Genomic DNA, 72,089 nt, shown 5'->3' with positions numbered 1-72,089 from the left:
TACCTCCTTCCAGGTCTAGTAAGGTGAGCATCCAAACTGCCTAGGCTCCCACAAAGCCAGTACGTGCAGTAGGATCAAAACCCAATGCCATTGTTCTTGACTTCTCAGCAGTCCTCATTGTCCGCTATGTTCAGCGAGTCCGGTTTTATTCCATGCTTATTCAGACCCAGTCCTTCTGGCTTTGGTGAGTTCCCGATAGATCATCCCCATTGTCTCAGTATGTGGGTGTACCTCTCGCGGTCCTGAGTTCCTTGCTTGTGCTCTCTCTCTTTCTGCTCCTGAAAATCAAACAATTTTGACACAAATGACCAAACCTGTTCAAAAACTGTGCCGAGATTGTGGTCCCTCTTCTGAGAGGCATCTTAAATATTTAATATTCATTAAAACACCTAATGAATTGTGCTGTGGGTCTAAACATACATCTTAAACCCTTGTGACCTTTGATTTATTCTCATCAACACTCCTGCCTCACTTGTAAACCTGAACCCTCACTTTATCGCCCACCTTCAGTTCTGCTTACAGAAGGAAATTTTTTAATGTGAAAGAAATAAGTAGCTCATCTTTGCTTCATTTTAAAACTTCACTTACTTTAAGGCAGTTTTCAGTTTTACCCTTTCAACAGTGTGAGTGCAAAACCCACAGCTCACACTTACGCTGTTGTTAAATCATCACCGCCTTAACATGAATTGTTATGTTGTGTGTGCTTTCATTTTCTTTAAGCATTAACCTTGCTCCATATTTTGTCCTCCTTTCTGGGGACTGAGTGGAGATCTGGGCTGCAGAGCTGACAGTGTTGAGGGGCAGCTCCTACCAACACTGGCATTATGGTGGATTCTTCTCAAGTGTTCCTCTGACTTTTAAAAATGGTTTATTTTGTATGATGTGTGAGTGTCTGCCTGTCTGTATGTGTACCAGGTGCATGCCGTACCTGCGGAGGCCAGAAGAGGGTGCTGGATTCTCCCTGGAACTGGAATTACAGGCAATTGTAAACTATTTTATGTGGGAGCTGGGAATCAAACCTGGGTCCTCTGCAAGAGCAGCAAGTGATTGTAACTGCTGAACCATCTCTCCAGCACTCTTGTGCTTATTTTCTCTCTTCACTCATCTTTGGTGAAGTGTCTGTTCAGTTTTCTCATCGTTGCATTTTGAAAAGTCCCGATAGTTTGGTTAATAGTCCTTCATCAGGTACTTAGATATACAAATATTTTCTCTGAGTTGTGTCGTCTTCTCTCTTGACAGTCCCTTTCATAGAATGAAAGTTTCTAGCGCTACTGAAACCCAGTTTGTTGACTATGTCTTTCAGGGAACTTGCCTTTAGGGCTGTGCCTCGCCAGCCGTCACCAAGCCCACAGTTCCTAGATCTTTTCCTTGTGGGATCTCCTGTGAGTTTTATAGTTTTGTATATGACATTTATGCCTGTGATCTGTTTCTGACTAACTACTGAAAGGGCATATGAAGTCCCAGCAGTTCTAGTGGTGACAGGCTGGCCTCTCCACAATCTCCACTTCTTTCTCTCTTTCCCTCCAGCACACAGATTTCCCCAGTTCATCAAGATGATTGTATCAGAACACTTGGATGTCATTTCTCTGATATAATACACTTTGGATGATATTGGCTTTTCAGTGTTAAGCATTGCATTTTTAGAATTTGGGGTTGGAGAGATGGCACAGGGGTTAGGAGCACCTCCTGTTCTTCTAAAGGATCCAGGCTCAGTTCCCAGCACCCATGTTAGGCGACTCACAGCCTCCTATAACTTCTGCTCCAGGGGGATTTGAAGTGTTCTTCTGGCCTCTGTGGTCACCACACATACACGCACACACACACATACATGCACACACACACATACATGTATACACACACATACATGCACACACACACAAGCACACACACACATACACACACATATACGCACACACACATACACACACATGCACACACACAATTAAAAATAAAATAAATTCTTTAAAAAATTTAAATATGAGGTGCTTATGTTATACACTCATATATGACTGACATTTTGAAACATGGATGATCTAAGCTTTACTATATGAGCCACGTAGATGCAGGACACTGCGCTGTGATTGGGAGTACAGACTTTCCCTCTCCTACACACAGCTTGTCCCTGTCCTTTCCCCTGTTTCATCAGGTGGTGAGGTTCGAACTCCGTCTAACCTACCTTCCTCTCCTGTGAGTCTCTGCGTCTGAGCGTTCCTCAGCCTGGATGGCACGTTGGTATCACATCCCTTCCCCCAAAGCTCAGCGGTCCTTGTGGAAGAGGTGCTGGAAACATCCTAAGAGTCGTCTACCACTTGTGGACAATGTCTTCCAGACACAGCAGGACTGATACACATACGAACTCACAGAGATTGTGAGGGCAACCACAAGACCTGCACGAGTGCAAGCCAGACAAAATAGGCCACCAAGTCCCACTCCTAACCCAGGAACTACTTGCAGATGATAGCTTCTGGGAGATAGGAAATCAGTTTTCTCCAATGGAGTGACACTGGGTATCTCAACCACACTCTAAGGCAAGCCCTGTGCCCAGGAGTATTTGGCTAACACAAGTCAGACTTTGATGTGGGATTCTCCTCTGTAAGCTGTGAATATCATTGGTTAATAAAGAAACTGGCTTGGCCTGATAAGGTAGAGTAGAGCTAGGCAGGGAAAACTAAACCAAATGCTGGGAGAAAGAAGGAGAAGTCAAGGAGAAGCCATGTAGCCCCGTTGGAGACAGATGCCAGAACTTTACCCAGTAAGCCACAGACTCATGGCGATACACAGATTAATGGAGATGGGCTAATTTAAGATATGAGCTAGCCAGAAATATGCTTAAGCTATTGGCCAAACAGTATTGCAAATAATATGGTTTCTGTGTAATTATTTCGGGGCTGAGATGCTGGGAACAAACAAGTGGCTTCCTACTACAAGACTTCATGGTGTGTGTATGTGTGTGTGTATGTGTGTGTTTTGGTTTTATTTTGGCTTTGGATTTGCTGGTTTTTTTTTTTTTTTTTTAAGAGAGAGAAAGAACTTGAAGTTTGTGGGTAGGGATGTGGGGAGGATCTGAGAGAGTTTGCAAAGAGGAAAGAATATACTCAAAATATATGAAATTCTCAAAATATCATATAAAATATTGAATTCTACATAAGCATCTGTGGAGAAGACATAGTAGGTCAAATAATTACAACTTTTTTCTAGATGAAAATTATAGTCCCTACCCCCCCCCATAAGTTCTGTTTCAAAGGAAAGCAATGAATTGTGACTCTCTGGGACAATGAAAACCACACAAGGCAGAGAGTTGTGTTCTGGGTCCTGTTGAGATAAATAATTCCACCAGTGTTGTTAGCCAAATGAGACCAAGTCATGTGGGAAAGGCTCTAGGAAAGACAGCCTATTCCTACCTACAGCCTTTTAACATTTAACTCTTTGAAAGAAAAATTCTCATCACCCACCAATCTCTATCCAAACTCCAAAGGGTCATACCCACCACTCCCTACACACACCCCAAAGGGTCATTCCCACCAATCCCTACCCCCCAAGAGGGTCATCCCCATCACTCCCTGCCCCCAAAAGGTCATTCTCACTAATCCCTACACCCCAAAAGGTCATTCCCACCAGTCACTATCCCCCACCTAACAGGGTCTTCTCCACCAATCCTTATCCACACCCAAGGTCATCTCCACCAATCCCTACCTCTCGAAGTAGTCCATCCCCACCAATGTCCCCTCCCCAAGAGGGTCATCATGTAGTTTCCCACAGGAGCAGATACTTTCTTTTTATTCTTTGTAAATGACACTTTTATGCCTATGATACCAGAGAAAATTTAATTCAGAAGATGAAAAACGTGTTCTTGGCCATTGTAATTATAAGATCAAAGCCACTGGGCCTCATTTCAACAAGGCACTTCAAGAATTAAATACATTTGTCCCGATGCTTAGTGAGTTTTGGAGTGTGTGTCAAGCGCCCAGATCACACAGATGAAACCTGCCACGTGCTCAATGTCGCTCACTGTACACAGCACATAACAGTTTGGGCCCTGTGGAAGCCCAGTGGCACTTACCTTTAGAGCCAGGGACCGGTGAGTACCAAGAGACACCCAGCCTAAGCTATTGAAGTGGTGCAAATATAAAACATTCAGTGTGGGGGGTTTGTTTTTCATGCTTGATTGTATTTGTGCTTCATTTTAGACAAAATCAGAAACTTCTTTGGATGTCTGAGTACATAAATTGATCAAGAGATGGATGTATCCTGTATGTGTTCAAAAACAGAGAAAAATGCTAACTAAATTGAGAAGGTTGCCTAGAGTGGTAACAGTAAAAATAACTAATTTTGTCACATTTATTTATTTTATGTGTACAAGTATTTTACCTGCGTGTGTGTGTGTTGTGTGTGTGTGTGTGTGTGTGCACCATGTACATGCCTGGTGCCCCTGGAGACCATAAATAAAGGGGATGGGTTCCTTGGAAATGGAGTGACAGGGGGTTGTGACCAACACATGTGTGCTGGATATTAAATCTGGGTCCTCTGTGAGAGCAGCAAGTACTCTTAACTGCTGAGTCATTGCTTCAGCCCTGATCATTGATAATTAGTTCAATTGCCTTTGATCAGTGGGGCTTCCCACCTAGTTTATAAAGTATCCAGATCCCTGGGATGGTTAAATTTATGTGTCAGCTTTGAAGGTTCATCTTCTTTTGTTTTTTGATTTTTGAAAATTAACATTTTAATCAATGACCTTCACCCATAATGTGTCATGAGCCCCATCCCATCGTTTGTCATAGACCTCACAAACAAAAGGGCATTCTTTGGCAGACTAGATATATGTACATATATAATACACATGTGAGTATGTTTTATGTGTTCTCCATCATTGCTGCTTCTCTGGAGACCCCTGGTTGAGGTTTTTCTTTCCCTCAACTTATATTTATTTTCTCTCTCTGAGTTCCTACCTTCATTGGGTGAATGTATGCTATTCTTTTTTAATTTAGTGGAAAACAAGATTGACAATTTATTCTCTGTAACTATAGAGACAGCTTTCATCCGTCCTATTAGGCCAATCAATCAGGCCTCTAGCAAAAACAGAGAATTCCACTCAGCAGAGCTTAAAGCTAACTGATGAAGGGGTTATTCTTAGACATGTAGGCAGAACCGAGGGGACTGATCAGGCAGAGCCAATTCCTCAAAGAAACATCTCTGGGAGGATGTGGTGGCATGGATGAGAATGTCCCCCATAATTTCGTGTTTGAATACTTGGTCCCCAGTAGGTGGTGCTGTTTGGGTAGGCTCAGGAGGTGTGGGCTTGTGGAGGAAGTATGTCATGGGGGTGGGAGGGAAGGGTGGGTTTTGAGGCTTCAAAGTCACATATCACTCACAGTTCACCCACTCTGGTTCCTGCTTGGAGTTCGAGATGAGTAAAAGCTTCTGCTGCAGTCACCATGTCTGCTGCTTGCTGCCTTGCTACCCTCTGGAACCATCAACCCTATAAACCATCTTTCTATACGTGGCTTCGGTCACAGTGTTTTAATGCAGCAACAGAGAAGTAATTGACACAGACGACGATGTTAAGCCTGAAGAGAAAAGAAGAACTTTCCTTACTAGATCAGTGAGAACGGGAATCCTAGAGGGACCACCTGACGGGAGGTGTGTTTGAAGGAAGAGGTAGCCATGGCCAGACAGTGCCTGACCAGGGAGCAATGGAAGAAACTGAGTCCATCTTCTTGACACACCCTCCTATCTGCCGGTGCTTCCATTGCACAAATCCAACCATAGCTAGAAGGTGTGGTCTCCTAGGTACACAGCCACTCGGATGGAATGGACCTGAGGAAGCAAACGAAATAGCACACATAGGAGAAAAGTGCAGCTGTCTCGCCAAACTTGAGAGGACACTCCCCTTTCATGGGCCACAGACCGTGCAGGCTTAACGACTATTTGGACACACATTCTACTGCTCACATGAGTGCACCCAACCCCCGCCCTTTCCACCTTTACCCCAAAAGCCCATTAGTCTGGCTCAGGTGCTGTATTTCTTTCCTTGTTATTGTAACAAAAATACTCGATAGAGGTATCTTAGAGTAGAAAAGGTTAGCGCTGGTTCATAAGTTGAGGACACAGTCCAGCCTGGTGGGTAAGGCCTTCAGGCAGGAACGTGAGACAGGTCACATTGCCTCCATGGTCAGGAAGAAAAGAGATGAAGGTTAGTGCCAAGCTCACTTTGTCCTTTTTATTCAGCCCAGAACCCTAGCCCACGGGATGATGCTGACCACACCCACGGTGGATTGCACCTCTTTAGTCAGATATCCCTGGAAACACCTTCTCAGACACACCAAGAGGTTTGTTTCCTGGGAGATTCTGAATCTAGGCAAGTTGACAAAGAAGATTCATCATCGTTGGTAGTGTTCCTCTGCTTCCCGGCCTTGTAGCAGCGATAGCATCTTGGACATTGGTTGCAAGTTTTCTTACAAGAGCCGGACCTGGCTTAGCTCCCAGCTGGCTGAAAGCAGCCATTACAAGCCCAGGCATATGAACTTGTGAAATCTTCTGTTATTTTGTTCTAAGATTGTGTGCAGGCTGTTTGTCATAGCCAGAGTTACTGGAAAGGGGAGAGCTTCAACTGAGAAAATACCTCCAGAAGATCAGGTGGTAGGCAAGCCCGTAGGACCTTTTCTTAATTAGTGATTGATGTAGGAGGACCCAGCCCATTGTGGGTGGCGCCGCCCCTGGATTGGCGGCTCTTGGTTCTATAAGAAAGCAGGCTGAGCAAGGCATGAGAAGAAAGCAGCACCCCTCCATGGTCTCTATATCAGCTCCTGCCTCCAGGTTCCTGCCCTGTGTGAGTTCCTGTCTTAACTTCCTTCAGTGATGGACAAATATGGAAGCATAAGTCAAAGAACGCCTTTCCTCTCCAGGCTGCTTTGGTCATGTCTCAACACAGCAATTTTAACCCTAACTGAGGCCTATGGTGACGTGTGCATTTATGTTTGGAAAGAGAAACCTTTTTGCTATGATTGATTTTGAAGGGTAGAAAACCTAATTTAAAAATCCATCTGAAGTGGTGGGAGGTTGGCGTTGGGGTGAAGAGACGCATCATTTACATGTATGCAATTGTCAAATAGTAAAATGAAGAGACAAACAAATCCCACAAGCCAAGAGAAAATAACCTTGCATCATCCAGCCACACTCTGAGCATTTTATCCTGGTTGCTCTGAAAAGATACTGATGACCCTAGGGAAACTCACTGGATCATGTCATTAAAGAGGCTAGAAATGCTTCATATTCTTCATGACATTATTATTATTAATTATTACCATTATTATTTTAAGTAAAGGAAGCATTGTGATTCCAGTGGCTCCAGTTCTCTGTTTGTGAACCCAGGGTGAGAATCTTTTAGCCTAGCTCACTTTTCAGTGTGTGATTCCACGCGTAGAATACCAGCCCAAAAGCCAGTAAGACAGTTTACATTAAACACACACAGAATGCATCTGTTTAATCTCAATTGTCCCCTGAGTCACACAGTGCAAAACTGCCCTAAGGTGTTTGCAAGACATCTCTAGGAGAATGGCTAAAGTGTTGGCTTTGGGACTTCAGTTTCATTTTAATTTCTTTTAGATGCTTTAGATGATTAGTTATAATATGATAACTAAATTTAAATTGTGTGTGTGTGTATGTGTAATAGCAGTCGGCAATAAATAGCTGAAGTTTATGAAACCACTAAGAAAACAGCCCCTCCGTGACAGGGTTTCTCTGTGTAACAGTCCTTGACTGCTCTGGAACTACTCTGTAGACCAGACTGGCTCCGAACTCACAGAGATCTGCCTGCCTCTGCCTCCCGAGTGCTGGGATTAAAGGTGTGCGCCACCTCCGGGTTTAAGAAACTTCTTAAGGTAGTGAAGCAGAGAGCACAGATAACTCTGAACTTTTTCTTTTTACAGATTTCGAATCTTAACAGTTTTCTATTATGAAAAACAAAAACACTGAAAATAGTTTCAGAAGCAGCTATAGGACCTGGGAGGGACGGTTTGTGGTTAAGAGTATTTATTGCCCTGGCAGAGGACCTGGGTTCAGTTTCCAGCACCCACATGGTAGCTTACAATTACCTGTAACCCCAGTTCCAGAGGGATCTGATGCCCTCTTCTGGCCTCCATGGGTACTGCACATACATGGTACACATACATGCATGCAGGCAAAACACTCATACACATAAAATAAATCTTAAAAAATAAATTTAAAGTGTGTATATATATGTATATATATATGCTTTAAACTGTGCAGTATAGTTTCTTTGTGTTTGAGGGTGGAAGTGGGGGGAATAGACTGAATATAATTAGTCAAAAAAAATTCTATGATCTGAAGTGTTTTGAGTGGCAAGAGGACGTCATGAATGGGGAAGTCCACTCTAGGAATCTTTCTTGAATTAGTCAGAATTGATCCACTAGAGTCTAACTCAGTCTCCCACACTGTTGTAAATTGATCTTCACATTATATCTGTCTTGTAGATCTCTGAATAATTTTTGTATTTAGTCTTAGGTACCAACTCCAATTGTCTTATTATGTATATGCAAATAATTCTAAATCCTATGATACCCAAAATCTGAAACATTAGTGAAAATATTCCAAAATCAGAGAAATAAGAAATCTAGGTAGAAAAGAGTTTCTTGGGATCACAAACAATGTTTCGGATATATTTAGTTGGCCAAAGTAACTTTTTATGGAATGTATTAGAAAGGAGAAATTCTGTGGTGTGCTTAAACTGTTCTGAGTAGCTGCTGTGGGACAATGGCTTGGTATTGTTTTAATAAAATGCTGACTGGTCAGTAGGCAGGCAGGACATATAGGCAGGGAAACCCAGGCAGGAAGTAGAGGCAGAGCGATGAGAACAGGTGAATTCTGGGAAGAAGAAAGGCTGAGTCTGCAGTTGTCACAGAGGAAGCCAGACACAGAGGAAGCAAGATGAGAATGCCTCACTGATAAAAGGTACCAAGCCATATGGCTAACACAGACAAGAATTATTGGCTAATTTAAGATGTAAGAATTAATTAATAAGAAGGCTGAGCTAATGACCAACCAGTTTATGATTAATGTAGACTTCTGTTTCTTTGGGATGGAATGGCTGCAGGACTGTGCAGGGCAGAAACCTCTGTCAGCAAGTAGCTATATCACAGCAGAAAGCATGGGTGGACTGTTGCTGCCATGGTCCACAGGAGCACAGGCATAGGTGTCGCCCTCTGCAGGCCATGTCCCCTATCTTATAACGATTGTAGGCATTGTACATTGATTCAGAGGGAAACCCTGGCTGCAGAGAGCTTGTCTGTCTTTCATGAGGAGCACAAAGAACTTCTTCTGTGGGGAAGACAGACAACTTCTCATGAGCACCTCTCTCCTTGGTGACGGGTTATTTCCAAAGACAGAATTATCACCTATACTCATAAATTTAACTCTTTCCTATGAAATGACTCAAAGTGGGGGAAACAGCGTCAGCATAAAGTGACAGGCAGTGAGAGAGTTGGGAGACCTCACTCCTAGGAGGTTAGAAGCATACTTCAGGACAGGCTTGCTGAAAGTTAGCTCCAATTCCTGCAGCGTATACAGCCCTCAGGCCCCTTGAGACTGTAAATGAGTCAACAGAGTGACCGTGTCCTTGCGTTGCTTGTTTTGTGGCTGTTTTTTTTTTCCTTCTAATAATCTAATGATGTCATTAAATGCCTCTGGATTATCTTGCTGATAAGGAAGGCACAGTGACCCCAGCTTTCAGCTATTTAGATGTATCTTAAGGCAATTATGTTACTTAGATAATATAAGCAATTTCATGAGAAAATGGTTACGGTAAATACGATAATCGCAAATGGAAGCAGTGGATGCTTAATATATGCCAGGCCACTCTAAAGAAATCTCATTAGCTAATTTAATTAAAGAGAGGAAACAAACAGAACAAAAATATACCTTTTATTCCTGGCAAAGTTAATCAAAATTTTTTAAATCTGGAATTAATAAATAAATTAGTAGAATGCATTTAGGGTCTAATAGATTGTGGTGAGGCGAAGGGGTGAAATATTTGCAATGCCTATCTGGAAAGAGGTTAACTTGTGAAACATAAAAGGAATTTCTGGTATCAGCAGCAAAATGTCTAAAGGAAAAATGAGCAACAGAGAGGCTGTCACAGAAAAGAGCAGCCGGGGGCTGACCAGTGTGTGGAAGATGTGCAAGCTTATTGTGAAGAAATGGAAATTAACACTGAAATGCTACTTGGGTTAGTTTGACAGTTATCAGAGGTCTGGAGGAAGTCTCCTGCTGGTGAGGGTGGGGATGGGGTAAGTTCCCTGTACTGGAATTGCCATCTATTTAGCTAGTGACTTTTGGGGTAGCAAATCAGGGGGTGTGGTCTTGTCTGCTCATGCAGGCTTAAGAGCTGAGGGTGTGGAGTCCCATTTTCTCCCCTCCCCCTCTCTGTGTTGGTCAGATCCAGAAGCTGTTGGTCCCCAGCTCCCTTGGGCAGAATGGCAGGACACAGCAGCTGGATCACGGTGGCATCTAATCTGTTCTGTATCAGTGAGTGTTTATCCCCATTTTATACCTAAATAAATTTTTGTGACCCTTTAACAGACTCTCATAGGTTACCTCTTGTTTGTAAGGGTGGGAGTGGGGTAGGTGCCCTCCTGTGGGGGAAGGTGGGAGTGGGGTAGGTGCCCTCCTGTTGGTGAGAGTGGGGGGAGGTACATGCTGGTAACTGGAGGTTTCTCATCCCACCTGGTCCCACAGCTGCTTTTAAAATAACCATTCTGAGGCTTAAAATTAATTACAAACTGTTTGACCTGTTAGCTCAGGCTTATTATTAACTCTTACAACTTAACCCATTTTTAGTATTCTGTCTTTTACCACAAGGCTTGTGACTTGTTACTGCTCATCTTGCTTCTCATCTATTGTCTCTCTGACTCCGCTTTCTTCCTCTACCTCCCATGCTTGTATTTTCCACCTAGCTATATTCTGCCTGGCTGTTGGCCAAATCAGCTTCTTTATTAACCATTGTAATAAGGCAGATTCACAGCATACAGAAGGTCATCTCACATCATGTGTTCTCCTGTTGGTGTGGAAGGGGTGGGGTAGGTACCCTCTTGTTGGTGAGGGTCGGGGAGGGGTAGGTGCCCTCCTATTGGTAAGTGTGGGAGTGGGGTTAGGTACCCTCCCACCCTATTGATAGGAGAGAAGCCTGGGACAGTTCTCTTTTGGTCTCTGTGCTGAAATGCTGACCAAAACCAACTTGAGGATGGGGGAGTCTAATTTTGTAGTGTTAGGAGCGGCGGGCTACGTTCCTGGCACCAGGCTGCCCGCATGGCTAGCTTTATACCCGAAATAATTACACGGAAACTGTATTCTTTTGAACACTGCCTGGCCCATTAGTTCCAGCCTCTTATTGGCTAGCTCTTACATATTGATCTAACCCATTTCTAATATTCTGTGTAGCACCACGAGCTGGCTTACCAGGAAAGATCTTAACCTGCGTCTGTCTGGAGTGGGAGAATCATGGCGACTCACTGACTCGGCTTCTTTCTCCCAGCATTCTGTTCTGTTTACTCCACCCACCTAAGGGTTGGCCTATCAAATGGGCCAAGGCAGTTTCTTTATTAATTAACCAATGAAAGCAACAGATTAGAAAGAAATCACTCCCACATCGTGATTTGGCTTCTGTTTCCCCAAGACAACCCTTCTTTGAGGTAAATCATGGTGGGAACTCAAGATAGGAGCCTGAAGGCAGAGGCCCTGGAGGAGCACTGTTTACTGGCTTGCTCCTCATGCCTTGCCCAGCCTGCTTTCTTACAAACTCCAGGACCTCTTGTCCAGGGTGGTACCACCCACAGTGGCCTGGGCCTGCCCATGCCAACCATTAATCAAGAAGATGCCCGTACAGATTTCCCTACAGGTCAGTCTAATGGAAGCAATTCCCTAATTGGTGTTCTTTTCTCTCAGACAAGTCCAGTTTGCATCAAGTTGGCAACAAACCAGCGAGCACAGAAGTAATGATGGTTCTCAGCCCAGCTATGTGGACACCAACTCTACGACCTTCTTGGCTGTCCTCCTGTGGCGTGTTCCTGGGGATGTTCTCATTGCTAGGCCGTGAGGGGATTGTACACTAGTATGGATTGCAGGGTGTGTGTAGTCGCAAGCTGGCACGCTGACATTCATCACTGGGGGTGGTAGACAGGCGAGGGGATGGACAACCAGTGAGGATTAAGTCACTGTCAAATGAACAGGCTCAGTTTTCATATGGAGGCTCTGACGTGCCTCAAGATACTGCTAAGTAAGAGAGTGAGAGACAGGAGGATTGCTGTGAGTGAACACATCTCCTTTAATTCAGGGGCTGGCATCTTAATCCCAATACAGCCAAGCTGGGAGGTGGAGCCCAATGGGCAATGAGAGTTGATCCCTCCTCCTTCCCTCATGGGATGATATAACAAAAGGGTCCTTACTAACTGCGTGCCCCTTAGCTTGGAGTTTCCAACTTCAAAACCCCTAATAACTGTAAATCACTTAGGTTTAGCTTCTCTACAGCAGTAAAAAAAAAATCAGCAGGGTATACACTCTGTCTCCATATATATCATTTAAGAATATAGCCACCCCCTAAGAAACATTGTAAGAGACAGAATACCAGAAAGTCTGCTCGTTTTCTCTCTCTCTCTCTCTCTCTCTCTCTCTCTCTCTCTCTCTCTCTCTCTCTCTCTCCCCCCCCTCCCTCCCTCTCTCCCTCCCCCCTCCCTCCCCCCCTCCCTCCCTCCCTCCCTCCTACCCTCCCTTTCTCTCTCTCTCTCTCTCTCTCTCTCTCTCTCTCTCTCTCTCTCTCTCTCTGTGTGTGTGTGTGTAACCATAAGAATCCAAGAAAAAGAGGTTATCAACTTGGGGGGCATTAGAAGGAAGATAGCTAGGAAGGGCTGGAGGGGGGGAGAAGAGGAGATAATGTGATGTAATTCTATTGCAATTTAAAACATTTTAAAAATTATGTCTGAATTAGACAAATAGATGTACTTCAAAAGAACTCACGCTAAGAAATGTCTAAAAACATACTGGAGTGTATGCTGAGAGGAGAAGCGGTTTTCTACAGAGATGAAAAGGAATAAAAAGTGAATTGAGAGCCAGGCATGGCGGTGCACACTTCCCTGGAGAGCCAGGCATGGTGGCACACACCTCCATGGAGAGCCAGGCATGGCGGTGCACACCTCCATGGAGAGCCAGGCATGGCGGCACATGCCTCCAGTCTCTACACTAGAGAGGCAGAGGCAGGTAGATTTCTGTGTTTGAAGCCAAGCTGATCTACATAGTGAATTTTTGGTCAACCAGGGCTACCGAGTGAGACCCTCAAGAAATGAAGCCAAAAGACAGCAAAGCATCAAAAACCCAACAACAACAATGACAACCACAAAACAACAAAAAACCACCAAAGTAAATGGAACCCATGCCCGTGATTCCTCAGTCTAATTACATTTGCTAAGCATTTGCTAAGGGGTCCATGTCTGGCTCCAGACCGTCTGTGTAAATCTGTGCTTTCTGATCCTATATGAGCCTAACTGTGATTTATGAACACATGAAAAGGAGACTTTATAATCTGAGGCAGAAAAGTACATGTGTCCAAAGAACAGAGAAAAACAAGACAAAATTTAATTTCTGGAGAAAAGTTTGTTTTGGATGTATAAATGGCAGAGTAAAATGGTATAAGATAAATGAGATTTTATCTTTGGCATAATTTTCACCTCGGATGACTCTAGAAACTGTGAAAAGCCAAGAAATATAATTAAGATAAACTATAACATAAAACAACATGGCAGTTCTGAAGACAATTAAACGCTACTTGATAATTTGCATAGTTGATTTCCTATGGAAATTAACCTTTTAGAGATGTACTAAGATGTATCTATTTATTAGTTTCTAGTTACCACAAAGTTACAAGAACTAATAAGTTGCCTCCTGTTCATTAGTTCAAATATTTAGAAAGCACCTAGCATATGCCAGCTACTGGGTTCATTTAAAATGCACACGGGGAGGTCCAACTTTCTCTCTCTCTGTTGGGTTTCTATTGCGTTCCAAACCCATCCTGCAGCTCTCTTCCCATTGACCATCTCAAGGGTCCCTCAAATCCAGTGCGGTCCTAATCAGTTCTGGTTCATCAAGGCAAACTGTGTAGCCTGGGTTTTCCCTGAGAACTGCCCCAGCGTCCATTTAATTGACAGAAAGTGGATGCCGGGTGGTCTCCCTCAACACCTCTGACTCAGCCATTTTACCAACTCCTTGCACACATGGTCATCTTGTAAATTCCTCTCAGCCTGGCACTTTCCTGCTTCAGGTATCAGCCTAGGAAAGCTGATGCCAGCTGACCCCAGGCCCCAGATCTGCCCAGCCCTCCGCCTCACTCCTATACTGAAACCAAATATGGTTATGCCAGCTCCCACCCGTCCTCCACCCAGTTCCCACCCGTCCTCCACCCAGTTCTCACCCGTCTCTCCCCTCCCGTCCCCCCCAACTCTAAGGGACGTCTCAGAAGTTGAAGAGAAAAATCACAGAGATGACCAGAGGTACACTTGTGGCTTGTTCTTGTCAGTTGCTCTGTCCATGTCCTTCCCTTTCTCTCCCTCTGCACAAAGTGCCCTTAGTCTCCCTCTTCTCTTTTTAACCTAGTTCTGCCCTTCGCTCACTAATTCTTAGTCTAACACTGTTTTGGGTGATGAATATTCATTTAGCGATTAAATAAGTCCCATGCCTGATTGGAGGTTTCATTTTGATTGATAGCTGAACTTGACTCTGTTGGAATGATTGATTTAGCTCAACATGCCTTCTTCAGGACAGTCAGATCCCAGAAACTAGACTGAGTCTCCTCGTTACAGGGTCTCAAAACCTCATGCTCACCTTCCTGACACCACGGCTACTGTGTATTCATTTCTTTGAGGCTGTGTTTGAATAACTTCTGACTCACCCACAAGTCTCAAGGTTTTTCAGAACAGGGACGTGTCTACTTTTACCCTTCAAGATGCCATGAATATTCTCAATATAGCAAGTCTTTATTGACCAAATAAAATGTGAACAGAAAGTGGCCAGTGCCCCAACTGAAGCAGAAGAAGGCAAAACCACTACATCAGCGGGAGAGACAATGCTAGCCTGGAATGCCAGCCAGCAGAGGAGCTGGAGGAACACACGCGATTCCTTATTCTTAGCTTTTTCTTTCTTTCTTTTTTTTAATTCATTGGTGTTTTGCCTGCATGTATGTCTATGTGACAGCATCAGAAGCCCTGAACTGGAGATACAAACAGGTGTGAGCTGCCATGTAAATGCTGGGAATTGAACATGGGTCCTCTGGAAGAGTGGTGAGTGCTCTTAATCGCTGAGCCACCTCTCCAGCCTCTATTCTGAGCTTTTTAACGGTAAAACAAGCACCAGTATATAATTAACAACCAATGGGGAGAGGAGCTGGTCTTAGAAAAAAGATAGCAATGCCACGTGGGCAGGGAATGGGCTAGAGCTTGTGGAGGACAGCAGAGTGGGTGGCCCAGGCTACATCTATAGTGCTCAGCACAGTGGTCACTCAACAGGTGTCTACTGAACGCATTTAAGGTAGCCAAACAGGCTGCCCTTGAGGCCCAAAATACACACCATGGTTTGAAGGCTTACTACACAAATTATTTGCTATTAATTGCTCATAGAAGGCAAGATGCACCCAGGTGTCATTCCCCAAGGAAGTTTTGTTCAGTAAAGGCACCGAAAACATCAAACAGCAAGCACCACCAATCTTGGAGGCAATCCAGGACTGGGTTCCCATGAGGCCTCTAGACACAGTATTGATCAATCAATATACAACCCTGGTTTTTGTGTATTTCTCTTAAGATAAACCGTATTTACTCTGCATTATTGATTATTAACACTGAACTCACTTTAACAAACAGCACTTTAATTCATGCTTGAATGAATGTGCATGTGTGCATTTTCTCCAGAAGCACATTACAGCCTTCCTGGGGTAGGGATATTAAATGGTAACATTTAAAAGCAGGCCCCGGCGGTACCTCCTGCAATCCTAGCACTTGGGAGGTGGAGGAGGAGGATTATGTGTTTAAAACCATACTGGGATATATAGTGAGTTTGGAACAGCCCTGGCTACATAAGATCTTGTCCCAACAACAAATCAAAAATCAAACAGCAACAAATGGATAACATCTAAACCCTGTATTTTATGTTTGAACAAAAGGCAATAAATAAATAAATAAATAAACAAACAAATATCTGGAAATCAGTACAAAATAAGCTGCAAAATGAACTGTTGTGTTTAGTATGTCTGCCGAGACAGGAGGGCAGAGTGGCCATGCTGATCTCTTTGCAGGACTGGGCAGTGAATGTGAAGCACTGTCAGCAAGTGTTCTACCACTGAGCTGGGGCCCAGCAAAGTACTTCATTCAGTTTCAGTTGGGCCTGTGTGACTAAGGCAAAAATCGTCAGCATAGACTGGAGAGATGGCTCAGCGGCTAAGAGCACTTGTGGCTCTTGCAGAAGACCTGGGTTTGGGTCTCAGAACCACGTGTTAGCTCACAACCATCCGTAACTCCAGTTCCTTGTCAGCATTGCTGGAGGCCTAGTCTATAGACACAAAAATTACTGCTAGGCGGTGGTGGTGCACACCTTTAATCCTAGCACTCGGGAGGCAGAGGCAAGTGAATCCCTGTGAGTTCGAGGCCAGCCTGGTCTACAAGAGCTAGTTTCAAGACAGCTAGGACTGTTCCACAGGGAAACCCTGTCTCGGAAAACAAAAACAAAACAAAACAAAAAAAATGACACATAGCAGAAATCGTTTGTATCAAGGGTTTGATGAGTAGCAAATAAAATTAAAACCTGGGGTGATGTTTGCTCTTTATGTGGCTACTTTAAAACCAAGTCAGTATGTAGAGTCTACTCCCCAGGCTATCACTTCCTCTCCTCCGGCCCTTTTAGTCCATTATTTCTTGGTTTACAATAGTCCCTTAGAGTGTTGCGAGTTCAGCTCCAGAAGCCCACAATAAAGTCCAAGCAGAATAAGGCAGTACATGGGGTTTTTAGGTTTGCTAGTGTGCCTTTTTAAAAAGCTGCATTTGTGTTACACTATGGTCTGTTAGTGAAAAAGCTTCGTATCAATATGGACAATGTGCATACCCCAACTAAAAAGCTCTGTTGCTAAAAAATACTAGCAGCCATCTTCACTGATGGGAAAGGTGCCAATGGATTTTTAAAATCTTTTATTTTATGTGTAGGGGTGTTTGCCTCTATGTATCTATGTGTACTATATGTGTGCAGTGCCCTCAGAGGTCAGAAGAGGGCATCAGATCCCCTACAACTGGGGTTGTGGGTGGTTGTGAGCTGCCCTGTGGGTGCTGGGAACTGAATCCTGGGTCCTCCCAAAGCAGTAATTGCTCTTACCCTGCTGAGCCATTGCCATTCCAGCCTCTCTTCTCCCTGTGTTTTGTAATGCAGGCTGCTTCAAACCTTCAGTCTTGTGCATGCGTGTGTGTGTGTGTGTGTGTGTGTGTGTGTGTGTTAAGCAACACATGCAAAGCATGAAAAGGGGGAGTGCAGTAAAATGAGGCTTGCCTCTCTCAGTAACAAGTTAAGAAAATGCACCTGGGATAGGAGCTCCTGAAATTCTGTGCACAGAGTAGCCGTCATCACCGTTCTATTTGTGTGTCTGAAGAAAACGACTTTTCGCAAAGCGAGTTTACATTTCTTTGTATTTTTATTTCAGCAAGTGGCTTTCCATACAGTAGCTTTGATGGTGATTTGAACAGATTATAAAGACCAATTACTTTCTTACCATATCTGAAAAATATCTATCTCTATGGTTGCCTTAGATTCTTCTGGGTCTTTTCCCATCCCGTTCTGTCGTGCACAGCTCAATGTCCATACATCTGTGCAAACTGTGCCTCTAGACCTTGAGACGCAGACTCACGTGTTGCCGATGTGTTGTTACTGTTTCTTGCGTTTATTTCCTGGGGAAGGCATAAAGCAAATGTATTTGGACCTAATTTGAATCGATGATATGGACGGCTTCTAATTTCAAAGGAACTTCAGAGTTAGTGTTGCCGCATATCCATGGACTCTATTGTCACTCTAAGTGTGAACCGGCTTCTCTTTTGCTTTTTATGCTCCAGGAGGCTCCTGTTGATGCAGAATGCAGCGAGGATAAACTGCTCGTTAACGCGCACACACTATTAATCTTTCCGCAGAGGGGCTCTCTGTTCTCTCTGTGATGCAGTCTGGTGTCTTTTCCCCTCTGGCTGACTTTCTCGCTAGGCAGATGTCTTCATTCGCTGCGATGACTCCTTAGGCTCTCGCCACATGGGTTCAGTTCTTTCCGAAACCTTTGGTACACAAGCACAGCTTAAACTTTTCCCCTCTAAAATGAACTTTGTGACCCTTGAATGTCATCAGGTAGCATGCCAACCAGGAGTCAGTGTTGCTCTGTGAACTGGAATAATGGTAGAACCCCAGCGGCTCCTGGCGTCGTCTATGAAGCCGTCCTTTAGGGCTAGCTCTGTAATGCTAAGACACCATTTTGGCCCTGTGGTCCTGATTCTGCTCTCTGGCTCCTGCTGGGAATGCACAGAAGTAGCTGCCAGCCTCGCTTGCAAACATGATGCAGATGGTTTTCATTACCTTCTTACATGCCTTCATTATAAAACTAATAATCCAGAACCCTTGAAAACTACAAAAAAGAACAAGGAGAAGGATGGAATGGCTTGTAATCACACATGGAGGGGTGCTATTAGTGTTTATGTTTCCTTTCAGCCTTAAAACAGTTGTACTTCCTCCAACAAAGCTGCACTGTCCCAAACTGTATCACCAACCAGGAACTAAGTATCCAAGTCCTGAGTCTGTGTGGGACATTCTCAGTCAGTTCATCATAGTGAGCCCCAGAACTAAGTGGGACTCAACCATCTACGCACCAACATTTCTGTGACTGGAGCAGACGTTGATTTTTCTCAGGTTGGTTGGTTATAGTAACAGAAAGCTAAGTAACGAAGGGCAGGGGCGGGCTTTGCAAGGACAATTAGAAGCTCAGCTTCAGACATGTTCAAATGCGGGTGAGCGAGGACCATCTAGCAATCTGGATTTCCAAAGCTTCAGAGATGACCTGGGGGGGAGGGGTTATTCCTGAGGGAGGAGATGGGTCAGCAAGCTGTTCTTGGGAGATTAGTGTGTGGTTTGAGAAGAAACAGTCAGCGACTGCAGTTGTCAGACACACAGCAGAGCAGGTTTCTGTAAACACTTACCATCTGGATGAATGTGTGTATAAGTGATAGGCTTTGCAAAAAGAGAACGACTTGCCAGCACTTAGAACTGTCTGTAATATTGTGTTCATGTGGGGTACAACGACTTATATTGAACTTAGTTCATCTGGAAAATATTTATAAAGACCAATTAGTGACTTTTCCCCTATGTATTCTGTATCTGCTATACTTTTATGAGTATTTAAATATTTGAGGAAACCTTTGAAGACTTATCATTTTAGCAATTTGATTTCAAGTGTGATCTGTATCAGAGACTGGAAATATACATTAATATCTGATATACTTACTTATCAGATTCTATACACACACATGCATCATCTGAATTTGCATTAGTTGGGGAGACATTGTTAAATAGTCAGTGTCACGCCTGGCAGTGGGCATGCTGGGTAGTTCCTTTAAAAATGAAGTTCTCAAGCACAGAGGTCATAACCACACAACTACAAACATCTGGAAGAAAAACCCAAGCCAAATAGAGATTTTCCACATCACCAGTTTTAATACAGGGTAGGCAAAATTAATTAAAAGCCTCTTTGGACCGTCTGGTATCTCACCGTGGAACCATGGTGACAAATCCATGGTCCCGAATCTTCAGAATTCTGCCAACTAACTAACTCGATATATAAATTTGTGAGGACTTTTAATAATTATTGAGTGTTTCTTAAATTGCTTAGTTTTTTTTTTAATTACAGACTCGATTCTTTAATCAGTTTGCTTGTTCTCTCTACTCTGGTTTTATATGAGTGACCGGCGTGTCCAATCGTTGTGCTACACCTTTGTCTTGGCTGTCATGAATGCTTGCTTCCCAGAACTCAAGGTGGAAGTGCGATCCTGTAAATAATATTATGCTGATGCTATCTGGATTTGGGATCTTCGTGATTCAATCATGATTGATCCATCCATGGTTTAGATTAGTGGGGTTATCTAAGGAGTGGTTTATAACAAGACCATGAGATGCCCCTCATCCAATGTGTCCTTTCAGCTTTGGACTCACACACACACACACACACACACACACACACACACTGTAAGAAATTTCTCTATAAATTATTTTGTTATAGCAGCGGAGAACAAAGTTGCTTTTGTTTCTCCTGGGTGGATGGGAAGTCCAGGTGGTAACTGGGGGAGCACAGGTTCCGGGGATGAAGGCAAGGTCATCAATTTGTGTACTCTCACTATACTATAGAATGTTAAGTACATTCCTGGTGTTGGCCTGCTTGTCGCAAACGTTTTCTGGCCCAGGCCACACTGTCCCCATCTTCTGCCACACCAATGTTCCCTTAGGATGTTGGCTATGGACTCACTGTCCTTAGACTGGAGCAGGGCCCCAGGTCAGCCTCTCTGGATCATTTCCCCCTCCAAGGGGCTTTACCAGCTCACTGTGTACCGCGTGTGAATAATATCTCACACCTTTTCCCTCTATGTCTGCTTTTCAGGGTTGTCAGCCTTTAACCACTTCACAGCCCGAGCCTTAGCATTGCACCCTGGGTACTTACAGTTGATACCGTCTGAGAGCATCCCCAGGGCAGGGGAGCGCTTTCCTCAGAGGTGCTGGGGTAGGGTGGGAATCGAGGCTCGTGTCTGTCCCTCCGTGCTGAGATGCTGGAAGAAGCAGGGTTGGAGGAATGGGTTTTATAAAAAGCGTGACCATAAGCTGAGTCACACTGCAGTCCCTAGCACACTTACAGAGAAGCGTCCCTCGTTCTTTTTTTTTTTTTTTTTTTTTTGGTTTTTCGAGACAGGGTTTCTCTGTGGCTTTGGAGCCTGTCCTGGAACTAGCTCTTGTAGACCAGGCTGGTCTCGAACTCACAGAGATCCGCCTGCCTCTGCCTCCTGAGTGCTGGGATTAAAGGCGTGCGCCACCACCGCTCGGCCCTCATTCTTCACTGTCCTGATATCGCTGGACACTTTGCAGAGCGAGAGATTGTCACTGGCTTCTTACAAGTCACGGGGAATTTCCACCCTAAGGTGGAGGCTTTGTGTGACTCTTGGGACAGAATGAAGTTTGATTTTTGTCATTGTGATAAACCAACTTCAGATAGGAAAGTGTTTAGTTTAGCTTATAGATTACAGTCTATCAAAGAGGGATATCAAGTTAGGGGTTTGAAGTAGAGACCATGGAGGAATGCTGCTTACTGACTGGTTTCCTGGCTCACATCCAGCTAGCTACTTCTCTTATACAGCCAGGGCTGCCTGACTAGAGATGATACCGCCCAAGGGGAGCTGGGCCCTCTTACATCGGTTATCAAGAAAATGCCCGGCAGACACGCCACAGGTCAGTCTGATGGAGGCGACTCCTCAATTGAGATCCAGATAACTGGGCTAAGACTCAGGAAATGTGTTCTGCAGACAGAGTGACACTGAATGACAACTCTTTTTCCTGTCACAGGACAGGCTCGGGCTGTGGGAGTCAAAGAAGACTCCCACATGGGTGGGGGTTGAGACCATGTGACTCCTCGTCCTCTTTCTGGGCAAGACTTTGTTTCTTAGCAAGTTGGGCCACCTGGTCGGGATAAAGCACTTGGTTAGGATAGCCACAGTCAACTGCACTTGATAAAACCTGCCCTGTCCGCCCTAAAGCTGGGGAGGAACCATAGATATTTGGAGGCTCAGAGAAAGACTTGAGGGAGGTCACGCCCACTCGAGCTTCCAGGTGCAGTGACAGCTTTACCAGGAGGGATCAGAAGTACTGTGATAATGCTAGTCTTCACCGAGATCTGCTCTCTCTGTCTCTGATTCTTTCTTTGTCTCCGTCTCTGTGTCTCTGTCTTTCCCTCTCCTTTCTTGCCTTGGCTCTGACTTTTGTCAACTCTCTAAGTCTTTCTTCTTCTTTTTGATTTTTGTTTTTTTTTTATAAGAATGTAGATTCCTAAACTGGGCAGTGGTGCACACCTTTAATTCCAGCACTCCGGAGGCAGAGGCAGGTGGACGGACCTCTGAGTTAGAGAGCGAATTCTGTGACAGCCAAAACTACACAGAGAAACCCTGTCTTGTAAAAACTAAAAACTGAAAAAACAAACAAACAAACAAACAAAAACAAACCAACCAAACAAGCAAAAGAATGTTGATTCATGGGGTTGGATGGCCCAGGGGTTTCCAGCACATACACACATACGAGTCTTACAGAGGTTCCCAGTGCCCACATAGGCCTTTAACTCCAGCTCCGGGGAATCCAATACCCCTGGCTTCTGTGGGCTCCTGCACTCACATGCACACACCACGCACACACACACACACACACTCACTCACACACTCACACACACACTTAAAAGTTATCGATAAATCTTTTTTTCAAGGAAGGAAGAGCTGGAGAGAGGGCTCAGCTGTTAGGAGCACTAGCTGCCCTCACAGAAGACCTGGGTTGGGTTTCTAGTCTCACATCTCACAGCGGGCTTCAGTCTCCAGCAGATCTGACAGGGTCTTCTGGCCTCCACAGGCACCAGGCATGCTGCTGGTGGTGCACATACATACATACAGGCAAAACACTCATATGCATAAAATAAAATTTTAAAAAAATTGAAAGGAATGTAGACCCTGAGTTTGAGAGTCCGGTTTTGCTTTGTTTGTTTTGTTTTTGTTTTTCTCTCTACTTTCCCCGTATCTTCTCTCTGGAGATGAAGTTGGTAAAGAGAAAAGGCAAACGAGCCACTGGCTGCTCACTTGTACAGCATTGATTTCTGTGGGTGTCTGTACCCCCTGGCACCTACAGAGCAGTTAATCCACTGTGAGCCCCTCCCCCGCTTGCTTTTCTTGTTTTGTTTTTCTCGTGAGGTGTGAAAAAATGGAATAATTCATAAAGCAAAAACAACAGGTAGAAGGGAAAATTCCAGCTCCAATTCCATGCCTCAGAGGAGAGCACGCGGCATGGCTTCAGCCAGGGGCGTGTATATAACTGATGTAATTTGCGTTACTGATGGACAGTGCGGGTTTCTTGCTCTTGTCACAGGAGGAACGTTTGTGCACACGCGTCCTTATGCATTGGCAGCCGCGGGTGCCGTGGGGTAGGTCCTCGTTGTAAGAAATGCTTCCGGATCGTAAGGCATGAGCATGTGAATTTTTCTTAGTAAGAGCAAATTGCTCTCCCCTAAAGTTGTCGGATTCGGGATTGCCGCGTTCACATGTGTGCATGTCTCCCTGTACCTAGCACTAGATGTCAGTCCTTTCTTGGTTCCATCTTGGTGCTGTCCGAGGTTTTATCTTGGGCTAAAACACAGCCTCTCTCCCATGATTGCTATGGTTTGGGGAGGCTTTGCGGTATTTACAGCTTTTTTTTCCCTCCTTTCCCTTTGCGGCTTGCCTGACAGAATCTTTTGGTGATTCACACAATGAACTTATTTATTATTTATCAGAACTTGTTATAGTTATAGATGTCAACCTTTACCGGCCGCCAGTGCTGTCTTGTAGCCAGCTCTCTCAGCAGCGCCTTTAGCCACCTCTCATTTGAAGGATTAGGTTTTCCAGGTTGCTTCTGATGCTCAAAAACGCTTTCTATAACCCAAAGGTTGTAAAAGCATACCATTGTTCCCCTGCTACTTTTCTGCACTTAAAATTTTGCTTCTCCGGTCCATTAGAGATGCTTTCATTGGTATGTGAATTTGAAATCCAGTTTTGTTTTATTTTTTTTTCTTAATGAACAGCCATTTTCCTTTTTCAAAAAGACATTCCCTTCCCACATTTTCATGAACACTAAATTACTACTTATCTCTCCAGAGCTCTTTTCAACATTATATTTTTTTTCTGTATTTTTTTTCACTGTTTCTATTCCAGGAATGCAGTTTTCATTCTGTGATTTTTCTAGACTCTTTTGTACAGCTCCTATCATCTCATTGCTGATCATGTCGGATGTTTTGGCTCTTTGTACCCATGTGATGTTCTCCAGTGACTTCTGTGTATGCGTTGTCAATTAAACCTGTTGGCTCTAATGGAGGCTTGAAATGTTCCAGGCAAAATGCGGGCCAGATGCAGTAGTTTAAATACATGGCTCACTCTCCCGGGTAAACTCGAGGAGAAGCTGCTCCCAGAAGGAGAGAGCTAAACAGAGGGTCAAGGTGAGGCCATGGGGACAATAAGCAATGGGAAGACAGTCAAACCACAATCCCAGCGCTAAGTGTAGAAGACTTCGGCCGTAGAAAACACGCTGTCTGCTAATGAAATGTACGCCAAATAGTCAGTTGGCCTTCTGTTCCAGCCAATGCCCCGATGACCCAGGGTATCAGTTTCAAAAGAATGGCAGGTACAGGGTGATGATTATGAGAAAGGGCCTGATGGATGTGTCGCAGGATACTCCTTTACACTGTGTAAAGATGTGTCTGCTCTGGAATAATATTTCTGCACACCCTGAAGACGTGCTGCTCTCATTGTTAATAAAAAGCTGATTGGCTGATGGCTAGGCAGGATTTTCAGGGCAGAGAGAATGCTGGGGAGCTGGGGAAAGAAGGGCAGAGTCAGAGGAGATGCCATGAGACACGGAGCGAGTGGGATGGGTTGTGCGTAAGTAAGGTAAACAAGCCTCGGGGCAGCACATAGGTTACTAGAAATGGATTAATTTAAGTTACAAGAGCTAGCTCAAACCAAGCCTAAGCCATCGGCTGGGCAGCTATAACTAATATTAGGTCTCCGTGGCTACTTGGGGAGAGGCTGGTGGGACAGAGTGGTCAGCAGTCTAGACAGAGAAGTCTGCCTGCATGTGTCATGTGACTGGTTTAATGAAGAGCCGAATGGCCAATAGCTGGGCAGAAAGAAGTTAGGCAGGACTTCTGGGGGTAGCAAGGTGTCAGGAAAGAACAAAGACGGAGAGGGAGCAAGGCATTCAGGAGGACAGGTAAAAGCCATGAGTCCCACGACAACACATAGATGAATAGAAATGGGTTAATTTAAGTTATTGGAGCTAGTGGGACAAGCCTAAACTATAGGCTGAGCTTTTATAATTGATAAGTCTTTGTGACTTTTTTTTGTGAGCTGACAGCTTAAAGAAAAAGTCTATTACATGGATGTTCATTAGCCTGTACAAATACTGAACTACTGGCCTTAGTCCTAATCATCAAGACACTGATTATATCTGAGGGAACAGCAAATCTGTTGTTCAATCACATGAAAAATGTGGCTGTATCACTATCTCACTGAGCCTACAAAATAGTGGATTTTAAACAGCACACATAGAGGGCCTGAAACAACTGAGTAAGGGAATTGAAGTAAATTGGTTTATACAGAGAGATAATTTTAATTTTTTAAAGATTTGTTTTCATTTTATTTGAATGAGTGTTTGTCTACATGTATGTACTCCATGTGCATGCAGTGCCTGTAGAGGCCAGAAGAGGGCATTGGATCTGCCAGAATTGCAGTTACAGATGGTTGTGAGCTGCCATGTGAGCAATCTCTCCAGCTTCTAAGAGATGATTTAAAAATGAGACCCTGAAGCCTCGGTTTTACTGCTCAGTGATGCTTCAGTCAACATCACAAACTATGAGGGAGATTAGCTGTGCTGGCTTCTTTTTCAGGCTCGCTGACTCTTCCCTTCTCCTAGGAGGATCCTTCTGCTATCTGGACCCAGACCTATTGACATATGTGGATGTCCCTCAACACAAGCTGAAATGTCAGATAGTGTTGAAAGGCTTAGTAAAGGTCACCAGGTTTTATAGCTTTTAAAAAATATTTTTCCTTGAGATTTTCTAACGACTCCTGAATCTGTTTTTGTTCCAGAAAGCCCTGCAGCATCGCCCTCCTGAGAAGCCTTTTGCAGCTGCCTTGCACATTCTCAGGGCTCTTCTCTGTTCCCATTGCAGCTTTCTCTCCATTCCCCAGTGTGCTTATTGCCTCCCCACTGCCATGCATTCCAGCTAAGCACGCCTGGGTTTCTGCTCTCTTTGTTATTTCTAAGGGGTTTTAAAACACTACAGCTGTTTTTGCCATGCTGTCTTGTTTCATGGTTCTCCTGAAATTCCCAGATCATCTTTTCCTTTGCCCTCCTTGATCTGCACATACGTATAGCAATTTTATTATTCGAAATGTTTTTCTGCATTCTGTAGTTCCCCAAGTGACATATTTGCTTTTTCTTCCACTTCCAACCTCTCAGAGGACTGTGTTGTTCTGTGGTCAATGTTTTCTTGCCTCCTGTAGATTCTCATTAATGCCTTGCAATGTAACCTGGCTTCATTCCACCACAACTGATAAAAATCTTTCGACAGAGTCACCAAAGGAGCTAACCTCTAGATCAGCTACACTTTATCAATAAGTGTGATCATGCCTTTTTGTTTGTTTGTTTGTCTAATTTTGTTTTTTGAGTTTTTTTCATTGTTATCTTCTAAGCTGCAAAAACCTTTCGTCCTAGGATTCCTGGTTCTTCTCTGTGTTTTATTTATTTACTTTTTGTCAAAGTCAGGGGTTTTATTGACATGATATAAACACCAAGACCAAAAGGGTTTTTTTTTTTTTTTTTTTTTTTTTTTTTGCTTACTGATGGAGGTGGGTCTTGTATTAATCTGTTGCTTTTATTGGTTAACTAATAAAGAAACTGTCTAGGCCCATTTGATAGGCCAACCCTTAGGTGGGTGGAGTAAACAGAACAAAATGTTGGGAGAAAGAAGCCGATATTCAAAAAAATACAGTTTCCGTGTAATTATTTTGGGGCATAAGCCATGCAGGCGGCCGGGTGCCAGGGACGCAGCCCCGCCGCTCTTATTTCAACAGCTTACAACTCTCAGGTCATGTCACTGAGGGAAGTCAGGTCAGGAACTCATGCAGGGCATGGACTTTAGGCCGGAGCTGATGCAGAGGCCGTGGAGGGGTGCTGCTTACTGGCTTGCTCCTCATGGCTTGCTCAGCCTGCTTTCTTATACAGTCCAGGACCACCTTCCCATGGGTTGGTGCCTCTCACATCAATCATTAATCAAAAGATGCCTCACTGACTTGACCACAGGCCAATCTTACGAAGGCATTTTCTCAAGTGAGAGTCTCTCTTCTCAGAAGACTTTAGCGTGTGCCAAGTTGATGGAAAAAGAAATCTGCTCACTGTCTCTCATCCCATCCATCTCCTGAGATGAAGACACAGACCAGCATTTAACCCTTGGCTTTTAGTTGTTTCTCATTTACTACCCTCATTTCATCCTGTATCTTGGAGTCAAAATTTCTGGTTCTTCAGTCTGTACCTTGAGCTTTGATTGTATATCTCAATGGGTATCCTTGACAAACCCTCACCAGGCGGTGGTGGTGCACACCTTTAGTCCCAGCACTCAGGAGGCAGAGGCAGGTGGATCTCTGTGAGCTCAAGGCCAGCCTGGTCTACAAGAGCTAGTTCCAGGACAGGCTCCAAAGCCAAAGAGAAACCCTGTCTTGGAAAACAAAACCCAACAAACAAACAAAAAAGACAAACACTCGATACCCTACTTAACATTGAATTTATCTTTTTCCAGATAAACCATACTTTATGTACTTAAGTATAGTTGTGAGTCTGTCTTTTTTATCTTCAGTTAAGCAGTTCTTAATCTTCTATCCTCTCCAGACCTCCATATTCAGGTGATATTCCTCAGTGTCTCTCCTTTTTTCATTTTTGCATTTTTTACCAAGCGAGGCATGAGGCTTTCTATAGTCCAGGTTACTATGGCTTCTTTCCAGATAATCTTTTAGATTCTGGTATCTTCTTTTTCAGCTAATTCTGTAAACCACTGCCAAATTAATTGACTGGTTACTTAAAATTGTTGTCTCTATTAGAAAACCCAAAGCAGGGCAATTTCTCTTGTCTCTTAACTTCTTGGTGTCATTAACAAATTAAACAACTTATTTTAGACGTGGTCCTGATTCTCCATTGTCTTTAAGAACAGGGATGCATCTGCCTTAATGATGAGTGCCTCCCGGTTGTATGACTTACCACTGACTCTGTGAGCTTGCTGCTGTGGACAGAAATGCATTCCCATGGAGGGTGAAGGTCTGTGATTGGTGAACTGAGAACTTGTGAGGATGACATTTTGCTAGAATCAAGGAAAAAAAGCCTTCTGTTCCCTTGGCTGTAGGGCCCCTGCGGTCCCAGGTCTGAGGAGACTGGCTGAAGGGATGGGGATGACGGAGAAGCAGATGGTCAGGTTGTTGACCAGGTTTTCCAGTTTCACGTGAGTGCTGTGCGATGCGTACGTGTGCATCAGGCAATCACCCTCCATCGCTCTTCCACCTTATTCATTAAGACAGGGCTTCTCAGTAAAGCCCAGGGATTTGCGCAGTCTTCCTATTCAGCTTGCTCCGGGTTGTAATTACAGGCAGGCCATGATGCCCACGTGGCTTTATGTGGGGCTTTCAGGGATTCAAACTTGGGTCCTTGCACTTGCAGAGCGAGCCGTTTAACCACGGAGCCACCTCTCCATCCCCTACTGACCTCAGTTTGCCTGTTGAAAATAATCTCATCACCATGACCAAAATCAATGACCAAAATTTACTGCATCTTTTCCTTTGCTGTGGTTGTAACATTTTCTCTATATTCAGAGAAGAGCAATAGTCTCTTGCAAAATTTCAAAATGCAAGGTATTTGAAGTCTCCATGTTGCAAAAATAAAATAAAATAAAATATGATTGTATCTCTATTTTGTCATTCTTGTCTCCTAAGCAGAAAAAAAAAATTCACCTTATCCTGGATTTCTGTGCTTCTCTGATTGATTGATTGATTGATTGATTGGTTTGCTTCATGTTTTCCTTCACCCACTAATCTCCCCAAACATGAGAAGGAACGCAGGAGTCTTTACTCATACTATGGGAGTTCAGAACTTAATAGGCACAGGAATAACCTCAATAAACAGGAAATTCTGGAAATCAAGGGTTGGAAACATGACTCAGCAGCTGTGGGTGCTTGTTGCTCTTACAGAGGACTCAGGTTCAGTTCCCAGCACTTACATGGCTAACAGCCAGCTAGAACTGTGGCTCCAGGGGGTGTGGTGCCATCTTCTGGCCTCTGTGAGTAGCGACACATGTGGTATACATACATACATGCAGGCAAACACATCCATGAAGTAAAAATAAATCTGAAAAAAATGTTTAAAGGAAAATTCTGGAAATCAAGTTTAATTACCACAGAATGGCTTTTGTTTGGTTGAATTAACTGATCCTGGAGCCCCCGCTATCAAGTTTGGTAGCCTCGGGGTTCATCTATGTATATTCGTAGACCACATGTCCCCCTTGCCTATAGTTTCAAATGGGAAGCTTTTAATCACTGCTATGAGAGATTTCCCTTTTCTTATATTGTTGGTAAAAGCTTTCTTTTTCTTTTTTTTTAAAAACCAAACAAAAACAATAGATGGAGTCTGCTCTGAGCAAGCAGACTAAACTTCAGCCCCAACTGTTTTCCTCAAGACGCATGAAGCCTTGGTCTGGATGCTGCAGGCAGACGAGTGCTACTTCATCTCCGGGTGGGAGGGGGTGAGTGGGAAGGCAGTAAGTTTTTTTAATTGCTCAGGTGTCATTGTTTGTTAATGTCACATTTATTGAGACATCAAAATGCCACACTGAACAGAATAGCAGCGTCTTTGTTCCTGTCGGGCGACTGCATCTCACTAAGCACTGACGCTAGCTGGGGTTGAGAATATTCTGTCGAATATGGGAATGCATTTACAGTAGCATCTCAGCTGTAGCACTTCAGCTTCCTCTGACTTTCGGTTTGTATGGATTCCCGAGACCATCGCTCTCAGGGTGCTTTTACTCTGTCAGGATGTTACTCATCCCTCTGTGGGCGGGAGGCAGAGGCTGAGTTGTAACTTAGTGAAGCCGAGGGTGGGATCCTTCGTTTTTCTGGGCTTCCCATTATGAACCCACCTTCGCGCACATTTTTCCTTTGAGTTTTATGATGCTCCGTCACAAACACATGTTCACAAATCACATGTATGCATATGTATATGATGTATGTCTACGTACATACAGAGAGGCATAATAGAGACTATGGCTTGGAACTTCTGTGAAACGGGCTTCGAGAGAACTGGGAACAATGTGCTGTCTCTGTTTCGTTCTAGGCATGGGGATGTGTGGGGTAACATTGCCTCCACGGTGTGCATGTAGGGGGGCTAGAGGTCTCCCACCCAGCATTCCTGCACAGGGACCCCACTTGCTAAGTCAGGACTGGAAGCTAAAACGTGAATAGTCATAAGAAAGATGACAACGGATAATAAATGGGATTCAGTGTCATGGCAGTTGAAATCTGAATGGTTTCGAGTTTTCTTTTTCTTTCAGAAAACAACCCACTGCTACAAATTCACCAGAGAATTCAGTGGGATCTACTTAAGAAACTGATGATTTAAAGGGTTAAAAGATAACAAGGAGAGGGGAGGAGAAGGGAGAAGGAAGGGAAGGAGAGGGCAGGAGAAACAGAAGTCCCATTCAACCCATAAATCTTAGACCCACTGTGTGTTTTTGAAGGCTTCCCAGGTTGGAGTCCGAGGCAGGGCCAACTCTTGCCTTCTCAGATGGGATGGGGGACTCCCTCATCAGAAGAGACCTGCCAGAACTCTCTCAGACTCATCAAAGTTTCAATGCGAATTCCCCACCCGGCCTTCCCACTACCTTCAGACACCAACGACACTCTCTAGGGATGTCATCTGGAAGTTTCCCCTGAATAGAAAACTCAGAATGGGGGAGATGGGAAAGCAGGTGTTTCCCCTGTGATTCTAAACGCCGTGGAAAGTTGGGCAGTCGCCTCTGTTCGCCATGAACACCAGTCCCAGGAAGGCAAAGGGAGTGGGCATGGGGGAGTGGGCGACGTGGGAGCATCCCAGGTTGAAGGATATGGGATTGTAGGATAGGATGCAGGATGTGGGATATGGGATGTACGATGCGCTGCTTCCGGAGATGGGTGCAGCAGGTGCCTATTCTCCGACGTTCCCGAGGACACCAGCGGTGCTCTCTCTGGCACCCTGGCTGTCTGAGCCCCTGCCCCCCCCCCCGCGCCCGTACCAGACCTGGGGGGCGGCGCCTGCTCAGGGTAATCATTGTCCGCCGGGCGGGGGGGAGCGGGGGTGGGCACCGTGGGGGGCGGGCAGCGGGGCGCGGGCATAAAGGGGCGCGGCGCGGTGCCCTCCTGTCTCCCTCAGCATGCCAGCCCGCGCCCCTCCTCGCCGCCTGCCGCGGCGGCTGCTGCTGCTCCGTCTGCTGTCGCTGCATTTGCTGCTGCTGGCACTGCGCGCCCGTTGCCTGAGCGCTGAGCCGGGTCAGGGCGCGCAGACCTGGGCTCGCTTTGCGCGCCCTCCCGCCCCTGAGGCCGCCGGCCTCCTCCACGACACCTTCCCCGACGGCTTCCTCTGGGCGGTGGGCAGCGCCGCCTACCAGACCGAGGGCGGCTGGCAACAGCACGGTAAAGGCGCGTCCATTTGGGACACGTTCACCCAGCACCCCCAGGTCACCCCGGGCGATTCCCCGATCGCCGTGGCGCCGTCGGGTGCCCCGTCGCCTCCTCTGCCCTCCACTGGAGATGTGGCCAGTGACAGTTACAACAACGTCTACCGCGACACGGAGGCGCTGCGAGAGCTGGGGGTCACCCACTACCGCTTCTCCATCTCGTGGGCGCGCGTGTTCCCCAATGGCACCGCGGGTACCCCCAACCGCGAGGGGCTACGCTACTATCGGAGGTTGCTGGAGCGGCTGCGGGAGCTGGGTGTGCAGCCTGTGGTCACCCTGTACCACTGGGATCTGCCGCAGAGCCTGCAGGACGCCTATGGCGGCTGGGCCAATAGAGCCATGGTTGATCACTTCAGGGATTATGCCGAGCTCTGCTTTCGCCACTTCGGTGGCCAGGTCAAGTACTGGATCACCATTGATAACCCGTATGTGGTGGCCTGGCACGGGTACGCCACCGGGCGCCTGGCCCCGGGTGTGCGGGGCAGCTCCAGGCTCGGGTACCTGGTTGCGCACAACCTACTTCTGGTGAGTGCGAGGGGCCAGGCAGGGGGCGACCTTGGGGGACAGAGGGCCTCAGAGGTGCCAGGGCCACTTTCAGGAAGCCACACTTGATCCTCATTACGGGGTCACAAAGGACTTGCACCTCGTAGGGGGACACCCCTCAGCAGCTCTGGACTCCCCTTTAGAAGTGGAGTTAGAAACTGGAGGGAAATCCCGCGGTATGCACGCGCGCGGTGGGGTACTCTGTCTAGTGAGGAAAGGAGCGAGCGCCTTTCCTTAGGTGTTACAGCGAAGTTCCTGGAGGTAAGGGCGGGGAAGATTTATTAGAAGTAGCTGCGGGGACAGAATGAAGAGGGTGGGCGAAAGTAACAAGTTTGTCTACAAGCTGTAGACAGGCATTGCAACCCGCTAGAACTCCGTGTTAATCCAGTAAAACCCGTCTTGCTAGAGGCACAAGGTTACTTTGCATATAGTGCAAAGGTGTCAAAACCTCATCCCTAAGCTGCTTGCTATTAAGCTGTGTTTAGAGGTCCCGTCTGAGGCAGGATAGGATAGGGAACGGACTTGCCTTCACCATCAGTGGTTACCATTGAACTGAAGACTCCCTTTACACACTGCAGGATGAGCATAAAAACACGGGGTCGACGACAGCGTGTGGCTTCAGCAACATCTGTGTGTCACAATGCTGTCTCTAGTTGAAGGGATTCCTCGCAGACGAAGGAGTTACCAGGTTTCGCAAGTGGTTCTGAATACCTTGAAGATAAAGGCTAGCTCTAAACACTTTTTAACCAGACGGACGCTTCAACCTGCTAAGCTACTGCGCCCGGCCTGCTCTAAACACTTTTAGTTGAAGCCTTAGACGGTTGAGGCAGAGCACGGCTCGCCTGTGGGTCCACTCCCCATCGTCAGCCGCTGGCAATGCGATCTGGGCTAAAGGGAATTGTATATCAGCTTCACAAAATCTGAGTTTGCAGTGGTCTTGGTGTCATGTAGGTGTGTATCTTTTCACACTGGTACTTTTAGAATCGTGACTCCTAAGTGTTGTCAAGATGCCCATCTTTTAAAAGGGAACCAACAAGCTCTGAAACAAATCAGCTCAGTGAACAGATTCGTCTAGAAAAACTGGGGATGAGGGGTGCTATACCACTTTTTGGAGACAAAAACAAATTATCAGTTCCAACTAGAAACAGATTAGGGTCCACTCTTTAAAATTTAAATCATGCAAATTCTAGGTTATTTATTTATTTATTTATTTATTTATTTATTGAGTACAGGTAATAAACTCCGTGTCTACAGAAGTGGGCAACTGTTATTCTGGTGGTTAGTTGCTATTTACAACATGAAGGATGGCTCTCTGACACTCTCTCCTGCTCCCTGTCAGTCCCAGGTTTAACTTTGCAGTTGTATTCTTGAGGAATTACACAAAAATGCTGCCAAACACTAACTGTCCTTTGCAGAAACGCGGTGGACTTTGTAACCGTGAGAAATTAGTAACCGGCCAGCACGCGGCTCATTTTTGCTGATGCCGCACGTGAAACCCCAGTGGCTGTAAAAGATTAATTTTACTTTTTAAAAATGCCCTTGGGTTTAGAATTTAGTCATCCTGCTACCTTATTCAGAAGTGAGGGTCGCGAATGAATGCCATTGTGTAAGATTATTTTATTGAGCTTTGGGTGCCGTTTCTCGGTGCTTGTGTGATGGGGGCAAAGAGAGTTTCACTTTATCTGAAAAAGTCTAAAGGTACAGATTTTGGTAATGAAGACTTTTGGTTTAGGCACTGACGGTTTTGAGAAGAGTTAAAGGCCCCCGAGCCCTTGGAATATTAATTTGTTTTTTAATGTGGAATGCTGGGGAAGGATCCTGTGAGCGCTTCCGCTAGTCTACAGGTGCTGGGCTTTGGAGACTTAGGGCGGTGGGTGGAATTTCCACCTTATAGGGATTCCAGAACCACTTGCTGATGAGTTGGAGAGCCCGAGTCTGGGCAAACTTCCTCCAAGTTTGGAGGACCTGCTCACAGTGGGGGTCTCTATAAATTCTTTGGCAGCTTCCTGGTGTGAACTTGGACTTTGGCCATTGTGTGGGATGGAATGAAGGAAGGCGCTCCTTGCAGAGCGTGGAGCTGGCTACTTTGCTCATCAGAGTTCTACAACAGAATAGGCCTTTTTCCTCTGGCTGGCAGTCAGATATCTCAGTTTTCATGATTCTCGTGTGGTACATTTCTTGATACCACCGCCCCGCCCCCCCTCCCCTGTCAAAGTTTGTTGCTGGGGAGTCTAACCTGAGGGTGCCTCTAAGATTTGGTTATGCCTATGAATTTCTGGGAGGTCCAGAACCAGGTTGAAGGTATGTTTAGCTCCACCTCTCCTCATTTGATACCAACTCTTGGGAGTGTTGGTATCAAAGGTCACATCTTGACTGGGCTACCACGTCTTGTTTCTGAACCATTGCTCTTGCTTTCTGTTTTTTTTTTTTTTTTTTTTTTTTTTTTTTGGTTTTTCGAGAAAGGGTTTCTCTGTGGTTTTGGAGCCTGTCCTGGAACTAGCTCTTCTAGACCAGGCTGGTCTCGAACTCACAGAAATCCGCCTGCCTCTGCCTCCCAAGTGCTGGGATTAAAGGCATGCGCCACCACCTCCTGGTTGCTCTTGCTTTCTGGAATCAACTCCTAAGCCCGATTTTCAGACCCTCACCATCTCATGGCTTCTGTTGTTGTGACGATCGAAACCCCTGACCCATAGCAACTTGGAGTGGAAAGGGTTTTGGTTTTTTTCAGCTTGTAGCTTGTAGTCTGTCATTCGGGAAATCAGGGCAGGAACCTAGAGGCAGGAGCTGATGCAGAGGTCATGGAGGGGTGCTGCTTACTGGCTTTTTCCTCGTGGCTGCTCAGCCTGCTTTCTGATAGCACCCAGGACCACCTGCTCAGGAATGGCACTACCTACAGAGGACTGAGCCCTCCTGTACCCATCACCAAATAAGAAATGCCCCATAGGCTTGTGTACGACCTGACCTTACAGAGGCATTTTCTCAGTTGGGGTATCCTCCTCTTAGATGACTCTAGCTTGTGCCAAAAAATCAGCCATCACACCCATTCTCCCCTGTGTCTTTTCTTGGTACCCTGGGCATTCCTTTTGTCTTTAGAATGCCTTCTTCATGTGCCTGGGAAGCATAGAGGGTCCAGAGCTCTGCCTTGTGGCCTCCCATTGGGAAGCCCTCTATGTGAGTCTTGGGACCCCCAACCCCTGCAATCCAGAGCTGCCAGATTCAATCTCCAGCTGGGACTTCTCTGAGCATCTGGCCCTGATAGTCTTGTCCACTTAGCTAGTAGGCAAGGCAAGGCAGGTCACAAGCAACATGCCCCAGATCAAACTCCCTTTTTCCTGTCTTAGTTACAGTTTCTATCGCTGTGAAGAGACACTATAACCATAGCAACTCTTATAAAAAGAACACATTTCATGGGGATGGCTCACTTACAGTTCAGAGGTTCAGTCCATTATCATCGTGGTAGGGAGGATAGCGGTGTGCAGGCAGACATGACGCTGGAGAAGGAGCTGAGAGTCCTACATCTTGCAGGCAACAGGAAGTCAACTGAGACACTGAGTAGCATTCCAAGCATAGGAAACCTCAAAGCCCACCTGGACGGTGACACACTTCCTCCAACAAGGCCACACCCACTGCAACAAAGCCACACCTCTTAATAGTGCCACTCCCTATGAGGTTATGGGGACCAGTTACATTCAAACTACCACACCAGCTCTGTTGTGATACTCTGCTCTTCCAGTTGGTCAGGCGCCAATTCTAACTCTTCCCTTCTCCCTCCTTCCCTCTTTCTGTCCCCCCCCCCCAGGAAGTGGATCCAGAGCCTTGAACTTGCTAGACAAGCACTGTACCACTGAGCTGTATCTATGATATGATTGGGGCTCAGGCTACCCTTGGGTTTTGCCTCAGTAATTCCCTAGTTTAATCCCTTGCTCCCTGCCATGCGGCCCTGAGGGTGTATTCTGAAGGCACACCATTGTGTGTGCAGAGTACAAATCCCTGCTTGCTACAATCCTGCCTACTCCCTAAGAACCACTTTGCATGCTCCTTTGGCTTCTCACTTGAACGTCATTTCTTCCTTCCATGGAATTCCATGATTCTCCTCTTAGCACAGTTTAATTCCCCACCCCACCCCATTAGCTGGTCAATTTCTTAAGCAAGGAAACCTTGTTCTCTTCATCTGCTTCTTTCTTAAGTGTTGACCTAGGGCTGGAGAGATGGCTCTGTAGGTAAGAGTGCTTACTGCCCTTGTGGAGGACCAGGGTTCAGTTCCCAGCACCCCCAAGAAAGCTCATAATGGCCTGTAACTCCAGTTCTAGGTGATCCAAAGCCCTCTGATGGCCTCTGTGGGCTCCTGCATGCCAATCATTCACATAAACTTGGTAAGATCACACACAAATAAATGGAAAATAAATCTAAAAAAAAAAAAACCCCAAACCAAAAACCAACCTAATTTTCTCTTGGTGGGTACCGAGTTGCATCCCAGCTGCCCAGTGGCTTAACTCTGCTTCTATCACTTCACTCTTGGGGAGCTGCTCCTTGTGTCCGTGTGTCTATCTGCCTAGCCATCTTCTGGTGGGATGGGGGAACCCCCCATCTGGCAGGTAAAATCTGGCACTCGGGAGTGAACTGTTGAAGGTCATTGCCATGTGACTCCATTGTAACCACTTTCATTTAGAAGTTGTCAGAATTCTCTCTACTGCATCATGAAGATGTTTCCAGAATGGGGTGAGTGGTGAAGTCTGTGTTAACCTGAGTGAATATTGGAGAAAACTTTGTCATCTAGTTAAATTTTCGTCCCCCTAGTAATTAATGTGCATGCATTCAAGTGACACACAATGTGCATGCATTCAAATGATACAATGTATATGCATTCAAGTGACACACAACATGCATGCATTCAAATGACACACAACATGCATGCATTCACATGACACAATGTATATGCATTCAAGTGACACACAACGTGCATGCATTCAAATGACACACAACATGCATGCATTCACATGACACAATGTATATGCATTCAAGTGACACACAATGTGCATGCATTCAAATGATGCACAACATGCATGCATTCACATGACACACAATGTGTACTTTCAAGCCACACTTCAGGAATTTCCCTCTTATTAAAATGCCTCTGGAAGTATCAGCCAGGTTGAGGGTTAATATATTTTATAGAACATGGCTGAATTCCGGGTGCATTTAATCAGAAACAGTTAAACTGCCTCTCAAGGCACTTGAGTCTCTCTGCATACCTGATTGAACACAATATTCTCTGGAGGCTAAAGTCAAGTCCGAGATAAAGAACTAGTGAAATAATTTTTGAATCATACCAGTGTTCTTAAAATGTCAATTGTGGGGTTGTGGAGATGGCTTAGTGGTTGAGAGCACACACTGCTCTTGCAGAACCTCAATCAGTTTGGTTCCAAGCACCCACACTGGGTGACTCACAACCCCTTGCGACTCCAGCTCCAGAGGGGTTCAGTGCCTCCAGCCTCCTCAGGCGCAGGCAATAACCCCCACTCCCACATATACATAAGTAGAACGTAGTGGAAACAAATCGTTAAAATCTCGGTTGTTTTGAGGTAAAGAGAAAGAGGAAATGTAAACTGCTAAGAACTTAAATAATGTCAGTATCCATTTGGGGGGGCACAGTGAGCACTCGGCCGTCTTAGCAGAACCGCAGTTAGCTAAACTGTAGTCAGCCATGGCTTCTGGACCCTCAAGACCTAAGTCAATCCATCGTCTCTAAAAATACCATTGTTCTGTACCACACTTTTCATAATTAACTTGTGGGAAAGGTGCTTTATTTCCCTGAATACCATTCTCGAAGCATTTAGGTGAAGGGTGGGAATAGAATGCATGCCTGCTGGGAGGAGGTGAGGCAGGGAGCAGGAGCAGCAGTGCCCATAATTATCGCATGCTCTGAGATCTGCATCCTCTGCAGAAATGCCCCCAGGAGTTACAACGTATACTTAAATGGCCACAGTGAGCTTTTATGTGTTCCTGTGCTGTGCTGGTGCTTTTGGCATGACGTTAGTTATTGCTGCGTCTTGGGATATAGTCTTACTCACCTTCTAAAGACCTAACGCTGTCGACACAATTTGTGAGTCAGAAGAGACAGACTGCTCACACTTGTGATTGCTTGAGGTGACAATCTGTATGTAATATTTCTATTTTTTTTTTTGAGATTTATTTTATGTGTATGAGTGTTTTGCCTGCGTGTATGTTTGTGACCACGTGCATGTCTCCTGCTGTCAGAGGTCGGAAGAGGGTCTCAGATCACCTGGAACTGGAGTCATGGATGGATGTGAGTTACCACGCGGGCACTAGGAATCAAGCCTGGGTCCTCTGCAAGAGCAGCAAGTTCTCTCTTGAGCCATCTCTCCAGCCCCTCACTTAACTTCTTGGAACGTAAACCACTTAACAGAATGAAGTCATTTTAGAGGTTATTTTAATAGGATTTTTACCAAAGACTTCTTTGGATCTTTGAAATACTCTATTTTCATATATAATGTATTAGCAGGTGTCTTGTTGGTCCTAGTTTGGCAGACACAATGTGCCGTAAGGGCTACAGAAAATAACATAAGTATTTAGTGAGGTGTGTGGCCAGACTCTGAATAGATTGACATTTGGCTGTCAGAACAGCATCCATGAGCGAGCACCACTGTGGCCTAATAGATACTTTTCAAGCTGAGAGCAGTAAGGGACATAGACTTTAAATGTGGAGATCCTATCAAATTTATTTCCATGTCAGTAAGTGCTTTTTTGGTTTCTAAGCAGAATGGTAGAATGGGGAAGGGTCTGGGAAATCCATGTCAACCTTCCTCCCTCTAACTTCTGCAGGATAGTCAATGGACCTCTTAAGTTGCCTCAGAGTTTCTTTCATCTTTTGTTTTGAATTGACACAGTCCCTGGTTGTCTGTTTACCTTCCTAAATGAATAAATAAATCATGTCTGCATAGGGCAGCTGCTGTTGGGGAATGCTTGTCGCACTCCCAAGCTCGGGTTGAGAATTGATTGCTGCTGTAGGAGGCGGAGCCTGGTGGGGGGCTGTGGCGGGGGGGGGGGGGGGGGGAGTGGGTGAGGCACCAGAAGATTGGATCTGTTGCGAAAGAGCGCTTGACCTCAGCTTGCTATCTTTCCTGGTACAGTCTCTCTGACACATGGCAACCTTTTTCCCATGATGCACTGGGAAGGCTGTATGCAGCTCCTTGATCGTGGCCTTTTTAAGTCTTCTAAACTGTGAGAAGTCACTTTTCTTTAAAAGAATGACCTAGACGGTGATATTGTTATAGCAACGGAAAATGAACAGAGGAATAGCTTTCTAAATATTTGAAAAGGCCAGTGTGTGCTTCCTAAGTGCTTCCTCTGTGTGCTAAAAAGTCTGCTTCAAGATGCTGGGGACCCCCCCACACACACACTTAGGAACTTTTTTCCAGAGCTTCCAGCAGTAGCAGGAAGGGGTGGGGCTGAATTCAAGAGCACACGTGTAAACGCTGGATGGGCCTCTTGATTGACTGACCCAGTAGCAAGACACGGAGGCACAGAGACAGGAAAGTAGACCGAAAAGACGGTCTGCATGGTCTGGCTCCACCCCTACCCATAGTGCTTCACGAGAGGAGGTGATGGACGTGGGCCACAAGGCATGGAATCAGAACAGGCTCCCTCAGAGAACACTGACTCGTGGCGCAATGTGCATTTATAGCTCTTTCTGTGGGCTTATGGCTCTTTCTGTGGGGTGGTACCTCTTGCCTCAGTGGGCAAGAGGCCATTGTAGAGCCTTTGGGGGATACTTTATCCCTACCCCTGGTTCCACTTCTCTCTGAATCCCAACCACAGGCCCTCTCCCTTCAACCCCTTCTCCACTGGCTGTTCCAAATCCTCCCACAATGCTGTGTGCTTCTTCTCTATACCCCTGGAAGGCTTGCTTGCCTTTTAGTGTGTGCTCTGGTGTGCACATCCTGAAGCCAACAGCATGACTCTTTCTTACTGTTTGATGAGCGTGCAACATTCCCAGTCTTACTGTATGTAACGTGGGATCGTGGGGGAAGTGCAGGTAAACGGGAGACTTCGCACCTCTTGCTGAATAGGGTCCCATGCCCAAGCCTGTATTCCCTGACATAGGACAACGGGCTCCTTTTTCTTCCACTCTGCCTTTCACTCTGGGAGGGGCTGGGTGCAGTACAGCAGGGGTTTAAAGTGACCAAGAGGGACAAGGGAAGACTCCTGTCCTTCCTCACTTACAGATGTTTAGGGAGATGTAACACTGTCAGGCAGTCACACTAGAACCCTCAAGGCCTTAGGAGAAATAAGTACGGCCGACAGTAGGGACACCAAGGGAGACAGGCCAGTTTTGACAAGAAGGAGGAGGAGAATGGTTAGGGAAAACTATACAGGGGAGATCAAGGGCTGCCAGGCTCTCTGCGGAGGCTGCTTTGGGCTTCCGGGACCAGGCTGTATCTATTGGGTGGGAACTACTCAGTAGCAGCGAGAAGAGCCCCAGAAGGTCCTCAGATGACCCCAGCTGAGCTCCCAGAACGCTGTTTGTACCTAAGTAGCTCGCGAGTCCTATGTGGGCGGGGTGTGCCAGACACACCAAGTAGACAGCAGGCAGTGGAGGCCTGCGAGGCAGCCCCTCACTGCCAAAGGCAACGGTTCACTCGAGGCTCAATATTTGGAAGCCATGGGTGGGAAAGGACCAGAAGCTGGAAAGATGGGGCCTGGGGATCTCCAAGGTGTCTTGCCATATTTGCCGTGCAGAGCTGAGCAGGGGTCCAGATGCCCACAGCTTTCTGTTCTGGTAGTTTTAGCTGCCACCTCACTGAGACACTCACTCTAGACAGCTAAAATCCTCTCAGGCTCTTCACTTCCCATGCGATGCTGTTAAACCAGGCTGTGCCTGTCGTCTCCTGTGGGAATTTATCTTTGAATTCACAATCGTACTAAATGCCATCGAGACAGAGCTTCCCATAGGTAGAAATGTGGTTTTTGTTGTTGTTTGTTTAATTGGAAATAATAGAAATGTAGGAACATTTCAGGAGCAGCATAAGGAATAGTGCTATATGGATTTGGTGGAATATTCTCAGCTGGCTGTTGAGACAGCGACATTTGATCAGAATGCCGCCCGTGGTCTACTGTGAGAAGGAAAGAGCTGACTCTCCCACATTTTCTGCCTCTCTGCTGTAGAGATGTGCATGAATAGTGCTGGGCCCTTCATAGTTCTCTTCCTTTTCCCAGGAACCCCTCCTGACACACAGATCCAAGAGTAGAGTAGGTCTGTCCGTCTGTCCCCTCCAAATACTGTACTCCCCACTGTTTGTTTCTGGTCAGCTGATGCAAACCTGCATACTGGGGAAGAGAGATTCTCAGTTGAAGAATCGTATCCGTCGGATTGGCCTGTGGCGTGTCTGTGGGGCATCTCCTTGATTGTTAACTGATGTAGGAGAACCCAGCCCACTCTGGGCAGCACCATCCCTATGCAGCTGGTCCTGGGTTGTAGAAGGAAGGTATCTGAGTGAGCGAGGGATTGGGGAGGGGAAGGAAGAGGAGAAGGCAGTGGGAGTGTAAAGAGGTCAGCAGTGTTCCTTTGCGGTCTCTGCATCAGCTCCTGCCTTGACTTCCCTCCATGGCAGACTGTAACCTGTCAACCAAACATACCCTTTCCTTCCCCAAGTCACTTTTGGTCCCTGTCTCATCACAGCAACAGAGAAGGGGACAAGGACAGTTTCTGAGAAAATATCAACGTGTTGCAATGGTTTGCTTCTCCCCAGCAGGTATCTGGCTAGAAGGGAGGGACCATTCAGATGATGGGTGTGGAGAGTGAGGTGTGCCCTAAGGTGTCCCTGCAGCCTTCCCTGGAGCATGCCTGTCAGTGTCCAAGCTCTCAGGAGTTTCCTGTCATGAGTGTCCCACCAGCCAGCTCCCAAATAATGACATGGAGACTTATTATTAACTGTGAAAGCTTGGCCTATAGCTTAGGATTGTTCCTAACTAGCTCTTAAAACTTAGACTAATACATTTATATTAATCTATATTCCATCACGTGGCATTACCTCTCTTCCATCTTGCATTCCTGTTTCCTCCTGTGAGCCTAGATTCTCCTCCTCTTCCTTACTTTTCCTGGAAATCCCATCTATCCCTCCTGCCTAGCTATTGGCTGCTCAACTTTTTATTACACCAATCACATATATAAATAATATAATAATAAATATATCATCACACAGTGCATAGATATCTCACAACACATGAGGCCCATGGGCTCAGACTTAGGATTTGCCATGACTGATGTGATGGGAGCAAAGGCTTATGACTGTGTACTCAAGAGAACTCCCACCAGGGGTTTTCTCTCCTTAAGGTCAGCTTCTGGACTGTGAAGTGCTGTTGTGTCAATTGCAGTGGCTTATTCATTTTATTTCTGGTTACTTCTCTGAGAATTTCATGCAGTATATTTGGATCATGTTCATGCTTCTCCCAAACCCTCCCCGGAGTCCCTTTTGAAATCAAACCAACTTTGTGTCCTTTTTTTAATAGTTAAAAGTATTATAGAAAAACTCATCAAGTCCAATGCGTGTTGCCCAAAAACTCTGTGTGAGCATCCACTGGAGTGTGGTCAACCTCTTAGAGTTCGCCCCCTTAAAGAAACCTTATTCTCCCTCTGCGATCAACTATCAGCTGCTGATAGCCCCTGGACTAGGCGTGGGCTTCATGCCTCCCTTCTCCTTGCTGGGACTTTTTCTGGCTTGGCCTTGCACAGTTCTTGTGCGTGTTGTCCCAACCACTATGAATTCCTACCTGCAACTGCTCTGTTGTGTTGGGAAAAACACAGCTTCATTGTAGTCACCTACCAATCCTTTGTGTGGTCTTGAGCTCCCTTTTTGGAGAGAGTAGCCGTAAGCCAGGTCACTCCTAAGCAAAGTCCTTAAAAGTGTGTGTTGTGGTGGGTGGGTGAGGCGTGGTTTCAAGTATTCACCTCAGATAAATGCACAGTGAAGGGGCGAGAAGAAAATATAAGAAAACAGAATGAGTACATTACTCATAGTTTCCGGAGATGTAAGCGCAGGAAGCTGATGCTCATCTGGAGGTAATGGGAGACCAACTAGAGAGCAGAAAGGGAGAGGAGAGGGAGGTGGGAGCCGAGATAGGCGTCACAGTGCCAGTGAGAGAGCTCTTTATCAAGGCCCCTGGGCATCAGTCCCGAGGCTTTCCCGTGGGAGTCGTGGACTATAGCACTGTTTGCTTGTGGATTTATCATGGCCAGCATGTTGGGGAGCTTGGGAATTTGGGTGAGTGGAATGAGACATTACCTACGTAGGGTAGAGAACTTTAATCTAGGCCACAGGTGAAAGGGCATGGCTGGGTTTCAAATAACTTGTATCAGATTACAAATGATTACCATGGCAGCAACCGCGATTTACAGCAGGCTTTATGATCCCGGGCAGTCAAGGCGTATCTGGTTCATTCCAGCTCCACTGGAAATCCACTGTGTAACAGAAGACGCATATCGAAAGAAGGGCCTCGCCACACTCAGTCCACAGGAACCAAAGAAAACAAGCCTTTGTTAGTTTAACCCTCTAAATCGGAGGCATTAATACTTCACATTATAACAGTAATAGAAAGAACAGGAAACAATGAGGTGATGATTCAAAAGATTGTCCTAGAACTGAGGGCAGGAGAGTCCACATTGATGTGCTGTCTTAGGGTGGCATTGCAGAACATAGCTGATGCAGTGTGGCCAAATCCTTCCTGCCAGGGACCCAACTGCCTTTTTACTCAGTGCATTATAGTCTAGAAAACTGGCTTCCATTTGGGAGCTGAGCGAGGGATTAGGACTTTTGGCCATGTGGTTCCCTGTGGAGCCTCTTTCTAATTTCCCAGTGTATTAGTTACCACTGTTGCTCTGGTACAACCCTCAGATTCTGGAGGAAATTTACAGCTCCAGGGGAGAGCCACATGGGTGAGGGGAGTCTGGCGGCAGGTGACTGCAGCAGGAAGCTGAAAGGTCACCTCTTCAACTGCAAACACGAAGCAGAGAGAAAACTGGAAGTGAAGTGAAGATCTCCTTCTCAAAGGTCACCCCTAGTGACACCCTTCCTCCAGCAAGGCCCCATCCTCTAGAGGTCACACAGTCTCTCTCAAAAGTACCACCAACTGGGGACCAAGTGTTTAACCATGAGCCTGTGGGGGACATTCTCACTCAAAGCCATCCCCATACCTGGCTTCTGGAAACTTAGCAGTGGTTCCTGGGATCTCAGTAATTCCAGGGTCTCATCCTGTCCTGGGGATTCCAACCCTAGTTCTGTGACCCTTCTCCATCAGCCTGGCTGGAAGAGGAACACCCGCACTTCTGAGAGGTGCTTTGTCCTGAAAGCCATATTCCCAATGGCTTTGACAAAGAGTGTGTGTCCCTATTGGGTCTCCTGTAAGACGCACTCCTCCAGTGAGTTGGGTAGCTGGAATAACGTGCTGCTAGCTGTTGCATGCTTGTGTCTCTCAGCTTCTTTATTCCTTCCTTTGGCCCCACTCCCTGCAGACTCCATGAAGCCCGTGAGAACCTGTAGCTTGTACACCAAACTTGAGCTGTTTGGTAAAGGCTCTTAGTCTCCTCTCACTGGCAGACCTCAATGCCATGCAGAAGGAAGTGGTCGGCTCATCTCTCTTTTCCTTGCTGGTGTTGGAATGCCCAAGTCACTACATTTACAATGTGTGTCCCTCAGCGGGTCATTTTCCCAGGTTACCCCAGGTGAAATATTCATCCGCGGGGGCTGTGCTAGGGAGCTATCTACCTCGACATATTGCTTGTGCCGGCCTTCTTCTCTTCAGGGTGGTGACTCGGCTCTGTAAACCCACCTGCGTTAGTTTGTGTCCTCTGAGAAGCAGACGTCAAGGCAGGGATGAATAAATGGGCAGAAAGCCCACCTGGGAAACAGTTATGCATGATAAAGGGGAAAGGGGCCAGAGAACGGGAGCCACTCTTTAGCTCTTGACGCGATGTGGTACCTGGAAAGGGCTAGAAGGGGTGAGGGGGCTCGTGGGAAGGGTCTCAGATGTGTGTGTGTGAATCGAAGAAAGATCTGCCGAGCCAGTGGCGCTTCCTGAGCCGACAGTGCTCGTGGTAGGAGTCTGTGTCTTACTGCAGTGTCTGCATTGCCCCTGACATTTTCTCTCTGTCCTTTGGGAACAGCCAGTGAGAAGCATCCATGGCACAGCTGCAGCAGTGCCCTCAGTGTGGTGACAGCTGCTGCCGCTGGTCAACTGTACTCCTTATGGCAGGAGGGCCAGGTGACATATTGTCATGGCCACCACAAAGACCAGTGAGCATGTGCCATCCCAATGAAAATTATTTCCAGTCAGGCGGTGGTGGCGCACGCCTTTAATCCTAGCACTCAGGAGGCAGAGGCAGGCGGATCTCTGTGAGTTCGAGGATAACCTGGTCTACAGAGTGATTTCCAGGACTGCCAGGGCTACACAGAGAAGTTCCTGTCTCAAAAAGCCAACAGATAGATAGATAGATGATGGATAGATAGATGATGGATAGATAGATAGATAGATGATAGATAGATGATAGATAGATAGATAGATAGATAGGTAGATAGATAGATAATTATTTCCAACCTAGAACTTACCTATACTGTCACTTACTCATGAGTATAAAATATGGAAATTCTCTCATAACCAACAACAACAAAACCACCACACCATTAACCAAAAAAAATTTTTTTTTTCCCATGAGTCCTTTCTCAGGAAGTTTCTGGAGCAGTGGTTCTCAACCTGTCGGTCTCGACCCCCACAGGGGTCACATATCAGATATTTACATTATGATTCATAAAAGTAGCAAAATTACTTTTCTGAAGTAGCAATGCAATAATTTCATGGTTGGGGGTCAGCACAACATGAGGAACTGTGTTAAAGGGTCACAGCATTAGGAAGGTTTCAGCACTGGGGTAGAGAAGAGCTTCCACGTAAAATCACAGAACAGAAGGCAGGAAGCACGGTGTGCAGAGGCCACAGGTAAGCCTGCAAGGTAATGGGGAAGTGTTGGCCTGAGAGGGAGCTGTGCTGCAGGCACAGAAGAGCCAGAGCAGAAAGGAGGAGGACTCCTGAACTATGTCTCCAAGTTGGTGTGAGCCAACGGGAGTCTGTGCTGCAAAGATGCTGGGGATGGTAAGATCAGTGAGCTACGAGCACAAAGAAAACCGTGCAAATGAAAAAGCTAGGTGACTGCTAACTTCACAGAAAACAAAACCCGAGAAAAGGGACTTCATTGCCCCATGGCTCATCTGCGACTAATATTTAAGATGGTGGAATAAACCTGCCCCGGATGTTAGTGAAACCAAAAATTTGCAAGACTAATTTGTCAGTATATTAGGGCTAAACTGTTAGCATCCATGAAACAGGACGCCCGTGGATACTGCTACAATAAGAGTGTGATCAGTAAATTAAAACCTAGCTGCTGAGCCATCTCGTCAGCCCCACTATTTGACTTTTTAAAGCATAAACATATATCACTGCCATAAAAATGAAAACGGGTATTTTTTAATCATCACTTTAAAAATTAATTTGGCTAGTCATAGCATTTATAGCAGTCCAGCCCATAGAACTCATTTTGAGGCAAGCGTTGGAACATTTCCGTGTTTTCAGAATAATGTCTTGTGAACTTCCGTGTCTGCTTCCAGTGAAAGAGAAGCGTCACTGTGAGTACACCCTGGGGGACAGTGTGAGTCACCTTCTCAAGTAGAGCCCTCCCATTAGTCAGGGCTCCAAATTTCTATCAGTCCTTGTCATTAAGAAGCAACCATCAAATTTTTAACCACCGAATGCCTTCAAAATGCTGCTCTTTAAGCAAAATCTATACTATGTTGTGTATGTCCTACTTTTCTTCTTTGTAACCCCAAGCACGTCACACAAAGGTTTAGAAACTTATGGTATCTAGAGATTTAACTATTGTGTTGTTGCTAGATGAACACCACAATACTATCAAATTATTTGAGGCTAATTTACTAGACTAATTTTATTAATTTGTGTTGGCTTCCGATTATCTTTCCTTTGGTTTTTCTCTTTAATTACAGTTTGCTCATGGGTTGTTACTATGAGATTTACATTTGCTTCCCTTTAAAATTAAGACGTTTAGGGCTGGAGAAATGGCTCAATGGTTAAGCCGGTTGCTCTTGTGGAGAACCTGAGAGGACACACATAGCAGTTCACACCAGTTTTCGGGCGATCTGACGTCACCTTCTGGCCTCCTTGGACACTGCATGTACCTGGTGCACATACATACATGCAGGCATACACTCATACACATATAACTGAAATACATCTTTTAAAAAGAAAATTGTCATCCTTTAAGTGCCCAGTGTTCTGTGATCCTTCAGCTGTCTGATGGCTCCTGCATGACCCAGTGACAGTTCTCTGAGGCCACTCTTGGAGTTGATGGATTTTGAATGGATGAAGATTCCTCTAGACTTGCGGTCTTTGGTAACCAGAGAGCACATGCAAAAGGAGGCCAGTCCATAGGAGCACGCCAGGCCATGGAGAACCCAACTGTTTCATTCTTTTTCTTTCTCTTCATGTTCAAAATGTCCCTTTTGTGCCAGGGGAAGACCCACTGTGCAAATTTGGCCTCCCTCCCTTCTGCCTCTGGTCCCCCACTCAGCCCTTTAGCCACTCCAAGGGTCCTGCTGTTGCATTTGGGGGTCTTGTTTTCTTCTCTCTGCCTCACCCTGCTTCTCTAGCCACAGAACCAGAGACCTTGGTACAGACAGGCATTTAGTTTCATAAAGCCAACGCATCTTCAAAGAAATTAGGAAGCCAGGTGATAATGGTAAGTGGATTTATTAACACTTTGTCCCTAACAGAGACAGGAAGACACCTATCTTTCTCTCCTTTTCTGTAGGAGTGTTACAATTTCATAGAAAAGATGAAAAAAAAAAAAAGACTCAGAAATATGCATATATTAATAAAGCGGTCAAAGCTGTGAAATCTCTCCCAGGAACCAAGGTCCCCCTCTAGCTGGTACGAGGGCTTCACTTTCCTTCTTCCAAGGTTGAATTCCTGGAGCCGGGATTTATTTCTTTGAGATCCATTGTTTTAAAAGTCTAGTGGCCAAGGGAGGAGCAAGAGTTTTTCTCTAGAATATCTTCTCCTGTCAGCGTATCAGCTTAATTCTGTGCTCACTTCTCCACCAAACACACTCTCACCTCTCGTTTAAAACAGCTCAACCTAACAGGAAGTGGAGGTGATAATTTCCGGGCAGGAAATAGGGAGGTGCTTCTGGGAGACCCGGAAACGTGAAACTCACAGGTGCTGCTGGTAAAACTCTACAGAAAGAGTTTCATGGGGCCGGGCGGTGGTGGCGCACACCTTTAATCCCAGCACTCGGGAGGCAGAGGCAGGCGGATCTCTGTGAGTTCGAGACCAGCCTGGTCTACAAGAGCTAGTTCCAGGACAGGAACCAAAGCTACAGAGAAACCCTGTCTTGAAAAACCAAAAAAAAAAAAAAAAAAAAAAAAAAAAAAGTTTCATGGGCTTGGTAGCTCAGCTTCTGAAGAGGAGACTCTTTAGGGCCCACGTTATAAAAAGAAAGCAAACAAACCTCTCAACCACTCTGGATGGCAATGATTCCCGAAAATACAGGAAAATCTGAGAGTTCTTGTGAACCCCCCAGCTAGAAGCCAGTTCTTTCTTTGCTATGACAGGTCCACACTCTGAAGCCAAGAGGCTCAGGTGCTATTAAAACCCCTGGATAAACATTTGAAAATTAATCTGGGCAAAGACCAAGGACATCAGCAGCTTTTTCTTTTAATGATAAAGATATCTTTGGGAATTATTTTTGATCACAAAGGCAGGTTGTAAGGAACACTTTTCCTGGGTCTGAACAGGGAGAGATTGCCTGTGTCTGGGGCTGAGACCTCGGGGCAGACCTGCCTAGCCAGTCTTGTTCTCAGATTCTTCAGGGGTGCTGTTTGCCATGGGTAAGGGAACTGAAAATCCCTGAAGGTGGGCATCACCTTCCGGAAAATGGAGAGCAAGGGAAATGCTGCTGGTAGGGGTACATGCAATGTTTCCTCTGCGGAGATAGAAATAAAGAGGTTAAAACCACATCATAGCAACGGAAGAATAAAGACTCTGATGTGCGCCACCAAACAGTGCCCCCCTCCAACAGAATCAAACCAAACATCTCTGAAAAATTAGCTCGCTTCTTTGACATACCAGGTCTTTGTGTTCCTCCTCCTCCCTCAGCCCCCTTCCTCCTCTTCCTCTTCTTTCTCCCTCTTTTCCTTTCCTTCTTCCTCCTCCTCTTCCTCCTTCTTTTCCTTTTTCTCCTCTTATTCCTCCTTCTCTTTCTCACCTACTTCCTCTCCTCCTCCTCTTCTTTCTCCCCCTCCTCCCTTTTCCTTCTCCTCTCCCTCCTTTTCTTCCTCCCCCTCCTCCTCCTTGAAGTACCCACTGCATTCTAATGCATTTTAATGTGTTTGTTGATGCCTGTCACTCCCCTTGCTGACAGAACACAGAAGGCCCCAGAAGTGGTGCCACTGTCATCCAATGCACTGTATCATGTCTACTTCAGTGGCCAGAGCCGTCAAGGCCACACTCGGGGTGAGTCACAGCCTGTGGCCTGAGTAGCATTCCACCACAAACAGGTCAATGGGAAGAGAGTGGGAGGGCGGATGGATTGATGTTTACTAGCTACAAATCCATAAGGCACATTACATTTGTCTGTAATCTTCACCCTCTCTGTTGACAGAGAAACGCATCCACCTGTCATTTCTCCCTGTTGAGTTGACATGTTCTCGCCGGTAAGTGGAAGCGAGAAATTTAAAAAGTCAGGGAGCCTTCGGGAGGACCACCAGGAAGGCTCAGGGAGAGCGGGGCTGCTTTGGTGTCTGATTCAAAGCAGAAGATCCTGGTGAGAAAGGAGAGCATTCAGAAAGCAGAGGTGGCGGTTATGGGAGAAAAGCACTTGCCTCTCTTGCTGAAAGCCAAAAGGAGTTGTTTGGCGAGGGTATTCCAGAATGACGGGGCGATGATTGTGACAGACGTTGACGGGAGAGATCCTGCTTGACAGATGACCGGACTGTGGGCGGCCTCTGCTGACCTCGAGGTGGCACTTGTCTCCAAGCTCACAGTCTTGTCTCTGTTCTGCATCTAACCATGCACCTCCCTCCCTGTTCCTTCACGGTTTTCTGCCATTAGAAAAATGAAGGTACAAACTGGAATATTGGCACTCCCCCATGTCTCCAGTCACGACAGTGGGCTTGCCGTCTAGCCCAGTGACAATTCTGGCTGTGAGCTGGGATATTTTATTAACGATCTAACATCAGGGATTTGGGAGTGGTTTATTTTAGGTTATTTATTTTTATGTTTTGTGGATTTTGCCTGTATGTATGTATGTCTGTGCACCACATACATGTAGTACCCGAGGAGACCAGGTGAGGGCGCTGTGACCACTAGGACAGGAGTCACAGATGGTTGGGAGCCACCATGTGGGTGTGGGAACAGAACCCAAGTCCTCCACAAGAGTGGCTTAACCACAATGCCACCTCTCCAAGTCCTAGAAGAATTTTTGTAGCAATGTGATTTAGTATCAGGTAGAATGATTTAGTGATTGTTGTCAAGTTCTGCACAGATAAATACTGAGGCACAAACCCCTTAATCTAAAATTTACTGATGTGTTTGTCTAGTGTGAGCTATGATTTTTTTCCATTCTTTGAAGATATATATATGCGTGTGTGTATGATATATATATGTATAGATACACACACACACACATATATATATGTCTGTCTGTCCTGTAACTCCCTGTGGAGACCAGGCTGGCCTCAAAATCAGAGATCTGTTTGCCTCTGCCTCCTGAGTGCTTGTATTAACGGTGTCTTTTACTATAACTGGCTTCCTTTGAAGAATTTTGAAGCCAGTGAAAAAGACCTTTTACTTACTCCACTCAGCAAAACCAAGACAAGACCATCTCAGGTGACAAAACTCCGAAGCTACAGCTTGATTGAAAACCCTGCCAGCTTTCATTCCGGTGCATTGCTAGAGCACTTTAGCTGAATGTGAAAATGAGAAGTAAACATGTAAATATATGCAAATGTATGCATTTGAGGGAAGCTGGACTGCGATCCGCTGAAGGAAAAGATGGGCTTGATGAGGCTATGGAACTGAGAAAGAGCTTCAAGGGCCTGACTTCAGGGTGTCGCTCCCCTGTTTCAGTAGCGTGAAACACTGCTTTTCTTCTTCTCTTGCAAACAGACACGCTTACACACCACATACATGTATGCACTCACAGACACACTCACACACATACACACTGCTCCTTAGTAATTACTGTGGAAATGCCAGACTGGTGCACAGGGGATTAGGTATGGAGCTGTCACGCTGGTCCCAGACAGTAACATCCTGCACGAGACCGCTGAAGCCAGATGATGCTTGCCGGAGCTGACCCTGCCTCCCGGTCGACTCTGGATGGTGGGTGCGGGAACAATGTGCTTTCCATCCTGTGCTTCAAGCCACCTCCAGAAGTCCTATAGCTGCTACCTTAGTCAGCACTGTAGTAGTTAGTGTCTACATTCTGGGGGAAAATTCATCCCAGCCTCCAGCTGTTCCCACTGTTTCCTGCAGCAGATGACTTGAGCACTGAGATTTGACCACCATCCCAGATCTTCAGCTCATCTCTAGGTCCTCCTGTCCCACCCACTTCACTTCACATGCAGAACTTTCATGCCAGATGTGGTGGCGCACACCAGCGCTCAGGAGGCAGAGGCAGGTGGATCTCTGTGAGTTTCAGACCACCATGGTCTGCTTTGTGAGTTCCAGGACAGCCAGGGCTACAGACTGAGAGCCTGTGTCCAAACAAGCAAACAAACAAAACCCAACATTTTTAAATTTATAAGCAAGCGAGCATCTTTTCATATTCTGCTCCCATAGTCTCTATTGTAAACTTACTTTCTAAAAGCCATAAACTATTAGTCATTTATGCTAACTACGTGGATAGCGTTATTTTCGCAGCAAACTGGGCACATTCTTAGATCTGCGCCTTCCATCTATGGTTTCTGATCATGCTATTAAGCAGACGGTGCTGTAGAGATTTTTTTGCTCCCATCACATCTTTCCTAAAAGGTGGCACCGGCTTGAGAAGAGAGCCCAGTTGCTTGATTTAAGCGCTATGATCTTACGTTTCTTTTGTAGAGGTCCGGGTGATTTGGTGAAATAAAACCCAGTCAAAAAGAACAATTCCATCAAGGAGACCACTTGGCAGACAATAAACAGGAATCGCTAGGGCAGTGGTTCTCAACCTTCCCAACACAGTGCTCTGCTAACACAGTTCCTCATGTTGTGGTGACTCCAGCCATAGCATTGTTTCATTGCTACTCCATAGCCATAATTTTGCTACTGTTATGAATTGTGATGTAAACATCTGATATGCAGGATATCTGATATGAGACCCCCAAAGGAGTCACAACCCCACCGGTTGAGAACCTCTGCCCTAGACCTTCCGGCGTTAATAATTTAGGAACTCTGAGAACAAAATAAGTATTTCTAGCTATAATATTTATCTGGCATTAGAAGGTTGAAATGTATGCAACTGTCGTGTTTTCACATTTGGGAGCGTGAGGGATGACTGAAAGGTGCAGGAAGAGGAGATCACCGAATCAATCATTGCTGAATGCAAGGATTTAATTACTAGAACGATCCAAGGCTTCCAGCTAGTGAGAAACTGAAAACGGCCGAACAATCAGGAGAGATGAGTATCCGTGCAGAGAAACAGAGCAGTGGGGAATTTGCAGCGGAAATTCTGTAAGCTTGGAAATCCAGGACTTTAAGATATTTGTACTCGTTACATAACAGAAAAATCAGAGAAATAGGAAAGCATTAGAAATGTCTGTGCTCCTCTACGAGAGACAATAGATAGCAATCGTGCCCTTGGTACAAATCCTTGAAAATGCTGTGCTAGGTGGTTTTGTTTTGTTTTTGGTCACCTTGACACATTAGCGTCATCTGAGAAGAGGGGACTTCAACTGATAACATACCCTCATAAGATTGGTATCCTCTTGGTTAAGGGTTTATGTGGGAGGGTCCAGCCCATGATCAGCAGTGTTCCCCTGGGCAAATGGTGCTGGATTGTATAACGAGGCAGACGGAATAAGCCAGGGGTGGGGGCAAGCCAGTAAGCAACGTTCCTCTGTGGTCTCTGCTTCAGTTCCTGCTTGAGTTACGGCCCTGAGGTCCCTTAGCAGTGGATGGAGTGTAACCCGTATAAGCTGAAAGAAATCCTTTTCCCCACAAGTCGTTTCTGGTCCTGGTCTACGACAGCAACAGAAATCAAACTAAGACACCTGCCCTATGTATGCTAGTTTTATACATGTGTATAATCCCATGAGTTGGCTAACACTCTACACGATTATCTATGGGTCAACATAATTCAGTTAGTTTCTGCCCTGACTTCCCTCGGTGATGGACGGTGGTAGGGATGTGAAGCCAAATAAACCCTTTCCTCCACAAATTGCTTCCGGTCTTGGTGTCTTTATCATAGCCACAAAAAGAAGTGGCTGAACAGAGTCCTAGGTAGAGGGCTGGGTGATGCTGTAGCCAGTAAGGTGCTTGCTTGAGTTTGGTCCATAGAACCTACGTGTAAACAAAAAAGTCACAGTTCACGTTCTTGTAACCTCAGTACTGAAGAGACAGAGAGAGGCTGGTCCCGGGGGTCACAGGTTCAGCCACCTTAGAATAGCTGCTGGGTTCCAGGCCAATGACAGACACTGTCTCAAAAAACAAGATAGAAAGCCCCCGAGGAATGATATCAGAGGTAGACACACACTACACATGCACACCACAAACACAGACACATATACCACACATGCCACACACATACACCATACACACCACACAAACCAGACACACAGCACACATACCATATACACACACATACCACACAGACACACCACACACATGCATACCACACACACACCACACACATGCATACCACACACACACACCACACAGACACACACACACACACAAACACAGACACACACAGACACACACACACACAGACGTCCTCAATAGAGGCAAAGCTAATCATTCTAGGTGCTGTGATTTTATTCTGTTTGTCTACCTGAGAGTTAGGTTTGGCTCTGTAACTTTAAGGGGCTCTGTGTGGAGACGGTTGGCGGTTCTGTGCATGGAAAATACAGAAGGTTTATTTTGGGGAAATCATTAGATGAGTGTTTTATAAGAGACTGATTGAAATTCTGTTAAGGAACTGCAGTTTATAATCCACAGAATTGTGCTGATATAAATAAGAGGATAATTTGCTCTATAAACATGGGAATTAGGCCATCAACTAGCTTGTGTAACTCACGCAACACAGCAATGACCTTGAGAAAGTCCTCAAATGTATCGCTGTTCTTAAAGTTGAGGGGAAGAATGCCAAAGCAGGGGGAGGTGGGAAGAAAGCAAAAACAAAAACCTATGTTTCCCTAAAATGTCTCAATTGTTTGTCTTCTTAAGGTCCCCTGGGACGTTACACCACTGCTCTTGGATTCAGAGTGACACACATGGATAACTGAACTACTTTCTATTTATGGACTGCATTTCAATTATTTCACTGTTGGTCTCAGTTAATTTAATTAAGATTTTACATTAATTTTCACAGGATTAAATTAATCTTCTAAGAATTATTCCATTTTAATTTTAATTTTTAAATCGAAGGAATAGTCACAACAAAATGACCCATTGAGTGTGGTCCCCAAGAACAAGCGCTAGCATCACCTGTGACCTTTTTTACCTTTGCCTTCAAATGCCTGGCTTTCTTCCTCGAGACAGCGATTCTATGACGTGAAGAGAATTTGATCACCTTGACTTGGGGATTCCTTTGTTGTCTGTGATTCCCTTCCTCTCTTACACCCCATGTGTGGCATCCAGCACAACAGCTACACTGATCCCACCATCAGGGATAGCTTCAGGCTGGCCACAGTCAGCATCTCCTTGTCCATCATTATATCTCACTTGAAACTGTGGCCCAAAGGGCCGTCCTCTTTTGCCAGGCACCATCATTATTGCAGCAGCTGCCTACCTAGTAGGTTGGGTTCCCTGCTGACTTCTCATTCTCTACCTCATATCCAGCCATCTTTTGAAAATCATAACGCAAATAAATGGCTTTGTGACTACAGTCGAGGGATAAACACATGGTGCTTCCTAGGCAGCAGTCACAGTGGCAGCCACCCACGCAAAGACTGAGTAAACCTCTCCCCAAGTGGCTGAGTGGAGAAGTCGTTCACACCCTGGACTTTGCGACATTTTCACATACATAATGAGATACCTTGGGGTGAAATGCCAGGCGACTCAAGACTCATTCATGTGTGGTGTGCAGTGGTTTCCTCAGGCCAGTTTTTGCAGGGCATCTGCCTTTTGACGGAGAACCCTGACGTGAAGGCTGATGGGCGTTTTCGCCTGTGGTGGTTATACTGGGTCTTAACGAATGTTGAATTTTGGAGCATTTCAGAGTTAGGGTTTTGGGGGTTAGGCATAGTTAACCAGTATCAACTTTTTAAATTCTCACAAGGATGGGAATAGAAGATGTCATTGTTATTCCTGTTTTATATTTTTGGTTGTGAGCCTCTCCATTAATGGCTGAGCCAGCTTTCTAGCCCGCTAACAGAGAAGCCCATCTGTGGTGACAAGGCTCGGAAGGGTGCAGAATTTAACCGTCTGAGTCTATTCCCTTAGACGATTGGTCAGCTCTGCCTGGATGCCCTGCCATCATTCCCTGGCCCTTACCCTAGTTAAGGTTTGTTACTTTTTATTGGCTGGGCTTCTCCTCAAGGAATTCCCTGCCAGCCCTTCCAGTCTAACTAACCCCTTCCCATCCTGGCACCTGCCACCCTCCTTTCTCTGTCTATCTCTTCCCTGGGATATAAGCTCCACGAGAAGATACCAGTCTTTGAACCTCTCAGCAAAGTGCAGAGTGTAATTAATATTTGTTGCACAAATGAATGTTAAAACAAAATAACTTAAAAGCTGGGCAGTGGCACACGCCTTTAATCCCAGCACTCAGGAGGCAGAGGCAGATAGATGTCTGTGAGTTCGAGACCAGCCTCTTCTACAGGCTTGTCCAGGACAAGCTGCAAAGCTACAGAGAAACCCTGTCTCGAAAAACCAATAAATAAAAACAAAATAACAGATTTTTTTTTAAGTAATGAATTATCCCTGTCGTTGCAGAGTTGAATTCATGTTTCAGAGGAAATCATCGTTTCTTGTCACATGAACCCTGGGTAATTTACGACCCCGACTGTCTTTATGGCTAGTAGTAGACTCACGGTCTGTTTCCCTATAAATCTTCAGTCTTTTGCTCACAATCTGATGCGCTTTGGCAGTCCCATGTGTGATGGATAATCTCGTTTGTCAACTTAATCCCCCTTGGAAGAGGAGCCTCGGCTGGGGGGTTGCCTCCTTCAGGTTGTCCTGCAGGCATGTCTGTGTGGCCTTTCTTCATTGATGGAAGAGGGCCCAGTGCATGGTGAGCAGCCCCATCTCTGGGCCGCAAAGCCTGGGCTCTATCAGAAAGCTGGCTGAGCAAGCCAGAAAGTTGCTCCGGGGTCTCGGCTTCAGGCTGTGCCCCGAGGTTCCTGCGCTGGTTTCCCGCAATAATGGACCTGGGAGCCAAAGGAACCCTTCCTTCCCCAGCTGCTCCTGGTCGGTCTTCTGTCACGGCAGCAGAGAAGACAACTGGGACACCGTTCATCCGTGTGACAAATCCCCTGCAGAGAGAGGCACAGAGTCTCAGAACTTCCTGTAACTCCTCACTGGTCCTCACCCTCCATAGGCAGCCACTGTTCTTCAGTCACTAGAGGCTTGCAAATGGCTCACAGGATAGCATGAGTGTCCTTTGGGTCCTGACTCCTTTGCTCTACATAACATCTTTTAGGTCAATCTCTATTGTTGCATGAAAGGGCGGTTCATTTTCTTCTCTGGTGTTTTTTTGTTTGTTTGTCTCCCAGAGTAAACCTAGGGCATTTTATGAGCTAGTAAATGCTCTAAAACTGAGCTATACTCCAGTGTTCCTGCCTTCTTCCCCCCCCCCCCCCCCCCGCACTTCTCCTTTGTAAAGATTTGGAGACAGACCTCACTCTACAGCCCAGGCTGGCCTGGACAGTGTGGTGCTTCTGTTTCATCCTCCGGTGTAGCTCTTCCGGTTCTGCCCCTGTTCTGTGCCTATTAGATTTAGGACGCCAGTGTTCCAAGGTGCCTGCGACAGCGAGGAGGGACTGACTGTCTTAGCGTTCCAGTCCTATAGGCCACAGCCGTTGTTGCCTTGCTCAACAGTTCAGTTTTTATTCTTGTCTTAGCTTATAGACAGCTGCTTCAGATCATGAGATATTGCCCTCGGTGAAATGGGGCATATTGCTAAAGAAAGTCAACATGAGGGATGTAAACAAATTTGCTTCATTGAACGGTTCGCTGAACTTGGAAGGTGAGTGATGAGGCCATTCTTGGGTGCCTGCGCTGAGACAAACAGAAGAATATCAGAGGAAAAGGAAGAGGGTATTTGGAGTAGTGAGCGGAAGGTCCTCCGGCTCATGCGGTGAGAGGGACATTGGATGAATCATTCTGGAAACTACACAGCGTCAAGTGGCAAGCGGAGGGCAGTTGCCCAAATGTGTGTTCAGGGAATAAAGGGCTGACAAACAGCCCTTGTATTTGTAGAATAGGAAGAATTAATCACGGAGTTCAGGGTAAAGAGGGAATGAAGCCCAGAGTAGCTTCAGTGTTAAGTCAAAAAGGAAGAAACAGCGTTTTCTGGAAACACACAGTTGGCCATGTAAAGCAGCACTCCAGGGACTCCAGGTCACGCCTTGGTAGCCCAGGGCCTCACAGCTGTGTTTGGTTGTCTCTTGCTCCTGGCTGGTCTCCCGCACTTCGAGGAGCCAGCATTGTCTCAGCCCCCTGGAGGATGAACCAAGATAACTAAGGTTCATCTTTCAATTTATGGTGTTGATTCAGAGAGAAAAACAAGGATTGTGGGAGCATGTCTTAGGATTCTGGCGATGGGAGACAAATGAGAACTAGCCGATTGACTCAAACAACTGGAGTCCATTTGGAAACTCCCGGTCTCTTAGGAAAAAAACATATAATCCTACTTAGAAATTCCTGATATGGTCACAGATAGAACATTGGTTCTTTCTTTTTTTTTTAATCAAGCCCCTTAATTTAAAAGTACATAATCCAAAGATAACTTATCAGTAAGCTATTATTATAACACATTCTTATTTTATTAATTTTTCCAGTGTGAACCATAATTATACACTCAACACAACAGATTTACATTTTTCCATTGGTTACTGAAACGTTCTGGAAATCTCTCATGGTGGCAGTTCTCTGTCGGGCGGCCTTCCATGGGATAGCTGGCTGGCTGTCGCTGACTGGTGGGCGGGACGGAAGTCAGGTGTCAGTGGGGCTGGGGACTCCAGCAGGCCTTGCCTATCTCTTCAAAGTCAGGGAGAGACTCACCGTGTTTTTCTTTCCGTAGGCTCATGCCACAATCTGGCATCTCTACAACACCTCCTTCCGCCCCACTCAGGGAGGCCAGGTGTCCATTGCCTTGAGTTCCCACTGGATCAGTCCTAGAAGAATGACCGACCGCAACATCGGAGAGTGCCAGAAGTCTCTCGATTTTGTGCTGGGCTGGTTTGCTAAACCCATATTTATCGACGGGGACTACCCAGAGAGCATGAGGAGCAACCTCTCCTCACTTCTGCCTGTGTTTACTGAGTCCGAGAAGAAGTTTGTCAGGGGAACCGCTGACTTTTTTGCTCTTTCCTTTGGACCAACCTTGAGTTTTCAACTACTGGACCCTCACATGAAGTTCCGACAATTGGAATCTCCCAGCCTGAGGCAGCTCCTGACTTGGATAGATCTGGAATATAACCACCCTCAAATATTTATTGTGGAAAATGGTTGGTTTGTCTCAGGGACCACCAAGAGAGATGATGCCAAATACATGTATTACCTCAAGAAGTTTATAATGGAAACCCTAAAAGGTAGGTTTTCAAGTAAAATTCCCATTTCCTGCCAAAATTCAGCACCCTCTATACATACATATACACACCACACATCATACACACAGCACCACACACACACACACACACCACATCATACCTACACACATAAACACACCACACATCATACACACAGCACCACACACAGCACCACACACAACACATCATATACACACACACCACACATCACACACACATACACACATCACACATCATACACACAGCACCACACACACACACCACACATCACACACACATACACACACCACACATCATACACATACAGCATCACACACAGCACCACACACAACAAATCATACACACACACACACACATTGCACATCATATGCATAAGATCACGCACACCACACACATACATTACACACATACCACACATCATACATACACACACATATACACACTCACCACACAATATAACACACACACAACATACACACATACTACACCTACACACACCTTTAAGACTATCTGAAAAATGTAGATATATAAATTTTGTTGCAATGTGGATAATTTGGGCAGTAGCAAGAATATCTTTATGTAACACTTCTCTCATTTGGGCCCTTCAGAAACTTAAAAATTAATTTTCAAAGTTCCATAAAAGGAATTTTGATAATTTGTTGATAAAACAGCAAAACAGGATTAATATTTAAAGTTGGTCAACTCGCAGTTTCTCTTCTACATTGTTAGGTTATAAAATACAATATTACAAATCTCAGGCTCTCTAGTTCTCTGTACATGTTTCTAGCTCATTTGTTTAAGCTGAATAAAATGCTTTTTCTTCAATGTTTTTATTCTTTGAAACCTCCATACATTTATACAATGTATATTGGTCATTTATAACCACCACTGTCTCCTTCCTTCGATAATAAAGTGCTTTTTAAAGCAAGAAGAATATTGATATGATCTGGGTAAGTTAGAAGGCTGAGAGTTAAAGACTGCAGAAGTGGGTCAGGTATAGTGTATGCACCTGGCATCCCAAGGCCCTTGGTTCCATCCACAGGGCAGAAATGAAAAGAAGACACAAGTCACAATGCTTGGTGCCCCAGGTAGGGAGAACAAGATATCCCAGAACCTCTGGGATTGAGAAACTGTCTGCTACTGTGGAGGTAAAACTGTCTATGAAGACACTGGTTGGTAGAGTTATCTAGATTTGTGAACAGGAAAAATATTGTTTACCAAACCAGAAGGTATATGCCTGACGTGTTTCTTCCTTTTATTTTTTTGAGATTTTATTTATTTTTATTTTATGTGTGTAAATGTTTGCTTGCATGTGTGTATTGCACCACATGCATTCAAAAGGGGACATCAGATCCCCTGAGACTGGAGACACAGCCGTGAGCCACCACGTGGGTGCTGGCAACCAAACCTGGCTCTTCTGAAAGAACAGCCAGTGCTTTTAATCACTGAGCCATCTCACCAGCCCTTTGCCTTGTTCCTTTAAGTGGAAAAGTCACACAAAACCCCGTGGAGGATGACACTGCTCTTGTCCTCTCTTCCCTCTGCAGCCATCAGGCTGGATGGGGTCGACGTCATTGGGTACACTGCCTGGTCCCTCATGGATGGTTTCGAGTGGCACAGGGGCTACAGCATCCGACGTGGACTCTTCTATGTCGACTTTCTGAGTCAGGACAAGGAGCTGTTGCCGAAGTCTTCGGCCTTGTTCTACCAGAAGCTGATAGAGAACAATGGCTTCCCTCCTTTACCTGAAAATCAACCCCTAGAAGGGACATTTCCTTGTGGCTTTGCTTGGGGAGTTGTTGACAACTACGTTCAAGTAAGTCAGCTAATAAAACCCATCAGCAGTGTCAGTAAGCCTCTTGCCAGTGGGTAGCACATCCTTACCAGGCTCTTGCCATAGCCCAGGGTCTGGACTTTGAGCCAAAGTGGGTTCCCTAGTGAGCAGGTGAAACACACAGTCCAGAATGCTTCACTCTTCAAACATCTTCCAATCTTCATTTTGCACTTTTCAGTAGGTCCAAAAATGTAAGATCTGCTAAGACAATACGATGATAAGATGCCTTCCTTTAGTGTTATGGTTGAAATCTCTGTTTAAGAAGTCAAGGTTTTCATAAAGAAGACACAGAGAGCTTCAGGGAAGCTGCTAAGAAAATGAGCTGTAAATGTCCCGGTTCAGGCTCCTGGGAAACACCTCGAGAGCAAAGCAGCGCTTCAGTGGCTTATTGACAGCACAGGGATGTTACTAAGTGGCCACTTAGTATTGATTATCAACTCTGTAGCTACTCCTCTTAACTGTTTGCCGTTTCCCCAGTTTTAAAGGGACTTGTTTCTTATGGCTTGACTGAATACTTTCTGTACGCACTTCCTGATTGCCTGCTGTATATAAAACCTTGTATGCGTTTCCGGGTCGCCCTAGAGATCAGGACAGAAGTTTGGTGTCTGTGGTCAGATCTCAAGATTTAGCACGTCGGATTCTTTTAGCCGAGTGGTTCTCAACCTTCCTGACACTCTGCGACCCTTTAATACAATCTCTCATATTGTGGTGACTCCCAGCCATAAATTTATTTTTGTTACTACTTTATAACTGCAGTCTTGCTACTGTTATGAATTGTAATGCAAGTATCTGTGTTTTCTGGTGGTCTTATCTACCTTTTCCCTGTGAGAGGGCCAATGCGCCCCCCCCCCCGGGATCTCTGCCCACAGGTTGAGAACTTTGCTTCTAGACACTTCAAGGTCCTACAAGCTGTAGCTTCGGAAGAAACATCTGGAATAATGTGTAGGACCAAGGAGAGGCTTTCTTACTGGAATAGATTTTTGCCTTCTAATAGACACCAAAATTCTTTCTTTTGTTGGAAAGCACACAGTGTATCCTTGATACATTTCTGTCCCTGCTGCTGTACATGTTCTTTTGGCTTTGAGACTGTGTAGCTTATTCTAGAGGTGATTTTGGACGTAAACCTCATTTTACTCCCAGAAGACAACCGAACAACAGCTGGAGCTGCACCGGGGCCTGGAATAGCTCACACAGGGCTTCTTGTTATGGTCTTGCTTTCCAGCTTGGTGCTATTGGCAGCTATTAGGAGAGGTCTTTAGGTCACAGAGGACATGCCCTAGAAGAGGACCTCTGCCACGTCCTCTTCCTCTTTTCCCCACTTAACCATGACACGAGCAGTTTGCCTTACTCTGTGCCCCTCACTGTGGTCCCCAAACCATGAGATCCATTGATTATGGACCGGGAGGTCCTAAGTAACAAGCCCTAATCAGCCTTGGCTATTTAACTCAGTTCTCTCAGACTTGCTAGAATTGATGGTATGCTGGCTGGCTGACACCACAGGGATGTATGGGTGGGACTTCCTGATCCATATTCCCGTCTCTCTCCCTCAGTACAAGGCTATCTGGAACATCCTACCCTACTTTGTCAGAATCTAAAGTGAAGCTTAAGTAGGTTCTAAGATATCAGAAATGGGAATGTTGAAGGAGGACGAGGAGAAGAGACTAGAGGCTTCCTATAGCCCCTGCGTTCTTGCCTTAGTTGGAGCTAGGAATCGATTAGATGGTTCCTGTCTTGGTTCTGTCTCAGGAGAGGTCCCTCCTGGCCATGTCCCTGCCCTGGAGGTTCATACACACCATCTCTCATAGTGGCTGGAGTCTGGCAAGTGACAAGTTCAGTCATTTGCATTCAGAGAAGACTCAGGTTTGCATCTGTGCCAGGAGGCAGGGCTGTGTGGGGAAGCCACCCTCCTCCCACCCTGTTCCCTGAGGCAGAGCTGCGCCTTCATTTGAGGACCTGATAAACAGTAAGCAGGGCTAGACACATGTTCTATGTTCTTGAAAGGGAAGGGCAGCCCCAATCAGAACCAGAAATGAGGAGAGAATGTCTCTTTTACCTTGGAAACACTGTTTTTATTTATTTTGCAGCGCCTTGCTCCGCTGGGCCCTGTTACTGAGTCACACCCCCCAGCTCTCCTGGCTGGGTCAGGATCTTATCTTTGATCAAACATGCAGTGGTCCCAAACCCCTCTCAGGTCGTACTGTCCTTTGAGTTTATCCACACTCAGGGTGTCTGTCCCTCTCCACGTTCAAGTCCCTCTGTGTCCTCTGTGAACCCAACTTAAAGTTACCCTCAATGCTGCTGCAGTTTTGAATGCTCTGGAAGCTCCTTGGTGGAAACAGGGCTACAACCAGCACTGGCTTCTGTCTACCCTGCTGCTGGCTCTCCCCATGTTGTCAGTGCTCCTCTCAAGACAACTCCCTGGCTGACAAAGACAAAAGGAGTTCTTGGTTCTCTCAGGACTAGCTGGGTGTCTTTTTGACAAGCAGTGTTCAGCACTTCTATGATGTCGAAGTGATTTTTTTTAGAATATTTTAATTAATTCTTTGAGAATTTTATACAGTGTATTTTGGTCATATTTGCTTCCTACTAGCCTCCTAACCTCTTCCAGATCCATCATACTTCCCCAAAGCCTAAACTTCACATCCTTCCCCCTGTTGAAATAGGTATGGACCCTGACTTGTACCCTTGTGATCCTGGTGCAGAGTCATCCACTGGAACATGGTCAACCTATCAGCTGTTACATCTTTGAAGAAAATTAACTTCCCCTCCCCTAGAAGCCATCATCTACCCATAGCGCCTCAGGGGGTTTTTAAATTTTATGCTGATGTGTTGCCTGGCTTGATTCTGGGAAGACAGCCACAGCTGCTGTGGGCTCGTGAGCGCAGGGATCCAGTGCAGCTGCTGCTGCTGCTGGTCTCTTACCCTCCCCAACCTCTGCTCTTGCGATCCTTTCTCCCCTTCTCAGCTTGTCCCTGAGTTTCTGCATCAAGGAAGTTTGAGAAGTGATTTTTAAACCATGAAAGTTTCTCTTTTTCTTCCTTCCTAACTCTCCAAACTCAAGAGTGGAGGCAAACATTTCACCCACATAACTTTTTAAATAACCTAGCTACATAAGACCTGTTAGAAGTTTGCTGGTGGGTGTAGTCACAGGGCGCCTTCGCTTAGACCCAGTGTCCCAGCTCGCGGGTTTGTCGGTTCACTGCCATGGATGCGCTTAGTTCACAGAGGTGAGGCAGGTTACATAGAGCATGGAGCTCTTTGCTGTCCATCCGTGAGGAGAAACTTTCATCAGTAGCAAGTTAAATACATGTTTTGTACCCATCCCTCCTCAAAGATTTTATATATATAATATAATATAACCTATATACACACATATATATACACACATACATATATTTTTTTTTAGTAAAACCTAAGTTAATAACTTGCAGTAAGTTAGATGGATTTTTGCCTACACACTCATTTCTAAGTGGCCCATACTTTAAAGTGCGGAATCCACCACCCGGAATCTTGTCATGGTCTTCATATTTGTTTTTAGTTAGACTGAATAGAAACTGTTATTCTGGGGTGATTCTGGTAGAGAAGTTATGAATTTAGCCCCTTCAGAACTGAATAAAAATAATCCAAAAAAGTTATCTCAAGCTCTGAAGACTTGAACAGCAAAAGAGCACGCAAGCGGATATTTTCTCTTGTGGAGCTGAGACTCGGAAGCACTTGTGGGCGTTCAGAGGTGGAAGGGGGCCTCTGACGCCTTCCCTCAGCATCGGGGAAACGCGGGTGGGTGAGCTATCGATACGATTTCCAGAAAGGCAGTTTCCCTCAACAGGGTGACTGTTCCTGGCTCTCCTGTGTCAACACGGTGCTGGCCCCGCCCCGCCCTCCCCTCGGAGATCAGCTTGCCGACACCATCTGATAAAACCTCCTCCACAGATTCAAGACCAGGGTTCATAGACTCCCTGCTCTTATAGACAGGTCAGATGAAGGCTCCTGTCCTCAGAGGATTATTTCTGAGCAAAATCCAGCTTAGGTTGGGTGGCCTGTGTCAGGGGGATTTTCCTTTCTGCGCAAGCCACAAGGTTTTATGATGTTGCTCTCACACATGGCCTACTTTTCCTAGATACTATTTTCGATTTGGAGGCTTACATATCTCATGGTTATTGTTAATGCTGCTACCAAAACAACAACAACAAAAACAAAAACAAAAGAACCAATTTAGGAAACTCAAAACCTAAAACTACTTAGAAATTACACTGTGTGTCAATAATACCACTTCTTTGCAAACTTTCAGACTTTTTAATCATCATTGTGTTATCTAAGGTTTTTTTTTTGTCTCTTAGGCCAATGAAAGGCAGTGGTTAACACATATTTGGCACCCAGAACAACACAAGCCTCAATGCAGAGCACAATTTTAACTAGCACAGTTTAGCGTCGCTTCATTTTTTGACTTTAAACCACTCATAAGCAAAATTTCATCTTTTCCTATTTTTTAAACACATTTTTTTTGTTTGTTTCTAAAAAGTAGTCCTAGGGCTGGAGAGATGGCTCAGTGGTTAGGAGCACTGGCTGCTTGTGCAGAGGACTCTGATTTGATTCCCAGAATCTACATGACAGCTTAGAACCAGCCTAACTCCAGTTCCAGGGACTCCTATGCCCTCTTCTGACCACTATGGACACTGCAAGCATGTGATGCACAGACACACGTGCAGGCAAACACCCATACACATAAAACAATAAATATGTATGCCTTTAAAAATAAACAAAGAGCAGTCTCACACCATTAGTGGCGTCTTATAGTAAAAGCAAAACATCCATACTAGTTGCAGGGGCACATATCTGTAATCGCAGTATTCAAGAGGCTGAGGCAGGGGAGACTCGCCTGGGCTACATAAAAATTTTTAATTAAAATAAAATAATGAAAAATTCTCTGCTTGTAATCTACAGACTTCCCACATATAGAAATCACTGGTGTCTGTTATCTGAAGTGGCAAAATCCAGCTTAAAAACATATCTTAATGTAAGAGTTTGAATTACCAAGAACTACGGGTAATATACATTAAAAATCGGGAGGGGGAGTAATGTTTTCTTTCTTGTGAACAACAGTTTAAGCGTTCAGCGTGATGAGAACCTACATGTGCATCTCTTGCTTGCTAACGTTGTTGAAATTATTGCCTGAGTTTCTGCCGGTCTGCCCAGGAAGGTAACAATTGCTTGGCTCTTTGTAGGTAGACACTACTCTTTCTCAGTTTACCGACCCGAACATCTACCTGTGGGATGTACATCGCAGTAAGAGGCTTATTAAAGTAGACGGGCTTGTAGCCAAGAAGAGAAAACCCTACTGTGTTGATTTCTCTGCCATCCGGCCTCAGATCGCCTTACTTCGTGAAATGCACGTCACCCACTTTCGCTTCTCCCTGGACTGGGCACTGATCCTGCCTCTGGGTAACCAGACCCAAGTGAATCGCACGGTTCTGCATTTCTACCGCTGCGTGATCAGCGAGCTGGTGCACGCCAACATCACTCCGGTGGTGGCCCTGTGGCAACCAGCAGCCCAGCACCAAGGCCTGCCACATGCACTGGCCAAACACGGGGCCTGGGAGAACCCACACACCGCCCTGGCATTTGCAGACTATGCGAACCTGTGCTTTACAGAGCTGGGCCACAGGGTCAAATTCTGGATCACCATCAATGAACCCAACACACGGAACATGACCTACCGTGCCGGCCATCACCTCCTGAAAGCGCATGCCTTGGCTTGGCGCCTGTATGATGAGAAGTTTAGGGAGGCTCAGAAAGGCAAAATATCCATTGCCTTGCAGGCCGACTGGATAGAACCGGCCTGCCCTTTCTCTCAAAAGGACAAAGAAGTGGCCGAGAGAGTTTTGGAATTTGATATTGGCTGGCTGGCAGAGCCTATTTTCGGCTCTGGAGATTATCCACGTGTGATGAGAGACTGGTTGAACCAAAAAAACAATTTCCTTTTGCCATATTTCACTGAAGACGAGGCAAAGCTAATCAGGGGTTCCTTTGACTTCCTGGCGTTGAGCCATTACACCACCATCCTCGTGGACTGGGAAAGGGAGGATCCCATAAAATACAACGATTACCTGGAGGTACAGGAGATGACTGACATCACGTGGCTCAACTCTCCCAGTCAGGTGGCTGTGGTGCCTTGGGGGCTGCGCAAGGTGCTCAGCTGGCTGAGGTTCAAGTATGGAGACCTCCCCATGTATGTGACAGCCAATGGCATAGACGATGATCCCCACGCCGAGCAGGACGCACTGAGGATGTACTATGTTGAGAACTACGTGAACGAGGCCCTGAAAGGTGAGCCTCCTTTGCCCCCAATCCCAGAAATGCCATCACCATCAGAGCATGTGGTTCCTGATGAAGAGGGGAACACTGCCCATCCTCAAGTAGAGCTAAAGACAGTATCTCCCCTGTGGTGGAAAGAGCATAGGGGAAAGTGGAGACAGAGTCTCCAGCCCCACTCTGAATTAATAAAGCCTAGCTTCAGATGATCCTCTCTCTCTCCCTCCCTCCCTGTCTGCCTGTCTTTCTTTCTCTCTGTTTCTTTAGATTTTCTTTAAAATTTTTTTCTTTCCTATTTTTTTTAAATTAATTGTTTTGTGAGCATACACAATAAGGAGCTCCTTATGACATTTTTGTTCATATGAGTGGTGTTGTAGAGTGCTTTCATTCACTTCCCTCCATCACCCTCCCATCTCCTGATAGTTCCCCTCCTCCTGCAGATTATCCCAGGCTTTCTTATCATATTGAAACCTTTTAAATTGTTTATTTTTGTATGAGTACTGTGTTTGTATCATTTATGTCCCCTATTCCCCTTCTAACTCCTTCTATGTCCCCCACTCCTTCTCAAATTCTGTGACTTCTTCCTTGTTATTGTTTTACAGACACACACACACACACACACTACCAAGTTCATTTAATGTTGCTGGTATGTACCTATGTAGCACTGGTTACTTGGAATTGGATTTATCAGGCGGCTTCTTGGGGAGAGATCGATTCTCCCCCAGTAGCCATTGATTATCTGAAACTCTTCATCTAGGGGTGGGGCCTTGTGAGACTTTACCATCCAAGTTGGCATGTCGACTAGTGGTGTTATTGTGCAAGTCTTAGCTAAGCAACCCTATTGTTGAGAATTCACGGGTACAGCTTTCCTGTCGTGTCTAGAACAAATGATCACGGGGTGCTCAACCTCAATTAATGCATCCACAGGGCAACGCCTACACCTAAAGCTGTGGGAAAATCACAGAAGAGGGGACGGAAAGACTGTAAGGGCCAGAGTACCAGGACCCCTCTTGCCTCATATATGTACATGTGTGTGTGTGTTCTGCACATGTAAGGAAATTGCTCTCCTTTGTAACTTTCTATTACTCTCTTGTTCTCCCAAGAATTTAGATTCTTCCAGCACTCACAATCCAGTAGCTGCTTTCATGTCCTCTATGTGTGTGTGCATCTGTGTGTGTCACACATGAGCCATAAGAGAAAATGTGCAATACTTATCTGAGTCTCAGCTATTTCATTTAACATCTCTGCTGCATCAAATTTCCTGCAAATGACCTCCTTTCACGCCTCATGGTTGAACGAAATCCCACCATGTGCCACAATTCCTTTATCCTTTTTCTGTTGGTAAATACCTCATACTTATTGTGAACTATGCAGCTACTCCCACAGCCATCTTATCTGCTCGATGTATTAAAAATAAACCAAGCATAGGTTTGGTTGTGCAAAACCAGCTCTGTAGTCTATTTCCATATTGTCTTGATATTTGCCAATTTGTTCTTCTGTAAAGCCTTCTCCAGTGAGATCTGATGAGTCTGAAGTTTATTGAATGGTATCGAGGCTTTTCGTTATCCACCAAAGCGGTGTAAAAAGGCTGAGTGGTGTATAAAATATTTCAGTAAATCCTCTCCCGCCCTTTGTCTCCCTAGCCTACGTGTTGGATGGAATCAACCTTTGCGGTTACTTTGCTTATTCGCTTAGTGATCGGTCGGCTCCGAAGTTTGGCTTTTATCGTTACGCTGCGAATCAGTTCGAGCCCAAACCATCCCTGAGACATTATAGGAAAATTATCGACGACAATGGCTTCCTGGGTTCTGAAACGCAGGGAAGGTTTTGTCCAGAGGAATACGCCCTGTGCACCGAATGCAGCTTTTTTCACACCCGGAAGTCTTTACTCGTCTTCATCGCGTTTCTTGTCTCTGCTTTTTTTATTTCTCTCGCTCTTATTTTTTACTACTCCAAGAAAGGCAGGAGAAATTATATCTAGTGTGAATGCCTTCTGGCCGTTTGCTCTGGGCTCATTAAGCACCCGCCATCAGCTGCCAGCCATTTGTATCTCTCTGAGTCGTGAGGCCACAGTACACACTTTTGGATTCCGGAAAGCCTTTCTGTCACAGATGGCAGAGGTTTTGTAAAAGGTATTGATAACTGTAAAATATTGGTAAGATGAAGAGTACCTGAATTTGTCCTCGTTGGGGTCAATTAGGCAACTGTACTCGCTGCAAGTTCTACAGAACCCCTGTATGGAAGGAAGGAAACACGGCAGCCATAACAGCGCTAACTGGACCGAAGTTTAAAGAACAAACGTCAAAAACACAGATAAAAATGTGTCTGTGTCCAGTTTTAAATTTTGCATGTTTTTGGAAGTAGCAATCTCTCAATTGCCTTGTTAACACCTAACAGCTGTGACTTTACCTGCTCCACATTCACAAGGCAACGACAGAAGAATTTATAGCAGGGATGGGCAAGAGACCCTGGGCTAGAGCATTCCGTTTGAGAGCGCTATTTTTATCAAATGCTGCTAATATTAACTTATGAACATGCTTACAGACCACATTATGGAAACTTAGATTTTTGTAAATGTTTTTGAGGTGCTCTCTAAACCCCAGATCCTTGAGGGCTCTCTCTTACTGCCTCTCCTTTCAGAGTCTGCATGTTGGAGATTTTTTTTTTTCTGGTAAATGTTCACAAAAAATAAAGATGAGTCTTGAGCTGCTGGCCTCTTCAGGAAACCGACTGCAGAATGCAAGGCACAGCGGCGGTTCTAGGAAGGAGAAGGGAGGGATTTTTTTCTTTGTTTTAATGAGCAGCATGAGTGTATTGATTCAACATCCTTTGTCTTCGAGCAGACCTTAGAATGAATGAAATGACCTTTCCCACGTGAAGAAAGATGAAACTGTCACCCGATTTGTGAAGAATGACTGTTGCATTCTGAGAATACGCTGCCAATGCTTCGACACAATAGTTTCCAAACTTCGTAGTAGATGCAAGAGCAATCGACTGTGAACACACTGGGAACCTGTCTTTGTGGCCACCGAGAGTCACTCTGGGCTTCTGCAACTGTGAACGGGCTTCAAACCTGTCCCACTTGGAGCTCTGACACCGACCACGCTACTGACTTCTATCCAAAGGGCTACCTGGGTCTTCTCCTTCCACACCCGCTACCCTAAGTCTTACTGAGTCCACAGGGGATGTTTCTTTGCTATACCTGAGTGGTCTTAGAGATTCTCTGATACCAGACAGGCAAGATAAGCCAGCCAAAGCAGGCATAGTTATCCGTGCTGACACAGGGTCTTACTTCATCTTGTGATATGGGTTGGTTTTCCTCATGAACAATCAGCTTTTGCTGTGGTGTTCTTTATATAATTGGACTTGTTATTGAAGTCAAATGCTATAGAACCAATAGTTTATTTTATGTCTCTATTTTTCTTGATTACAGAGTAATATATATTAATTGTAAAGATTTAAAAGACAAAAACTATATGTGAATAAAAAGATCTAATATAATACAAGGACACTACTGACAGTTCCTATGTGTTGTATTTTATGTAGTCAGATCCTATTATACACAGGTACACATCTTCTTTATTCATTTTTATTGATAATTTTTCTGTCATTAGTCTTCAAGAACAAAATTTTAATAGCTATGGAAAATATTGTTAGAATAGCTGAAAACTGTTTTATTTGTTGAGCCAATTTCCCATTAATTAGTTCAATAATAAATATCATTTAAAAATGATTTTCTTGCTGCATCATTTACTCTATTCCTTGAATGTAAAGGAAAGTAATTCTGTTTCTTGATGAAGCATTATAATCAATCTTTGTGCATCTTTATCTTCTATCATAACCATGTGCCGGTAGACTGCTAGTGGATTTTTTTAATGAAATTTTTTGTCAGGCATGGTGACTTGTGCTTATAATCTAGTATGTGAAAGGACAGAAAGCCTGAGGCGGGAGGATGATTGGGAGGTCATGGCCAGCCTGGGTTACAGAGTGAGACTCCATTTTTTAAAAAAAATGTAATAAACTTACCAGACAGTAATAGCTCACACCTTTAATCCAGCACTTGGGAGGCAGAGGCAGGTGGATCTCTGTGAGTTCGAGGCCAGCCTGGTCTACGAGGCCAGTTCCAGGACAGTTAGGACTGTTTCACAGAGAAACCTTGTCTCAAAAAAATCAGAAAAAAAATGCAATAAAATAAAAAGTATTAAGTTAGCTAAGGCACCTAAGAAGTTACCAGAGCAATTGGGACGTTCAGACAGCCACAGGAGGTGAGACAGAAAGCCAAAGAGGAAAAAAGAGAATGGCGATGGGCGTAGGAAGAGTTTCAGACGAATTTAGGAAGGACATGTCAACACCCTTCAGCTGAATGGGTGCTTCATGAGAACTTTGCGTCCAGTAGAACTTCACAGAAGGCCAAGCACTGGCCAGATGGAGGGGGCAGGGAGCACTTACCTCCTTCATCATGGGGACCCCATCTTCCTGATCCATAAAATCCAAATGACCTCTAAAGACTAAGTGTCATTAATGTGACTTTGGGAATTAAGAGTTCAATCTGTGAGTACCTAGGGAGCCGCTCAACACAGTAGGGGTGATAAACCAACCCACCTTCCCTCTCCTACCTATAAAATAATTCACATGTAACTCCCAGCTAGGCTAAACTATGGTGAGACTATCTTTTAAAGGTCTGTATGTGGATTTCTGCTTTTCTATTTGTTGTGATTAAATCCCTGACCAGAAACAACTG

The 72,089-nt window shown here is 45.4% G+C and overlaps 1 protein-coding gene across 1 annotated transcript; it reads left to right on the top strand.

Moving 5' to 3' along the window:
* The first annotated feature begins 31,330 nt into the window (after positions 1-31,330).
* Kl (klotho) lies at positions 31,331-71,030 on the top strand. Its single transcript, XM_057765438.1, has 5 exons — positions 31,331-32,158; positions 58,698-59,208; positions 60,753-61,021; positions 66,262-67,363; positions 68,992-71,030. The coding sequence occupies exons 1-5, from the start codon at positions 31,331-31,333 to the stop codon at positions 69,327-69,329; spliced, it is 3,048 nt and encodes a 1,015-aa protein (XP_057621421.1). The 3' UTR covers positions 69,330-71,030.
* Positions 71,031-72,089: the final 1,059 nt, after the last annotated feature.

This window comes from Chionomys nivalis, chromosome 3 (assembly GCF_950005125.1).
Source record: "Chionomys nivalis chromosome 3, mChiNiv1.1, whole genome shotgun sequence".
NCBI classification, from domain to species: domain Eukaryota; kingdom Metazoa; phylum Chordata; class Mammalia; order Rodentia; family Cricetidae; genus Chionomys; species Chionomys nivalis.
This window is presented reverse-complemented; position numbering and strand designations above follow the sequence as displayed.

Coding starts and splice junctions, on each gene's coding strand:
- Kl (XM_057765438.1), top strand. CDS start 31,331: ATGCCAGCCCGCGCCCCTCCTCGCCGCCTGCCGCGGCGGCTGCTGCTG. Junction 59,209..60,752: donor TATAATGGAAACCCTAAAAG/GTAGGTTTTCAA, acceptor TTCCCTCTGCAG/CCATCAGGCTGGATGGGGTC. Junction 61,022..66,261: donor TTGTTGACAACTACGTTCAA/GTAAGTCAGCTA, acceptor GGCTCTTTGTAG/GTAGACACTACTCTTTCTCA.